General features: G+C 39.7%; 1 protein-coding gene across 1 annotated transcript; it reads right to left on the reverse strand.

The window, feature by feature from the left end:
• Positions 1–5,661: 5,661 nt before the first annotated feature.
• On the reverse strand, positions 5,662–54,686 carry LOC116884997 (putative Polycomb group protein ASXL3). The gene is made up of 3 exons (XM_032886224.1): positions 54,566–54,686; positions 23,830–23,912; positions 5,662–6,567 (listed from the first exon to the last, which is right to left on the reverse strand). Exons 1-3 carry the CDS (start codon positions 54,617–54,619, stop codon positions 6,447–6,449), a joined length of 258 nt encoding a protein of 85 aa, XP_032742115.1. The 5' UTR covers positions 54,620–54,686; the 3' UTR covers positions 5,662–6,446.
• Positions 54,687–72,089: the final 17,403 nt, after the last annotated feature.

Genomic DNA, 72,089 nt, shown 5'->3' on the forward strand with positions numbered 1-72,089 from the left:
AACCCCCAGAATAAATCCCACACATTGTACCAGGAGCAGTGAGCACTACATCTTTTTATTGAAATCCATAAATCAATCAATACTAGGGAATAGGCATCTCTTCTAGTCATTGCTTGTCTTTTTGCTGTGCCTGGAAGACTTTCCGAAAGAAATGTCTTACTTTGGAGGTTTAATAAGTAATAGAATCTTAGATGTTTCTAAAAATATCTTATTATAAGAGTAGACATACTGTGTAGCACTTTAAGTGTTTACCATAGAACACTAAAACAGTAAAATAATATAGCATACTTAGTTTGCATGTTACTTTAACCATTCACACAGTGAAAAGGAAACTTGTACACACTGATGGTTATTATGTAGCTCTCTTTCAGAAACAAATTTCAAAAGTTGAGAATTTTGGAAGCTACCTTCTAACAAAAGTACTTAGCCAATGATGGCTAGTATCAATCTTTAAGCCTATGCTGACCTAATAAAGGGTGAGAATGAGAGCTTGCTCCAAATAGGTGGAAAACATGAAGGAGAAACCAATGGGCAGGACAGAACACCCCATGAAGCACTTTGATGTAGTGCTGGGAACCAAGCCAACTACGGGGGCTCGGGAAAACACGGTATACTCTTTTGGTTTTGTTTTATTTTGTTTTTCTTTCAAGGCAGGTTTTTTTTTCTGTACATCCCTGCCTGTCCTGAAACTTACTTTATAGAACAGGGTGTCTTGAACTCATAGATGTGTCTGCCTTCCAAGGGGTGGAGGAAAAGATATGATCCACCATGCCCAGCTAACACAATATAATCGTTTAAAAAATCAGCCTCCTCTCATTGCAGAAGATGACAGTGTACATGACGGGATCTCAGCATGAAGTCAAACTTCAACTTAGATAAACCAAGAAGACAGATCAACGAGGAAGCCGTAGGATCAGAACGCTTACAGATGGGAAAGAATTTCACCACCGCAACCATGGTATAGATGCGTGAGGGCAGAGATGTGGAGGACAACTCGAAGAACTTGTGGATAGTTTCTATCCATTTAGCTCCGTGCTACAGTGCACACCTAGCAAGGGTGAGGCCCTGGGTTCTCTCTCCAGCCAAACATAAAAAGCACCGACAAGGTAAATGCTGAGGTGAAATTTGGGATTGTTTCTAGGACTTCAGGTAAACTGCAGCATAAATGCAGGTAATGGCTGGGATGAGATTTAGCATTGTTTCCAGTCCTGTAGGAAAACTGCCATATCCTTAATTAAGGTGAACAACACTGAAGAGGAAGTCTTCAGGCAATGGGGAATTTACTTCTGGACTTTAAGGATAGGCAAACAGAATTCATATACACACATCAGAGTTCATGTTGGGATTGGAGAGTAACACTTGGACATCAACATACAGAAGACACTTAAGATGGGGACACCTGAGGCACCTCAGAGAGAGGAAAAAGGAGAAAAATTATTCACTTGCATTAATTATATTCCAAACTTCAAAACACAAATTTCAAGTATTCCTGACATCAAAGAAAGGGGGAAATGATATAAAGATTTCATTAAACATTATTAAATATACCTAACAAAATACATGATCATTTTAGAAGCCGGAATAAGTCTCAAATTACCTATGCATAGGAAGTAACCAAGATCTTGCCAGTAAGATCTTAATATAATTTTGCTTCTGAAAATAATGCAAGCCCGTCGCTAAACATTTGCCCATGGATACAAAAGAGAAATCACTCCAGATCACAGTGCCTCGAATATCTTAAACTTTGCATTTTGCAGACTTTCTTCTAGCCTATTTTGCTTTCTCCCGTTTTAAAGTTACACTGCCCAAGAATATTTCACTTTTATAACTTTCTGATACTGCTCTAAAAGGACCATAAATTAAATGCTAAAACGTTGATTGGTTATCTGCTTCTTATTATCCAGTAGTCTTCAACCCTTCTATGCATGAGAATTTCAGGGGAACTTTTAAAATGCCAACCTCAGGGTTTCATATCTGCTAAACAACGGCAACAACAAAATACCAGCAAGGCCCGCTACTAGCGTTCTTGCTCATCTCTCAAAATGATCTCTGCATGCAGCTGAGTGGTCCCACTGACGACACCAGTGGACATCCAAATGTATGCACCATGGAAATACGTGATGGTTGAGATGTCTCAATCTTATTTTTATAACCAATCTAATGTTCTTAAAATATATTTGTAGATATGAAATAAATCATAAGGATATGGGTTATGTAAAGATCCTTATGTGGAAAGTACCAAGAAGTTTTAAAAAGAATTATTCTGTTTCCACCTTTACCAATAACAACTGAATGGCTAGGAGTATCATTAGGAGATAAAAGTGCACAAATAGAATAATTAATTAGATTAATTAATGGATTAACTAATTAAACACATAAACCAACAAAAAATCGCCAAGGATGGCTTTCTTTTATGTTTAGTAGTAGTAATAAGATGACATGGTGATCCACATACGTGTTTACTCCTGTGTTTTATACATTAGCCCACCTTTGTGCATGTGTCTGGGCTAGGAAGTTCCATGGTCATTACATTCTTCCTTATTATCTTAATAATTTCTTCTAACACATTTAACATATTACTAATACATCTTACTCATGAATAAATTGACATTTACTGCAATTCTTCATGCCCAAATGCATGAGAAGAAGCTTTGGGACATTTGCCTTCTGTTTGTACTTCACAGCCATTAAAGGTTATTCCCCTTTCAAGGAAGGTCTTATAATTCTCATAATTCTTCACCAATGTATGATTGCCTGGTATCTGAATTTTCTACCATAGCTGCATCTTGGCCAACGTCAAACCCACGAGTACAATAGTTCAATAAGAATATATCATTTGCCATGGCTCCTCCAAGCTCTAAGAGAAAGAGCGGCGCTCCCCTGTCCATTTCTTCCCATCTGTTTCCTCCTAGCATTCTCTCTCTGGCTGTCCTCATCTAAAATTCCTTCATCAGCAGAATGTCAAGAGAACTCAGCTCAGAATTTTGCTGGCTATGAGAAAAATTTTACCTTTAAATGTTTGATAAAGGAAACAGCTAAAAATAATTAGAACAGCCATTGCTGTTTAAGACTGGTGTGCATAACGATGATTTAAGGTAGCTTTTTTTTCTTTTTATGACCAATTATTTTCAAGCTACTTTGTTTACTGATGTAATTTTTATTAGACATATGAGCATATTTAATAAACATGCCTTAATAAAATGTTTGATGAAATTTAAGTGTCATAGCATTATGCTGGTATAAAATACATCTGTAAAATTTGAATAGAATTATATAATAAAAAGACAAACTATTTTATACAAGTCTTAAATTCAGGGTAAGGCTTCTCATAAAATCTCCCTTTTGAGAAGGAAGTATTAATACAAAGACACGTGAATTCAAGTGTTCTTTCTCTTCTCAAGCTTAGTATGTAACACATAAACACAGCAACTAAGTTCAGGTCTAAAGCAGGTATAGTTCACATGACTTTTGCTTAAGTACACCATCTTTGAAAAGGATACGGGAGAGACAGAAGTCGCCTGCAGGGACTTTGACACAAACCAACAGCAACAGTCTTATTTCAGAGAATGGGTACCCAGTAAAACAAAGAAGAGTGAGGAGAAGATCAAATCAAATACTTCAAAAGTATATATAGTCATTGTGGCATGTGTGTCTGTGTGTATGTATGTATGTATAATGGTGTATGTATAATTATGTATGCACATGTGCAGGTGTGCACACATATGTGGGTGTATAAGTGTATGTGTAATTGTGTGGGCAAAAGTGTGTGTGTGTGTGTGTGTGTGTGTGTGTGTGTAAACAAACTTCGCTTTACAATAATATCTTCCTTGGGAGAATATGTATTTTGATAACTTCTTGAAGAGAAATGAAGTTTTGCATAAAACACACCTTTGAATACTGAATTTGACAGCAATACCATTCCAACCAGGTTCACAAAGAATTTCCCAAGAGGACAACTCACTCCAGCCAGGATGAGGGAGAGGATGGGTAGAAAGCATGAGAATGACCAGCTGAGGGCAAAGTTCAAGAAAAACCACTGCAAACCCACACTTCCACGTCAATGACCAAGGGCAACTGAGAGAATAGCTGTTCTAGAATACTACCTCATGGAAATGTAGGAGAAGTGCTCCAATCAGCCTTGATCTTGTAATCTTCCTAAACACTAGGACTTGGGGTATCCCAGCTTCTGACTATTGTCAGACATTAAGTACAGAAAGGACCACTGTACTCACTGAACATGAGTTAATATTCCAGAGCCTTCACACTTCCCGTTACTTAAGCTCTCAGGAAATAGTTCCTTCATGCGCTTGCCACTCACATCCACGAAATCAATGTTTCACCATAGCTAAGTCAGGATCTCTCAAGGTGCTGTGTCCATCTCTAAATACCACTTCCTTGGTCGCCAAGACACTGTGGGTGCTGAGCAGGCCTCAGTTTACAGAGGTTTTTGGGTGAATCAAATGCACCCTCAGGCGCCAGTAGCATGGGCATATTGTAAGCGGCTAACTACGACCACTTAAATAAACGTACCTCCTATTGCCAAGTGACAGCGTTTAAGTCCCGGGCTGTATCAGATCTGGTTTTATCAGGTGGGGGGGTTGGTGAATCCATTTTGATGGTGAGAGCTACCCGGTCACATCAAAACCACGTGACAGGTTCCACACTTCACAGAGATGAAAAGAACTATCATAACATCCGCAAACAGAATACCCAAATTCTCTACACTTTGTTCCACATATCTCTGCATGGGAAAAATGTGCAGATGTATATTTTAAAAAAACTATTATAAACTGTAATCGCCTGGTGTTTGCCTTCAAGCACTGCATTTGCTTGAATAGTGACTTACACATTGATTATTAGTTTCCTAAGTTGCAACCTAAGGTATCATTACTTCATTTTCAATAACACACGGTGAACAAGTGTCAGAGCAAAGCCATCAAAATCCAAATTCTAAACCTGTTCCTCTCACTGGGAAAACATTTGCTGACCCTAAAATGCTTCCTTTTGTCAGGGCTTGTCCAAAGGGAGTTTTAAGCAAGCGCCTTAAGTTTTCAAAAATAAACAGTAAGCTAGCGCATTCCTGCGTCTCCCATTTCCTCCATGGTTTGTTCTTGCCTCCTAATAGGCATGTTTTTATTCTTTGTCCCCCTCTCTGGGGACCAAAAGATTGTAGCCTATTGTGATGTAAAAACAAGCCAAGGCTCACATAACATCTCTTCCTAGTGAAATTCTGAGAAGTTGGGCCACATACCTGACTTTGCTTATCTTCAACTTCCTCATCTGTAAAACGAAGAAACAGCACACATCTCCTCCAAGCTTCTGTGAGGATTTAATGAACGAAAAAAGGAGAAAGTGCTTGGCCCTCCTCTAAACACTGATCACTGCACAAATGTGCGTTTCCTGCTCTTTCGCCAGGATGACATCCAACCAGGGGCTCTAACGATATTTACAGACACACACATCTGTGTTTCCTTTCAGGTCTTCACCTGAACTTCCTGATGTTCAACACTCAACACACATGTCATCCTCTGCATGAAGATAACTAAAACAATATGTGCATAAATCACAACCAAGGAGAAGCACCGAGTTTCTCAGGAACATATCTGATATGCAAAACATTCTAGCACATTCTTTGTAAAAAACAAAACAAAACAAAACTTACAGTGCTTAAGCAGCACAAGGAATATTAGAGGCAGGATGCATGGTTCAATATACCTTAAAGGTACAATCCAATTTGGTTCTTGGTATAAAAGCCAGAATCATAATATGCTTTTGGTGAAGACAAAAACAATACATGCACCGTTGGCCTCAAAGGTAATCATTAATGTAACAAGGCTTCAAAGAGTATCCTTCAAAGGTCCTAAACAAACAGGGAGTGAGCAGACTACAACTTGTACAAAGAAGACCGTGGTCGTGTAGTCACTATTCACAGGGAAGAAGATTTGGAGATATTCCAGGGAGAAAAATAAACATTTCTGCCTAATACCACAGAAGGATTTTCATGATTAGATAAATTCGTGTATAGCATATGGCCACAGTTGACAGATGTAATTCAAGCAGAGATATTAAAAAGCACTCTATAGCCTTTCATATTTTCACTTCCCAACTCAGCCCACTTTCTGAGTTTCCACACTAGTTTGCAATTGTCACACTGGAGAAGCAGAAATGACAGATATGAGTGAGTTATGTTGAGGAATCTCTCTCATCACCTTTGACCCAATCATTCAGCTCACACCACCTGGCCTCTGGGCATCCTGTGACTCTCTCATGTCCACTAAATATAAACAGGGGAAGTGAGTGACTGTTGTGGGGTTCCATACAGGAAGTCCCTCAATGTCCATTTCACCCACAATGCTACCTGGTACCTACCCGGAAGGAATGAACGGAACCACTCCAATGCAATCCCAGCCACTCCTGCTAGTTCAAGCATTCGGTTCAGCATCACCTCATGACCACCACGAAAGCAGCTGAGGCTCTAATACAATCATCATGGAAAGGTGTCCCAAATCCTTCATTCCAGGAAGAGCCTTCATACACACCAACGCTGTCTCCAAGCCATGCCGGGGTCTGAAACCAGACTGGAAAATATTATATATGTGTATATATAGTACAACTCCCACAAACCACTCTTCTACTTTGTCATATTTATTTATAGCCACTAAACCCATCTCTATGTATCGCCTGTTCAGGGTGGAGATATGAACATTCAAGGAAAGGTTCTTTCCGGTAGAAGGGAAGCAATAAGCCCAGGAAGACCTGGTGCTGCCTGGTAAGTTTCTTGAGGCGATCCCAAATGGAACATACTTTGTCCTGAAGGGAAGAGAGAAAACACAATGTAGGTTTCCAAGCCTGACCTTCTAAACTCATTAAACAGGGACAAACTATGCTTGTAGATTTAAGAAGTCTTAGCTTTCCCAGGAAATAGCTATGGCGGACTAACTCTTGAGGCTCCATTTTTCACTGAGCATCTCTTGACTTGCCCTGAGTCTCACCCTTCGAGCAACTCTTTAATAATCCTAGCAACCTCTGTTTCAATGGCACACCTAGACTGTCCACTGTGAAGACTTCAGACTTACGGGCACAGGGCTCAGAATCTCAGACTGAGAAACCGCTTCAGAGGCATAAATGACTGATGGCTACACCAACAGCTATTACATCTTAAAAAGGGAAAAGAGCTAAAAACGAAAGCAAAATCATTTTTTCTCCCTACTGAATAAATTTCTCTGAGACAATATGAAGACACTGTGTGGATTCTCAAGGATTAGCCAGAGAGTTTGCTAGTCATATTTTCTTGGGTCCTTTGCTGAAAGATAGAAGACTGTCTCCTTTCCAGCATGTCCTCTGGCATAGAATCATGCAATGCTAACGACTAACTACCTATGAGTTTCAATCCCATCACAAAATTTTGCCAAGCTCTATGCTCCTAGGATATATTCAGAACAAACTTAAATGATTTGGATCACCTCAATTTCAATGTCTATGTACTTACACTACAGGGTTTTTTTTTCCTTAACATAAAGCAAACTGCAATATACGAACTGTCTGTTATAAACAATTCCATTTAAAGCTAATGGAATCCTGCCTCTCTGTCTCTACTTCACTTCCTCTACTGGATATGCTCATCTCATTCTTGTGAGTAATATTCAGTTTACATGAAAATAAAAGAGCTTTAAAATGACCATCTACTATATTGCCTCTGCTGCCCATCCATCTGTGTTTCCTCACAGCTCGGTTATCCCGTATGTCAAACATCCAGAGATCTTTTAGACATATCTGGACCTGAGATTTCTACCAAACATAATACTCATTATGTTTTTCTACATGGTCTTCAGAAACTTCATCACATCTCGTAGAACTTGGTATGTTTTTCACTAAGAGTCATGTGAAGAATTACTGACTACTCTAGACAGAAAAAAAATCAGAAAATAGTATTTTAAATTCATAGGGATATACAAATAAAGGGATAATCTATTAGTGGTGTAATTAAAATTTTCAATAAAGTGGGAATTTAGCAATATGTCACTCACATTGTACATCCTCTGTCTGACTTGTCACTGATCCCTGACTGCACAAACCAAGGTTCTGACCATCTCATAGGCAGACACTTGTTATTGGTGTCTACAAGAAATAGTTATTTCATCAGATAAGTGTCTGCTCTAATGAGCCCGTGACCTGGGAATAAAAAGAACTGCAAACATGAAAGGGCGTGTCAACGGCTTTCTAGAAATTCATAACTGGGTTTAGAAAGACATGCAAATAAAAATAATAACAGCAGCATTTTAAAGACTTCTCATTGGACAGAAAAGAGGGAAATTAATTTCTGCCAATGTCCTGTGGAAAAGACCTCCCAGGGGAGGTGACAACCTGGATGTTAAATGGCAAACAGGAATTATAATATTATGGCCACAACAGCCAGTCAAAACATTAGATCTAGGCAACTAACAAAAACTTTAAAAGGCACTACTCATAACTAAAACATATTCTATGTTACGTGCAGCTTACAGGGCAATAAATCTACTTCAGTATCAAGGAAAACTCTTAACACGTTGTGAGTAGTCAATGACTATTAACATGTGAGACACAATGACAGGACACAAGTAACGGGACAGATTTACCAAGTAAAGGCTCCTTACACATCTAGAGGTAGACTTCCTATGATGGTGTTCTTGTTCTCTTGAAATCTATCCTCCTAAATTTCATTTTCTATGCTTAAAGCTTTATGACCAAATCTCTAACAAAACTTGGATGACTCTAAAAATCTGGCTCATGAAAGATGTACTTGTCATTAAGTACATAAGTCAGGAAAATCCCTTCTCCTAGAATTCAAAGACTTGGCTTCTGTTCCATGAAGAAACAGTTGTTTCAAATGTTGTGGAATCTTAATTAAGAATATAAACTAAATAGCATTCCCCTTTTAAATTCTAACAAAATTTTATATAAAATAAGAGTATAAATTATTATGCTTCTTTTTGAAATTTGAGGCATTTGCTGCCAAAATGCTACTGCATATTATTTCAGAAAACAAGTTGGACCCCATTCCATCATGATTAACTGATTCCAAGTTAGAAACAAAGCAGCCAACAGTGAAATTTTCTGTACTAAACATCTAAAACTTGGCGGCACATTTTCCAAGGTTTTCCAAATTACTTTATCTCTATAACAGCCTTATGATGCAAATAAAGTTGAATTTAGCCTATTTTACTGAAAAGACAAGAGAAAAATACTGAGTGACTTATCTAGGATAACACATTATGTTTGAAGCAGAAATAGAGCTAGAATTCACATTTCTATTCAGTCAGTCAGAAAATTTCATCAGCCTATTATATGAAGGGAACCACAGGAGAAAGAAAAATCAATGAGACATAAATTTCTCCATGAGTGAAATGGCAGTCCTATTACAACATGGGAAATGTGAGAGCTTATTAGACACCACAGCAAAGGAACACGCACATCACATAGCATGAAACAGCAAAGATAAAATGATAAATGGAGGCTAGCGGCAGAAGACGTCACATCTGAATTGGGCCTTGAAGGTGGAGATAGAAAAGACTCTCACAAGCCAAGTAAAGTCAGATAGAGCCTAGAAGAGATGGAGGTGCACATTAAATGTAATGGTGACTTTTTAAATGTAAAAATCTTGAAATGTGTCAAATATAAATCAAACCCAAGAAGTAACTTTGAATGAAAAATAAACTGGAAGAAACCTGGAGATTTTCCCACATTAGGGTCCTTCCTTAGGACTCCCTCCTCTCCTTTTAATCATTTTTTTCTGGAAACACGCCTATCCCCTTCCTGAGTGCACCAAAATATACCCACTAGCTTCCCCTTTAGGTCAATAAAAATGTGCATCGGGCTCATGGGGCATAGGGACAATGGATACATGCCTCCAGAACATGCCTTTAAGGGGATGTCGCATTTTCAGCTGTAGGTCCTTTCAGACCATTGGCATTACAAGAGAAGTGCACAGAAGGGAGAGAGATGATGTAAGGACCTGGCTGCCTCGGAGTTGGAAAGAACAGAGCTATCCATCTCATTGCTCTGTGGATTTCCTCTGTAGATGTTAATCTGAGAAGTGAATTTAAATGTGACTAAGCCATTTGTCATAATAGCCCACAATAGCATAAGAAGCCTATGCACTGGCTTAGAGTTTAAAACAGTCAGAAGTCCATTGGTTGGTCCCAATTTTCAAAACCTATGAAAAACTATCAAAGAGTAATAACTAAATATGAATGCCTTCACGAACTCAGCAATGCACCTTTAGAGTATGCTTTGAAATTTATTTTCAAATTTTAATTTATAGTGAATATATTTAACTATTCTATAACCGATGAACTAAACAGAGTATGATAAATTAGATATAAGTGAGATTTGATAGCCTTAAATGAAGGTGAACTTAAGCTTAATCAAATTTCACACACACACACACACACACACACACACACACACACACACATCTATCCCATGCCACATTGATAACTAAACATCCACTCACTAGAAGAATCAAATGATTATGGCTACTAGGAAAGCCTGGTAAATCATTTTGCTTCAGCTGTCCCTAGGTAAAAAATTTCCATTCACCTTTCAGGCTCTTCATGCCATATTATGAACATGTAATATTTTAATATAATTACATGTAATTATGTAGTAATTGACCTAATATGTAATTGGTCTTTACTTTGTTTATATATCAATAAGGAGGAGATACAAGTTAAATAATAGCACAATATTTTAAAACATGAATACATAAAAATCACAAACAGGTTTATTGGGAAAATCTGAGAGAAAGAAAAATATGTGTGGAATAGAACCCTTTGATTCTATCGCACTGCAGGTCAATGTTCTGTCCCTTGCCCCATGTGTCCTATCCTCATATGACATTGTGTATCTTTCATATGTCCTCGAAAAAATAATGGACTAAGGATGGTCAGAAAAATGCTCTTTCCATCTGGTAGACTCACTGACCCTGGTTGAGTTCATCTGACTCTCTAATCAGCCCATGGAGGAAACATAGGACCATCCACATCTATTCTGGACTTCCCTTGGGTAAGATATTCAAGCCAAGGAAGAACCCACAAAGGCAAACCCAAGAATTTTAGTTACACATATAAATTTTCAATGCTACATCTTTTATCTTATCTCCTGCCAGCTACTTCACAAGCATGTACAGCTGGAGGTCAATCCAATGAGCTACAGGTCAGTGTGGCTTGTCAGCGGAAACCATCAGTGGAAGGAAAACATGAGAAGGACACCTCTGTCCAACCAGAGCTTAAATAAGACATCTGTCTTTTCTTCCTTGAATGGTTCTCCCCTGTCTCTACTATTGAGCTTTTGTAGAATGGCCTCATACTCTATTTGAGGTGAGGAGAAAAATCAAACATTCACCCGTTTTGTTAGTTGAGACACAGCATATACTTTTTACAAGGCCAAGTTTACTTGTCTGTAAACACAAGCGCCAAAGGCTATATGATATGTCAAGACAAGAAACAAAACACTATAATTCCAAGTGAAAATCTTCTCACAGCTTAGCTTATCCCGCAGCAGAGGGACTTTGAATGATGTGACTAAAGGGGAGGTTGTGCTCAGATTAAGTTCCCAAGCTGTTTTCACGTTGTAAAAGTGCTGACCGCAGGAAATGGTCTTCTGTAGAAATAAGTCCTAATACCCTCTCTCATATGGAGACATAACTCCCTCATTTATCCAGAACCAGTCTTCCCTACATTCTCGGGGGGTGCGGGAGCTTTTTCATTAGAAAGGCTAGACATTACTTGAGTAGGTGACCAGAGAAGAGTGGGCTTTAAATTTTAGGCAACTGTTATTTCAGGTTGCTCATAAATGCCTCTGAGAGATTATTTTTCAAAATCTCTTCTCTGTTTCGCACATTATTAAAAAGTATTGGACAACTTCCCTATTATACAAGGTACCTTATGAGATGCTGAAAATGGAAAATTATAACTGTTTTTATAATATGGTATTCAAGAAGACAGTAATTTAATATTAATCTCAGTAATCAAGCTAACATATCCAATACCACATTTGGGCTTCAATAGAGACCAAGAAGTCAGGAGTGGTGGCACACGTCTGCTAACCTGAGCATTTGGGATAGAGATGCAGAAGGAACAGGGATGCAAGGTGAGTCTTGGCTACAGCTCAAGCTTGAAGCCAGCGTGGACTCATCCAAAGAACAGAACAAAACTAAAGAAAACAACAAACAAATAAAAGACCCTCAAACATACACAGCAAAAGCCAGAAATCGAAATCAAAAGTGAGCAGTAATAATGAAGTTAGTAACTCCTAACAGGACTTCTGTGTTCCTGACTCATTATTTCCCTTCTTAGAAGGAGGGGGTTGGGAATTCCAGAAAGAGCGTCAGTGCCAGCTCCAACAGAGAACAACTTCAGATTTGAGCCACTCTCTTTGACTCCTCATTAGCAATAATCTGTTTCAGGGACTCTTAGTGGATGCTGTTATTCTATTTCTAGTAGCTAGCAAGTCACCTTCAATGAGCACACATTGGAGAGCAAACCGAACACAATTCATTACACAAATGGCTATAATTTATGGAGGAATGGTAACGAACAACACAGGCATGGATTCTAGATAACCACAGAAAGGAAATGGGTGGCAGCAGGGACATTGGCAAATGGTCCTAGTTCAGGTGATTCTTTGAATAAGGCGTTGTCCTAAAGAAGGCAGTGGTGTCACTTCTAAGATTATACCCATGTATTCACTTGGGACTTCTTTTCTTTTCCTGTCCACATCCCTGGAAAGAAAACATAAGAACGGATCCCTCCACTTACATGTGGTTCAAATAAGCATCATCCTTTTTCATTCATTTTCCCCAACAAGAATACAGACTACAATCACCCAAAATCAGTTTTTACATTATATATACATTTTGTTAGCAACCAGGCTTTGCCCATTCCCTAGAAACAATTCTAAGATATGTGACTGTTTTACAGAGTTCTAGATTTCTCACTATCCAAAGCACATTGTACACCTTTGTAGTCTTATTTTTCTAAAACAGTAAGAAGTTATACCTTAAATATATACTGATTCTGTAGCCCAGATCTCCAGTGCAAGTCACCGCCTTCACCTACATCAAGAATGGTATTTAGCAAATGCCCACGTCTTGCGCATCCTCCAAATCTATATGAACTATTTACTGTCCATCCCCCACCCATCTATCATACTAATAATGAAGCCATTACCTTATCTGAACATGCTTATTTCAAGCAAGACTTCAAAATTAGTGATAAATATCTTTATTACATATAATCTAACACATACAAGGCATTAAAAAGCTTCCAAGGATGGTATATGTACATGTACATGTAGTATGTGTATGTATGTATGATATATATGTATATGTGTAATAGAATTGTGTGTGTGTGTTTGTGTGTGTGTGTGCAAAATCAAATCAAATCATTGACAACATGTGAACATGTATGTGGTGTTGTGTGCATACATGCACGGGAATTTGCATATGTGGATACATGTCTATGTTGGTGTACTTACAAAAGTGTGTATGGTGCTCTGAAAGGTTGACAGCCCATCTCTTCCTCGATTGTTCTCTACTTTATTTCCTGAGGCAGGGTCTTGATGAACCTGGAGCTCACATATTTGTCTAGTCTACCTAGCCAGCTAGGCCATGGGTCCTGTCTCCCCCTCCTAAACTCTAGAGTTACAGGTAGGCTGCCGTCCCTGCCTGCCTTATATATTTCTGAGAATCTGACTTCTAGTATTCACTACTACATGTCCAACACTTATCCACTGGGTCATATCCCAGATCTATTTTTTCAAAAAAACCCAACTACATTTGGGCTCCAAGAGTCTAAAAGGGTTAAAGAAATGAGTCTGTGAATCAAAGCCTAGGACCTCCAAACCCACTTGATACTGACTGAGGGGTCTCAACTTTCTTCATCTGCTTCCAGTTCTTTACTGCCAAAATGGGAAGTTGCAGTCTATCTGCCCAATCACGGCTGACTTTAAGAAGTGATTAATAATGCTTGTAAAATGTTCTTAGCATTAGGCATAGCAGGAAAGCCCAATAAATGTTAATATCCATTTCATTATTGAAAGCCTAACATTAATTTTCTTGCAACAGCTACATAAAACAGAACTATCTTAGTCTTATGCCAAAACAAACAATGGATACAAACATGGGAGTCCCTTCTCTTAATGAGCAGATAAATGTAGTAGTTAGATAATGCTTATTGGTATGTTGGAATATCATATATTTATGAAGACTTTAAAATTTAAAGTTCCCAAACATAAAAACTTAAAAGATAGTATGCACTGTGTTTCAGATTTGCCTGGAAAGAAGAGGTTTCTTTACAAAGAAAACTCATACTGATCACTTTCAAAGAATAGACCATAATTTTGCTCATCTGTTTACCACAACAACCATTACAGGCTCGAGAACACAGTAATAGCCTAAAACATGTGAACAGAACCAATCTTTGTCTTAAAATATCCTCAAATTATGGGCATTTAAAGTAAAGACTACTCTCATTTGAATCATCTTGTCTGATGATCTGTATCTCAGTGAATTTCTTCCCCCCCGTGATGTTCCTCTGTTCTCTCATGATATCCTTCCAGTCTTATGTCTAAGCACTATAGCCACACATGACCACAGACTAAGAAGCAGACCATGGGGAGCAGGGAGCATTAGTTGCAACTTGAAGAGCCATGAAAGTACATATGAAACTTCGGACTCCATTACATGTAGTACACACACACACACACACACACACACACACACACACGCACACATGCACACATGCATGCACACACACGCTCACACGCACACATGCATGCACACACACGCACACACGCACACATGCATGCACACACACAAACACATGCACACATGCATGCACACACACAAACACACGCACACAATCACGCACGCACCTACACACAAATACTTACCCACACAAACATACATACACACACACACACAAATACGCACACGCAAACACACACACAAAAATATACACACAAACACACACAAATACACACACACACACTCACACACACACACACACACACACACACACACACACAGATAGGCATGTATTTGTTAATGTCCTGAACTTGTGACAGAACTCTAGACAACAAGTATCAATTTGATGTTGCTTAATTATGTAGGAGAGAGTATATGATAGTCTTTTGTTACTTAAAAGACTAAGACTTATTAGAATTCATTTACTGTAGCTTTTAGAAATCATTGCTCCACAAAATCCTCTTCCTTTTTATTGCCTGTAAAAACAAATCAATGCTAAAAAGAAGTCTGTATGTCAGCATACCAAGTGTTTTGCATTTGAATTGTACCATCAAGTTCAAAACACTGAAGCAAAACTGAAACTCCTTTTGACATGTGACAGTTAAGAATGCAAGTGATGAAATGAGAGATGAAGACAAAAACACCCTTACAAAAGAATTAAATAAGATATCCCAGGTAAATGTCATCTCCTTCCTACAGATTTTTTTCCTGAACAGGATACTTGGAAAGGCTCATGAACAGAGTAATTTTACTTCCATTTCTGGTTCTATTTCTGCACTGAAATATTTATAGGGTATTCAGTGTTTCTGGAGTAAATTATACCTAGATCTTGGTAAAGCTGAAATCACTTAAATTACCTTTTTTTGTTCAATTACTTGGAAGAATGGAGAACGAAAGCTTGACAGAATAAAACGATGTATTAAGCAATGGCCATTTCGTAGCTGTAATTGCACAGCTTAGTGGATATTGATGCCTTCGGGGTTGTAGGCAGTCACCATAGCTATTTTTTACCAAAGGCTTCAAATAAAATCCAAATCAATTCATATCATTTAAATATACATATTATACTTGAACGCAAACCTTAAGCTGAGTATTTCATTGGTTGGCGTGTTAGGAATAACACAAGAATACACACATTCAAAGTGCATTCGATGGAGAGGCAGCATTATGCTTGAACATGTGGTTATGGATTCCTTGTAAAGCAAGCTAGATAATCAAGCCCTTGGAAACAGTCATACGGTGTCTCAGAGATTCTGGAGATGTTCCAGAAAATTCTGAATCATTGTTACTGATTGAATGTTTCTGCCTCCCAGAAATTCATAGGAGGAACCCTTAGACCTCAGCATGACTTCACCTCTATGAACACATGTGTGGCACTAAGGACACATGATGGTGGAGTTCTGATCTGATAGGGTTGGGAGTTATCTTTGTCCAAAGGACCTGAAGATGATGTGGCTTTCTTTGTGGCTTTCATGAAGAAAGGCCAGGTGAAAATCAGCAAAAAGCAGGAAAATATAAGATGTAGAAGTCTCCAGAAAAGAGATCGCCAGACTCCAACTTGGGACTTGGCAGCAACAGCAACTCAGAATTCCTCTGGATGTATCTTAATCTTGGAATAGGAAAAGTTTCTCTGAAAACTTACTGCATCAATGTGCAGCATAGCCTCTGACAGGTACGTAAGGCTAACTACATGGTACCGGTATGAAAGATGACAGAAGAACATGTGAGTGTGCAGAAGTAACACACACACATCACACACATGCACACACAGTGAATACATATAAACACATGAATGTATATATGCATGCACACATATGCTCACATGTGTCTCACGTACACATTCACATATGTGACACATATATACATGCATGAACCCATGCTATACACAAAAATACACTTACCATATATACACACTCACACACATATACACAGATGAACACGTCATACACGAACATTCATGAACACATTGAACTTTATGAATATATACATATATAATGTATATGATATATATTATGTCCTCATTATGTAGGCCAAGGTTCTCCTGACCTCTAACCCTATCTTGTAAATTTAAAGAAACACTGGAGGAAATTACATAGTAAAAGATAAACGATTAACTGTAGTAGCAATATGAGATGCGTGGTCTGAAGACTTCCCAAGTCCCCAAGTTTAGCTTGGTTAGAATTATTCAGAAAGGCCCTGAGCATGTGGAGAATCATTCCACATAATTGTGTGTTAACTTGAAAACTGTTTTACCAATAATATGTAATATGTCTCTCTTGGGAATCATTTCAAGGGCTAGTGAAAGGGCTTAGTGATGGCTGTAAAAGCAATTGCTGCCAATCCTAATGACCTAAGTTTGGTCCCTGAGTCCTGCCTGGTGGGAAGAGAAAATTAATTTCAGCAAGTTGCTCTCTACTCCACATGCACACCGTGGCACGAGCATGTACGCGTGTGTAAGTGCGTGTGCACACAATAAATAAGTAAACAAGTGTAATTGAAATTTAAAGAATCTTTTTAATTATTCTCTCACTAAGCAAATTTTTTAAGTTTATTATGACAGACTATAGTCATATTAAAATAATTAGTGATATCCATCTTTAAGTTGCAGATCTAGTCCATATTATATATGGATAATCTATAAATTAATAGAAAATTAATTTCATGCATAAACATAAAATGTCAACCAAATATTAAATTGAATGTTTGAGAAATCAACATATATATATTATATACATATATATGTTATATGTAATATACATATATAATATGTATATAAACTTTCAAAATTCAATTTTTTACTTACTTGTAAAATATAAAATATGCTTTCTTCTTTCATGAATAAGCTCTATGTTTCAGAATGCCATGGATTTATTTCAATAACATATCATTAGAAATAAAGTGCTGTACCTAACTTCATGTAATTACCACAGAATATGACTTAGTCCTTTTAATTCATTAACTCACAAACTACCATACTGACCCTGGAATAATTTGTAGTATCAGCTACGAAATGCTACTACAGAGGACTATAACTGTTGGAAGGAAAAATACATTTGAAAAGGTATTTTCTGGGATCTGGTGTCTAGATAAGAAAATGGTACAATAATCTATATCAAAAATAAGTATTTGGATAGTGGGAAAAGGTAGAATACTGAAAGGAAGGCGTGACCAGGAAGCAAGGCTGACAGGCCTCAGGAGGCAGCCTGGCATAGGGTGGGAGAAGGTCTAAGATCATTCTCCTGCAAAGGTCAGGTTTGAGCAATGAGTACGAGAAATTACATACCAACCAAGAGGTAGATTATTCTAAACGCTTGCCTATACACAAGTGCACACACATTACCGTATGCAAATTGGGCTGTGTTTCTGTCTAATCATGCCATTGTCGTACACATCCCTCTCTCAGTGGCTGACTGTGCACACCCTCTCCACAATGAGAGAATTAGATGTTGACAAATGGTGGGGCTGACACTGTGCACTCACACTGTAACTCCAAGAATGCTCCGACACAAACAAACTGTACCGCCATTTCAGCACGAAGGGGAGACTGCTAACGTGGACACTGAAGATAAGAATTGATTTTGCAATAGAAATTATTTGTGTTTCTTATCTCTAGACAAAACGTTTCAGCACCCAGGAAGAATTACCTTCTAAACTGCTAATTAGCAACGTAAATCTCACCGAGAGCAATGTCAAAAGACTTCATCGTTCGTCACTAAATGTGGTAATTGAATTTCTGACAGTTTATCCTTTAAAAATGCAAAATCTTTAATAAGCCACAGTTTAAAGTGGAGATCCCAATTTCCACATATCATCACTAAGACTCCCAGACAGAAAAACATAAAATTGAAAAGAGGAGGTAAAAACAAATTTATTCAGAGAATGATCAGTGGCGATAAGAGGATCCTCATACACGTTAGAATAATTACAAAACCTTGCTTTGTCAAATGAATATTTCACATCGCAAATTCTAGAATGTGTCTGCTTCCTGAGTAACACTGAACAAATAGACATTGTTTAGGAAGTTGTGTAAGTGTCCCTACTGGGATGTGTAATTACAGGCTGCTATTCGGTAAAATTTTGATGAAATCTTTAACATGTTTTTATATAGTAAGGCATGTACATCCACAGCACTGTAAAAACATATCTGTGAGTTGATATTTTCTTTGTGTGGGAGTGTATGTGTGTGTGTTTGGGAAGATGTGTGAATGTGTTTATGGGTCTATATGGGTATGTGAGTACACATATATGTCTATATTATCATGTATAAACTTTATAATCCTACTGCCCTTATTAGAAATAATTTACCTATTCTCTAAATTTTATAAAAAATACATTACAGCCCATATCACATTAATTACTGGTATCTTAAGACAGTGATGCCCAGAACATGGTGAATGGTTGCTTTGCTTTTCTTTCTTTCCTTTCCTTTTCTTTTCCTTTCTTTTCTTTCCTCTTCTTTTCTTTTCTTTTCTTTTTAAGCTTTTGTGTGACAAGCCTAAATCCATGACCTTGCAGCTCCTGGCTATGTTGTGCTAATAGAACATTTATTTATTGATTGAGCATCACCTTTAAAAGTCCATGAAACAGGACAAGAAACATCCTGAGGTACCAAAACTATCTTAGTTTTCCTCCTACAGAAGCAATGTCTGAATCAGCCAGTCAAATACAGAAAACCAGCAGCAAGATAGTCTGCGACCTTACCAAATATGAGGGTTGGATACAAATGTGATCTGACTGTGGATGAGAGCCCATCAGCCTCCTATCCTGATGACCTGGCAAAGCCCAGCCGAGGAGCCCACAGAGTATGAAATATCCATCCACAACACAGCATGGTAAAATGTGTCCACAGTCCCCTCTATCCAATCAGCATGACTATTTGATTCTAAGACTGACCATCTGAACAGCCTTCCAAACAATTGTGACTGATTGATTGTGACAACCCATAGGCCTGAAAGACCTGACGTTTAAGCATCATCAGAATCAGGAAAACATAAGCACAGATGGACCAGATGCTTTATAAAACAAAACGATACTGATAAATTCCTTCGTAGCAGTATATAAAGGGAGAGTAGAGGTTACCAATGACATCCTCTCCAAAAAGAGAACCTGTCTTCAGAAACTGTACTGTGATCGGTCACATTACCAACTTCCAACAACAGTATGGCAACTCATTATGTGCAGATTTAAAAAAAAACTCACATGTGGAGTATTTCATTTTGGCTTCTCCGGTTAGAATCTAATTGCGGTCTACATATTTCATAAATAATATGGAGATGACATACAAAAATCTGTGTTTCTTTTATCATGACTATATAAAGTATGCAATTTCAACTGTTGCTTAAGAAGAGAAAAAGTCAGATAAAAATGTCACAAGTGTCAAGGTAACACCATTTCCTTGTTAAGCCTATTCTAATATCCACATTAGCTGTGTCAGAATAGCTGCCTTTAGGATTTTGTTTAAATTACACGTTTAAACCAGTGGTTCTCACGATAAGGCACAGATGAATGGTTCCCTTGTTCACAGGTCATCTACAGACTGTCAGTATGCACACCTACTGAATGGGGTTGCTGCAGACTAGGCAGTCGCTTTTGGATTTCCAAACAATATTGAGTGGAACTGAACCACAGCATGCTGCTTTGCAAGAAGCTCCGAGTGCTGACTGTAAGCCAAAGTCGTCACCAGGAGCCAGTAAATGAACATCTTGGGGAAGACGACTATTTACTCAACAACTGTTCACTGAGGATCTTCTGAGTGCCAGGAGAGTTGGGTACTCTCTTTGCCCTTAAGGAGCTCATGAGGCTTGATGAAAACCCCTATGCAAAACTGCAGTCCAGCTAGAACAGTTGCAGGGAGGAGCCTGGCTCAGAGAAAGGAAAGGGTTCATTGTGCTTTACATGAATGTTCTTCATTAAGTACTTGGGATGTGGGAGAGACCCTGCGGACACTTTCCTCAAAATGCCTGGGACAGTGGTGAACTGTGCAGGGAAGGTTAGCGTTACTTGTCACCCTTAGAGCACCATAGAAGCATCGGAATCCCAGGGTCACTTCCCTGAACTCTATCAAGCATATCTAACCTGTTTGTATTTCATGGGAATAGATCGTTAATAAATAACAAGAATTAATCACCCAAGGTTGACCTTCTGATGATGGAATTTGTAAACTTTACCTAAGAAAAATACATACAGCTACACTTCATTTGTTCAGCTACATTAAATATTTGGAAACATCTAAGAACTTCAAAAGTAGCAAAAACGGTTCATTAAGCAGATAAAATAAATGTCAGCACCTGCTCCCTACAGGAACACACGTAAAGTACAAGAGGGTTCCAAACTCATTCAGTGTCTACATAGGTTTGCTTTAGAGGTGATTTTAACAGCCAAACTAAAGTTAGAAATCAAGGGAGGGTTGGACAGAAACACGTGGGCAGATCACAGGTCACAGAAAAGCAGAGATGGAAAGAAGCAGAAGAAATAAACGAAAACATGAAATGCATGTCTGAGGCCGTTCAAAGCAGAGCTTGGCTTTATAGATGATCAACCATGGCAGTCTCCCTCCTCGCCTTTCCCTTCCTATGCCACCTCAGAGCTGCCTGCCGGAATCTTTTTAATAATAGCACAAGTTTATCAGGACTCGCCACACAATAATTTTCACACAAAAGGACACATTAATGATGCACTAAGGGGAGATGAACTGAGGGACACCTGAGTTGTGTGTTCCATTTCAGTGTTCCTAATTGCTCTTTAAAGATATTTCTGCTTTACAGTTCTGACTTATTTTGCTAACTGCATAAATGTAGGCTGCTTTTGAGCACAACTGCAAAAAGGAACACTTTGCAAACATGTCGTGTTAGTATTATGATCACAATGGCAATTAGAATATTGCTGAACAACACACTGTAGTAACTGCATATACCAAGCTCAAAACAGCAGTGGCAGTCATGCCTTTGGATAACAATATCTGTCTGTGTGTGGTATACACGTGTGTACACTCTCAAGAATGACGGCATGTCAGAGTGCATAGGACTATGGAATCCAAAGCTCATTTTGGGGTTTCTTCTGCTACTCTCTACTTCGTATTTCGAAACAGAGTCTTTCTCTGAACCTTTAGTTCATGGAATAAGCTAGGCTGTCCAGCCAGTGAATTTTAGGGATCCTCCTGTTTCAATTTCCCTAGCACGGGGATTATGGCCACACCACCATAACCAAGCTTTTATTTGTTTCTTGGGAATACAAACTCAGCTCTTTATGCTTGTGCCACGAGCACTTTACCCATTGAGGCTTCTCCCCAGCCCGAGAGATACATCTTTGTTTTTTTACTGGATGTGTTTCAAATATCTCCTTCTAGGAGTACAATTTATAACTGTGTTAGCAGATCTCCCTGGAACGAAGACCATGCATTTGACATACTTAGATGGTGACTTCCTCTTTTCCTTTGACTTTGGCACGAACATTTTCCATGTTTTCTTGATAGCATAAGTAGTTTTAGGATTATTGACAGATTGGCAAAGAGAAAACTGTCAATTTTCCTCCTCATATCCCCTAATTTCTCATGCTGAAATCCAGCACAAATCCAGATTTCCTACTGAGGGGCTCCTGGGCACTATGAGCAAATGGACTCCCACTGTTGCCACCACTGTGGGAACAAACTGGCAACACAGTGTGGTGTTATATCATCTCATTCTACTTCTTCATGGAGGCCAGGAAAAAAAAATCCATTGAATTGAAATGAAAATGTGAGCACTTTGATCCTACATCCCACCGACTTTGAAGTCTATAGATCTCACTTGGAAAAGACGCCATTCATTGAGCGGCAGGACTAACATTACTTCCTCTTCCGATTAATAGGCATCATAGGTGAAATCCACGTGGGAGAGAAGCTGACCTCGGGGATCTCCAGTCCTCTCTGCCTGTCTATCCTAACCTCACAGCACTAAACTGCATCTCAGTAAGTTTACTTCCCATCAACGTAGAACCACTGTGTCGCTAGGTCCGCAGCTTGCAGAGAGCTGACCCACACAGATGTCTGTCTGATGTAACACGGCTAATGACAAGCACACACATCAACGTGATACAATGCCATGGGACAAACATCCTCTGCTCTTTGTGAAGGTTGCCATTTGTGTGGTCCCCAACAGCTGGCCAAAGGCAAAGCTGTAAAATTAATGCATGATATATAAAGGCCACCATTGCAAACAAAAAATGTTGTATACGCACACAACAGAAAATTATTTGGCAACAAAAAAGGAATGAACTCTTAGTATATTTTACAATAAGCATCATTATTGAAATCGTTAACAGTGGGGGAAAATCCAGAAGGCCATATTTACCTACATGAATTTTATCTATAGAAAAATGTCAGAATAGCCAACCAATAGACATTTAGGATTAGTGGCTAAAGCAGTAGGGGTGGGGCGGGGGTTGAGGCAAGTGGACACTGGTATGCATGGGGCGTCATTTTAGGATGAAAGAAATGTTCTACAGTAGTGAGGATGACTGCAGATACAAGCCACCAAAGGGCAAATTTTATTATGTGTGACTCCTATCTTAATAAAGCCACCATTAGAAAATAAATAGAAAGGCTCACTATCTGATAAAAGTCACTCAGGGTAGAAGCCTTCAATATAAGAGGGCTAAATTTTCAGCCACATTTTATAGGCCTTTTGAATTTTATCAGAGCTGCTCATCTTTATATCCCGGGATCTATTAAGCCTGTAAAAGTGTTTCTCTTCTATTGCTTAATTTCAGAAACATTATCTGCTCTTGAGGGAAAGAGGAGTGACTATGCCGTGGGACTAAACCACAATGGCTTTCTTTGTTACCAACGACCATCCTGTATCAACCCACTAAAGGTGATGTATTATGTTCACAGGCAGCTCAAGAGAAAGCTTAGGTCACTCACGTGTTTTGCGACTGCCAGATAATTGGGGGGGGGTAGTTACTTCCTTCACCGTCAACTACAGTGGTAACTCTGGAAATGCTTCTGGTTCCACTAACGGAGGGTACTAGTCGGCAAACAGAGAACAACTTGAAAAATGGCTACTAACCTTGTCTCTTTTAAGCCTTCTTTCTGAATGACCTCCAGAATCTGCTTTGCTGTCATTGGGGAGTTGGGGTGTTTTTCTAGTGCCTAAAAAAATGAAAATGATCGTGAGACTCTCAGATTAATACATGGAAGCATGCAAAATGAAAGCTAGTCTGAAGCCCATGGTCTCCCCCTTAAGCTCTAAAGAAGAGAATGTCAGGCCAAGTCAGTCCTCACTGCACAACTCTGGAAAACAAAGGGTGAATTTCTCTTCCATCTGGACTAATAAATCAACAACTTCTGTAAGATTGGGAGGTAGAGGAGTCTTTTTTTAAATGTGACAAAAGCATACATGTTATAAAAGAGAGTCAAAACCTAAAGAAAACAAGTCAATCAAAGCATGCGATGGCTGTATTTGAACAAAACTATTAACATTTCCTAATATTAATTATTCTAGGGTGAAAGATATATTCAGTGATGAGCTGTTTGCTCCATTCCTAGAGCCATGTGTGTTTATACAGCCCAAATATAATACAAAGAACAAAATGCTAGTCGGAAAACAACCATATGAGATTCAGTTTGGCAAACCTTTCTAGGCTGTTTACCAGGAAATGATAAAACCCAATAATGCTAAGAGAAAAAGGGGTTCCAATGCCCCTCCTTTCTATGGCATACCCTGGTTGAGTTCACTTTTCTTGTCTTTGTCATTTTTTGAATTAATGTCAAGTGAGCTTCTCCCTCCTTTCATCAAGCCCCCTTTGGCCTTATGAACTCAGCCCCATTTTCCTCCCCTCTTCTTCTCCATCCCCTATCTTTGTGGAGATGCCTGTCTTAAGCAAGCAGGCAGATAACACAAGGCCCCTGATTGGTTCACAGGCACCAGTGTGCTAAGCAAGTTCTATTTATTGGGGCTTTGGGTCCATGCAGGGGAGACGGTGATACAGCAGAATGAATGCTGCTCACTCCTCAGCAGCCACAGGAACCATATTTGGAAACGCATAACCTTACAATGACCTTCTCTCCAAGGGAAGATGACAGCCATTTAAAGCTTTTACAATGGAGCTTCATGCATAAGCCATGGCCCCGTGCAGCTTAATGATACTAAAGTTTTCTCATTTCTTATTATTTAATAGAAGGATCATGGTTACTAAAAATAATAGGGTCACACTAACAGCCTTCCTAATCTTTTCAAAATAGGTCTGTGACTTTTTTCTCCAAGCAATGGCCAAATTTCCATTATCCCACTAGCAAAGACTGATTAGTGTGTGGTAAACAGGTGGTCCTTTTCACATTCGAGCCTCTCTGGTCTGCTATTTGCAATTCTCAAATTTCCCATCACCCATCTCTTGATCATCATCTTGCTAACAGTGGATAACCCATTGAAAGGATAAAGAAATATTAGCAACGCTTAGCAAAGGAAACTTGTATGTCAATAGGAAAGGGAAATCATCCCCGTAATGGATTACACTGGAGAGCCAAACAGAACACGAGAAAGGGAGCCTTAGAGAAAGCTGTACAAGATGAAGAGTAGAGTGTAGAAATGTTGGGAGAAAAGGCAGGAAGGAAACTACAAGACATAGCTTAAGTGGGGCTTGATCATACATAAAGGGGGGAGAGTATACAGATACAAGACAACAACAACAAAAATAGGAATTGTAAGCAGAGCAGTGTGCAACTATCCATTACTGAGAGGACACGCTGGGGTCACGGGAACAAGCTGAGGGTTGACTTGTCCCGCACTGCAAGTGATGCTGGGAACAGTAATGAGATCTCACAGTAGATATGGGCAGAACAACGTTAATCTCGCATGTCTGAAGGAAAACAGAGAAGACAGGATGGAGAGAAAGGAGGAAGGACAGTAAGGTAGGGGGGAGGAAAACTGAGCTGAACTGGCACCCTCTAAAGACAAGCTCATTCAGTATGATAAAATACTGAAGAGGAAGCATCCTAAACGATGTTCTAACAGGAATACACAAGTGTGGCTTCCTCAAGGTGGAGAAGCCGCTGTTTGTCTTCCTGAGTGTATTACATACCAGGGTATCCCCTCCGAGCAACAGAAAAATGAGATGGCCCTGTTCCCTTCTCTATGATAATACTTCCTACTCTACGAAGGACGTAAAAGCGACAAGAATTACATCAGGAGGTCGGAGAGCAACAGGAAGGAGATGAAAGTCCAGAGAACAGCAGAAGAGTACAAGGTTCCTGGGTGTGAACAGGTTTTATTGAATATTAGTACAAGATAGGGAGGAATTCCCTTCAAGGAACACAACCTTGGTATCATCTGCATGATATATCACATGACAGAGACACAGACTCACGGGCAAGACTGCTGTACATTAGAGTTGGGGAAGCCTCCTTCAGAGTACAAGTACAGCCCAAGATCCCAGGTCCACACAACGTACTGAATAAACAGTCCATTACCCCACGAGCCCTTAACATTGGGCTACTCCTTGGCTTCTTGTCAACTCCAAAAAGCATACTTTCTAATTTTCTTTTTAAGAATTATTTTGACTATTTTTTTAAAAATTCCATATAGAGCATTTTGCTCATATTAACCCCCATCTCCTCCATGTAAATCCTCCCAGATACACCCGACATTTCCTAACTCCAATCTTCTTTTTGTGTTGTTGTTCTTATAACTTATCTATTCCAATTTGTGCTGTGTATATAGTTCAAGGTATGTGGGTGTCCAGTAGAGAATGATTGAGAATAAACGACTGTGAGGTACTCAGCCGCAAGGAGAACATTTTTTTTTTATCACAACCACTCCCTGAAGCTCAGGGACCAACTTTGAAATGGACAGAATTGTAAAACATCTATGGCTGGGGAGGACTGGAGCAAACCAGTGTCTTCTGCAAATGACAGGACCACTGGCTTGAGACAAAAATATAAGTTGTTGTTTCCTGTGCAGGACCAGCAAAAGATCAAGCCAATTCACATTTTATTATGAAGCAGATATTGATTTTTATATCCAGGTGAAATTCCAACTTAACCTCTTCCTCCGTTTATAATTAGTCATCAATCTTTCTCCCATTTGATGTTTCATAAGTCACATATGGTTATAGTGAGATATCCCCTACCATTCTCTACCATGTAGCATGTGGGACAGTATGTTTCCAATATAGATCCATCCTATATAACACACACACACACACACACACACACACACACACACACACACACACACACACACACACCCTTGATCTGGACAGAAGCAGTCAGAGCCTCATGCTTATTACGAGATTTTTGAATCCTGGAGGCCTATGACTGGAAACCACTGTCTGCGGCTTCTGCAGGGTTGCTGCTGGTTCCGGCAACCCATGAACTGTGGCAGAAGCTGTAACACTTCAAGAGACGTCAGTGTTACAGAACACTAGACACTTCTGATTCCCTGTTAAGTGCCCAATTGCTCACCTCTTTCGGGGAAACTGAGATTGAAATTGAAACATGAATAAATCTTGAAAAAATTAAGGCCCAGTATTTCATTTAGTATTTACTTTAAAACCATAAATAACCTTTCTATCAACTTATTTTTTTCAGCTACAACTATAAGTAACTGCTCTGAACTACTTTGCAAATTACTGTTAATACTACATAAGCCACTGAACTGTATTAATCACTGTCTGTATGAACAGGCAATTGGACTCCAAATAGCTCCAACAGCATAACAGAAATGATTTGGATTTTTGCTTCTTTGTGTTTTATAAATAATATTAATTGTTCTCCTTTTGAATGCTTCTATTTTATCTCTCTTGTCAACACTGTTTACCCTGGCTAGAAAGTGAAAATTTATAATCCATTCCAAAACACCATGTCCTGAGAGCTTTATCATTTATCATTTATCTCCTCTTGGCATCACTACATTTTGCTTGGGGAACCTGTACCCGAAATTATCAGCATCAGCCCTGTAAGAAAGGACGGGAGCATAGGACCAGATGGCTCCGTGTCCTCTGCAGGAATCGCTGTCTCTCTGGTCGGTCTGTATCAGTGTCCTTCTAATTCTCTGAGAAGTAGGTGTTGGGCCCACATTGAAGCTGTATTTGCAATTCCAGTTTGCTTAGTTAACTTGACTCTCTCAAGTCTTTTTACTCCTCGGTCACTACTTTATAGACATTGCTAAGCAAAAGAGGTTCCAATCTGGCATGACTTTTCAAAAAAGTTACTCTCCATGATCTCCATGACCAGAAATATGGGATATGATCTATCGATCTTCTTTCTATCTATCTATCTACCTATCTATCTATCTATCTATCTATCTATCTATCTATCTATCTATCCATCTATCTCTATATCAATAGATAGATATAGATAGATATAGATATATAGATATATATCATATACACACACGTATATCACCTGTCTGCTTTCTAATGATACTTTCTCTTTATTTTTCACAAATTCACAGAACTGGAAGTTATGCCATTGGACTTCCCCCTAAGCTCATGCAATTCCACGGCAAGACAATCTCATCACAGTGATGACGTCTCTAGGCCACATGATCCAGCAGAAATGCACCTTCAAGAAAGAGGCACCTGTGTATGAAGGAGCAGGAGGGTGACGTCCACTTAAGGCACGAGCTACCTGAGAACTGTTGCTGCGTTTAAGTACTTTTCTGATCGGGCATCCCAAGTCCGTCACTTAAAGATTTCCTCCAGAACTATTTAGTGCCTCTCAAATAGAAAATGCATGCTCAGTGTATCTAAGATAAACACATTAGACCAGTGACGACCACTTGAAGGTTAACCTTTTGGCCCTTTGGTCCTACATAAAATGTTCTGAGAGCCATTATTTCCTTGACTGAAGAGAAAAAAAAAACTTCACAACTTAAAAATCGTTTCAGAGTTGACTTTTGTGTGAACCTAAATGGGTATTGATGGCCAAGCTTCCTGACTTTCACCATCACTCGGGCATCTTCCTCTATGCCAAACTGGAAGCTCAGGACAGGGGTTAGATGTTGGAGGCCTTGCATCCTGGATAAAGGACTATGAAGTTGGCGCTATAGATTACTTTCAGGTAGCATATACTATTTCATTCATTTTTACATGGCATATTACCTTAATAATTTTAAAAAATAACTCTGAGATACATGAAATACATTATGTATATATAAGTATATACTATGCATATCTTCTTTGAAATAGTGAATTAACAGGGCCATACAACTACCATTTGCAAGAACAAAGCATGCACAGGAACAGTAACAACAAAAACAACTGACTTAGTAAAGGCAGCTGAGCTTACCAACGAACGCCTGTGTGCTAGATTCCCAAGGGCTCCTTCCTTCTGTAACAACGGGCCCCAGAAACCTTACAGTCTTTTCCTATTTCTATTACTCCAAAGCTCAGAGGTACTGGTGATTTTGTTGTAACTAGGATTTAGATCCCTGGCACTGCTCATATGAGAGAGAAAATAAATCATACCAAACACCACAGCTCTGCCACATGCCTGCTATCCATGGTTAAACTGGGTTGCTCTCAACTCCTAGCATATTTGGTTCCTAATTAAGGGTTTAAAGAGGATGCTTACAATTGTCCATCCTCTTTGAGTGTGTTTCATGGGAAAATTACATGCTGCAGCAGCATTCGTGAGAATGTGACTTAAGAGGCACGGAAAGCAATATCCCTGAGAATTAACCCCACTGTACCCCAAGACTCAAGAAGAAGATATGTTCGAGATCCTCCTGAGGGGAAGGGGCTGGCGAAGCCGGCAGACGCGTGTCTCTACTATGCTACCCAGCTTCCCACAAGCACGTAGCAGTTTTCAAAACCAAGGCATTACAACTGCGATATTAAATAGAACATCTAACTCTCAAGCCTTCCCCAGAAATCTCACACTTAACATCCGCCATTTCCTTGAACTGTAGGATAATTGTCTAAGTAGTATGTTTCCACGGTACAATCTGCCAAGCCTGTCATTAATTAGTGTGAATGCTCAATGATATTCTTCCCAATATACTGATGGCCTCATGAGATCAAGGACATTGGTCCTATTCACATCTACATCCCTAGACTGCAGGAGCTCTAAATAGCTTTAATAATAATAATAATAATAATAATAATAATAATAATAAAGACCAAGATAATTTGGAGAGAGGGTGTGATTAATTCTGTATTTGAAATGTTTTATAGAATAATGATTTTAGGTTATGAGTTTCAGAGCCAGATAAACCAGGAGCCCCTCCCTAAGTCACCGTCTGATGTTAGATAATATGTTTAACCCCCTGAGTGTCAGTTTCTTCACTTCATCATTCATAAATGTGTCCTGAGGACTGAACGAGATAATGAATGGGAAGCACTTATCATCCCAATGAGCGCAACGGCTTCCTGCAGCAATGACAGTTGAGAGGCTAACAGCACTGAAGTGGGGAGCAGTTTGTAGTCAGCCCTGGACCACAAATCTTGTCAATACCTTCCCACCGCTCTAAAAGCGGAAGCTTAAAGATAATGATGGGCAGTAGGTATTATTATGTTATCCAAATATTCTCCGTCCTCGTCCCCTGACCACGGCCAAATATATTCCAGCAGAGATGCACAAGGGAACCTGCACTGTACAGTTCCTCCTGTCAGCTTGGCTGATGTGATGTTTTCATTATACAGAAAAAGAATGAAAAGGGAAAGACACCTCAGGGATACATACGCCTCCACAAAGAAAAAGCGATAGTCATCACTTAAGTGTTAAGATGTGTGTGTGTGTGTGTGTGTGTGTGTGTGTGTGTGTATTCTGCATGAAAAAATCTTTCATAAGGAAGGACTTCTCTGTGATACAACTCTGAAGCCAGTTTACCTCATGCAGAATTCACTGCTTGCTAAAAACATCTTTTTTTCTTTGTATCAAGGAAAATGTGTGCTTTCCTCTAACTTCAAAATATTCTTAATAGTCACATTTGAATATACAAGGATTGTGTACTATGAAATAAAGATCTATGTCTAACCAGTAATGTAACAGCAAAGTATGGGGCTAGAGAGAAAGCTCATGGTCAAGGGTGTTTGTGGTTCTTCCTGAGGATCCAAGTTTGGTTTCCATCACCCACCTTGCAATTGCTTTATATCTCTAAATCCAGGGGGATCGGATGACCTCTTCAAGCCTCTGTGGGTAGCTATACTCATGTATGTATACGCATAGATATTTAAAATCAAACGAATAAACTATGTTGAACAAATTCACAAATAACTTCCATTAACTGTATAGTCACCCAATACGCCATTGTGCATTGGTAACATGTCATAGTCCCTTATCAAATAAAAATAAAAGACTTTCAATTCCAACAATCCAGATCACCCTTCATTGTAGAGTCTTTGGTTTTCCAACATCACAAAATGCACATCTTCAAGAATGATACTCATTAAAAGATATCAGTTAAGTCCTATGAGAAATAAATTGTTTCCTTTAATAAGTACGTAATAGAGGAAGATTATCATTTGCCATCTGTCTCTTATTGGCACATGATGACAAGCTAATCCAACACTGTTCTTGTTAGCAGCCTCTTCATAAAGGCACTCAGTAAAAACTTCCAGGTCTTTTGACACTTGCATCTAAAATTCTAATGCCCCAATCAGAGATCTGAGGTGTGTTTTCCAAAACTGACACATATGTGTATGTTATATGTGTATATATAAATATATGTATTTACACACTCACCTTTCTCCACCCTACTTATGTTTAAATCCATTTGTGTAGCCTCTCCAATCTTACTAGTCGCAAATATTTCTTTCCAATATAATTGCTAAATACCCCCCAGAAATCTCCTCCACCAGATTTCCACAGAGCTCAGAAAAAAAAAATCTATAAGATCATCCAGTGATCCTGGGTAATTTTATCCATTTAGCTGGTCTATTGGTTTAAGCTTATAAAGTTCATCTGCAGTCATTCTACGGTCCAGCTGTTCAGTTCCCTTTTTGTTCTGACAGACACACACGCTTGGCAAGTGTGATCTTGATGCTGCACGTCTCCAATCTTCATAACACACTCAAATTGGGTGACAGCAAACAAAGTCTGCAGCTGCCAGTAGGGACCAGTTCCAAGCTGATCATGAATCCTCAATCAATATTCTTGGCTATAGATGTTCAATCTGCTACAGAGTCATTTAATTATACTATCAGCCAGTTCATAATTGTACATCACTTCTAAAAGAGTTTAACAATAGAATCAAGTCAAATGAGTGGCAGAAATTTAGCTCTAACAGGCATATCTTCCTGATGTGTAAGTCTAATAATCCTATCAAAAGTAAATTAATTTACTTTGACATGAATTAGCTGAAAGAGCCCATCATGCCTTCCAGGGATCTTACTTCCATTTGTAAATGCTTACAGCCATCTGTTTTGTAATTTCTAGAATTTACTTAGAGTTGAGATAAGGCTTAATAGCTCTGATTTCAAAGGTCTGGCCCTCTTACCTTCTTAAAAACAATACCAGAGGTCTGCAGAGCTGGCTTAGTGGGTAAAGTGCTTGTTACACAAACCCAAGGACCTCTGTTCAAATTCCCATGTTTCTGGACATATTAATACATGTCTGTCCTCCCAATATTCCTAAAGAAAGATGGGAAGCTAACCTAGCAGAATCTGTAGAAGCTTCAGGGCAATCTAGTTTGTATATGACGGTGAGCGATGAAAAGATCATGCCATACGCAAAGCGGAAGGCAGGACCAATACCTGGGGTAATCCTGATTTCCATAAGTATACATTGGAACATGTGATTCTGTACTCACTCCTATAAGCACATGTACGTACACATATATATACTCATATATGTCATATATATATATATGTATATATAATATATATATGTATATAACACAGAGAGAGAGACAGACAAATACATGCATATCTTTCATAATCTATAGCAAATACTGACAGCTATTCTCTATCCAGTCTCATGCTACCATGCATATAAGCATATTTTCTCCTTGTAATAATAACTCCATCACACAGGGACCTCAGCTTTTACATGGCATGTGAAAATATAAGATGCTTTCATTGGTAAGTAGCTCACGGAATAATCTCGAGGACCTGAGATTGATCTCCAGCAGCATTTCATTTGGAGTATGCGTGCATATCCTTAGAATCCCAGGGCAGAGACAGAGACACGGAGACCCCTGGGGCCTGCTGGCTATCCAGTCTTGCCAGATCAGTGAACTGCAGTTTCAGTGAGAGACCCTATCTCAGAAAGTACTCTCTGTTCTTGGATCTATTTGCAGACTTTCCCATGGCCTGTCATTAAGATCCTTCATTGTTTCTTATTCGCTCTTGGGGGTCACACCTCCCAGCATTGCTCTCCTTCCTACAGCGCTTTAAAGAATCCTCCACCAATTCAAAAAAATGAACACGCCATGCAATGTTTCAAAACGCAGAAATACTGTCAGATGATGGAGTTTCTCTGACTAGGCCAGAGCCTTGTCCTTAATACCAAGACCATTTTTAAATGTAGCATTAGGTACTCAAACTAGCAGAATGAAAGAATGAAAGTCTATAGATTAACTAAACATCCTATATTTCTAAAGTAATGCAGTTGATTCATAACAAAATATTCAATCTTGGGTAGAAATGGTATCTTCAGTGAGTATTTCATAACAAGCACAGAATATAACAAGACATGATGAAACCTCCCATAACATTCAATATAATTATTAGAAATACTCCGGGTAGATCGTCCCAAGATCTAATATGATAGAATGATGACTACATTCCCTAATGACAGTTTGCCTATATTCCTCTCTGTATTCCTAACTTATATTCCTAATTGTACTTCTAAAATCCAGATATACAGATAGTAGTCTAAGGTGTTTATCATCTGTGTTTGCCTACAAGGAGATGCAGACCTGTGCTTGTGGAGATAAAACACAGTGGAATCCATGTTCAAAGGCATCCCTTAGACAAGTCTGAGGCAGCGATTCCTGGGGGTGTTAGGAATCATTAAAATGTACTAGTGTTAACAGTAGTAGTTAACAGTTATCTGGAAGAATGGAATCTCAAACGAAGAATTGCCCCCATTCAAACTGGCCAATGGCCATATCTGGGAAAGACTGTCTAGCCTGGTGATGTGGAAATGCCCCAACCACTTAGGGTGGCACTATCTGGTGTCCAGTAGGTGTGGGTGGTAAGCGAACTCAGAATGACACAGTGAGCAAGCCATATTGTTCTGTGACTTCTCCTTCAAGTTCCTGCCCTGCATCCCTCAACACTGGACCGGGACTCGGGAGTAGAAGCAGAAGTAAATCTTTCTCTCCACTAAGTTGCTTTTGGTAAGAGTGTTTTATCAGAGCAACAGAAAGGCAAATTGAACTTTACATCAAAAAAAATAAATAAAGTAGATAGGAACTAAGGAAGCCAACTGATGTTGACCTCTGGCCTCGACACAAATAAGAACTCAAACCTCCGATTACATACAGCGTTCACATGCACATATCTATAAATAAAGTCAGCATTCGAGAAAGGTGAAAATACCCAGCATTAACTAAGACTGCCAAGGAAAGCCAACAAAAGGAGGAGGTAACAGAGACGTACGCATGGTCTCCTCTCACTTCTGAATCTTTTTAAAGGTTTTTTATTTTATTTTTAAGTGAATGGGTGCTTTGTTTGCTGTGACCTCCATGTACCACATCACGTGCAATGCTTGAGGAAGCCCAAAGCCATTTGATCTCCCAGAACTGGAATTCCAGAGTTGTGGGCCACTGTACTCGGATTCAAACCCAGATCTGCTATAAGAATAGACGATGCTCTTAACCACTAAATAATTTCTCCAGGAATACGACTCCTGGATTGAAAATTGTAAATGGCTTTTAAAATCTTTAATTTGCATGCTTATAAAACCTAATAAAGTAAGTTTATCACATCATTTATATACTATACTCATTATGCATATATTTTACTTATTTAATAATGATTAATAACTAATTGGACCTTCAATTCCAAACATAAGCAGATATGAATACTCTGACACTGAAACAGTCATAGGCCATATTTTATAATACACGGCAGCAAAAGGGAAATAGAGGTGGACTGATTTTCTCTGAAGCAAACCATCAATCATCATTCAATCCAAGTCAAGAAAACTTCTTAGCAATATTCCTGAGCACTGGTATGAAATGACACAGCATTCAGATTTATCTGCCAGAAAGAATTAGCTGTAAAATGTATCTTTAGATAATTATATACAATGACTGTTATTTGGAATTATGTGATTCTGCCCACTTACATGTTGACAGAGGACAAGGATAATAGCGCTTATGACGCCGCAGTTCAGAGTGAGCTTTTATCCCAACAATTGCATCCCATCACCCTCAAGCAATTTGCTAACAAATATTTACCAAGCATATCCATTTACCATAATGAAATAAGATAAAGCATTATTATCTCTCCAGACACTTGACTCCAGCCTAACAAGAATCAGGAAAACGGGGAGCGTCAAAGGAAGGAAACAAAGCTGTCTGTCCTTCGACTTCATTCAAATGTGTTCTCATCTATGTAGAAATGGTGTCTGCCTAGCCTGAGCCCAACCATGCATGTGTGTTGAAGAGAAGAGTAATGGTGGAATAGAGAGATGGCTGGAGTTGGGTACCAGAGGAGGGCCAATCATTGACCTTCTCCATGGTATTATGTGAGTCTAAATTTTGGTTAATGATGTCATTGACTAGGGAATGAGATCATTGTGGCCGTGTTCCTCTCTCTGTGGACAAAGGTGGCTCAGCAAAGTCTACAGTGTAGTCAGCAATGGGACTCTCCGAAGACAATTCTTACATGCTACATACTGTAGCAGCTACCTCAGTGAGAGCCAAGCTCTCCAGTCTGGCTTCTGGTCGAGCAGTTTAAGCTGTACGCTGGAAATATGAAGACTGCATCGATCAGAGCACACAGCAGGCAGAGTTAGGTTCAATCGTTCAACCCATCAATATTTATTGATATGAAACATGGCTGATCTCATTAACAGAACAACAAAATATCAAAACTTTACCAACACAAGAATCCTTATGAAATCAAATAGTCCTTGGTGCTTCCAATCGTCCCTAAACTGATTTTACAAGATGAGTTCTGCTTACCACGAGACTAAGAGCTAATTGTTCTGTAAGACCTCATTTTAGCACCAGGATAGAAATAATATTAATGTTGATGTGATCAAAATATTTATCTTCTTCAGCAGGGACTATGTAGATAACTCACGGATAAGCCAGCTCTAAATTAGCCCTTGCAGGACGTCTTAGTCACACTTCTACTACAGCTTGCCATTTGACATCACTCAATTAAATTCAAAGATAAATTGTATCAGGCAGTGATCTTTTATACTAACTCAACCAACTGGGAGCAGAGAGAGTCAGTTTCTCAGGGAACCAGTTCTCCCAGTGTAAGATATCCATAGGAAGGCTCTGCGAGTATTAGAAACCAACTTCTTCTTTTGTCAAGCTTAGAGCGTAAGTACCCAATGGCGGGCATGTAGAACATTTTAGATGCTTATCTGTGCCCATATCTGTGCAGAGAGTGTATGATGAGAAACATAAGTGGGAAGATAAAATTTGTTTTGTGTTCCCCCACAGTGAGAGGCGGCCTTACTTGTAAGAGTTATGATTAAATGCCTGCACTGATGTGTAAAGGCCAAAACTGTTATAGAAATTAAATTTGCTGGGAAAATGAATGCCTTCTGCAGATAAAGTATGCCAGGATTTAAATTTAAAGTCAGGTATTGTGTATAAGTACATCCCACTTGAGGAAATATTCTGGTGTAGAGCCCTGGGGTTGGCTACGGGCCTCTTGAACAGGTAGAGACTGTTCGCCTGAGTTAAAATGCATATGGTTAATAGGGAGTCTATTAGTATCTAATTGTTGCTGTCTACTGTATCTAGGGAAGAATCTCATCAGAAATCTGAGCACCAATGAGCTCTCCGTGGACATGGGTCTCCAAAGCAGACTGATAAGAAAGCAAAGCCCTTTAGTGGGAATGCATCTTACCAGCACTCACCTAGAACATAGAGTAGGTGTTGGGAAAGATGGAGGGATGGATATGGGCAAAGAGAAAAAAGAGGGAGGGAAGGAGGGAGAGAGGACTGACAGGGCTTACTTTCCCCTTCCTTGTGTCATGAAGATCTATCTGCCTGCACCTTTTCAATGAGACACAATCTGTCTCTTTTTAGAAACATGAGTACATTAAAAAATTTCCCAGAGCCCCTTTCTATCTCAAATATCTTGGAATTCAATTCTGGTTAACAATAATTGCTCTATTCTTGCTGGATCAAAACTGTTCCTCTTCAGAAGACAGATGGGAAGGAAAGCAATTATTTTATAAGGCAAAAATATAAACAGATTTATCTAAGAAGGAACACAGAAGCATTTTCCTAGGAATAAACAGTTCTCTATTATTTTTCTGGCTTAAAACACCCCAGTGCAAACACTGGACAGAAACACTGAAAATCGCTTTAATATGATGCAGAAAGAAAAAACGGGGGGATGAAGTTAGTCTTATGTATCTAATCTTCTTCTTAAATGCATAATTAAATATTTGCTGTATCTTAAACAGAGGTAAAAGTTGGCCTATAATAAGAACTGGTGTGCTACAAAATCTGTACCTGTCATTGTAGACCAGGATATGTGACAGTGAAGACCAACCCCCAACTGTCTGAGGATCTGAAGAAATATTAGTTTGCACTTATATCTCCTCTAACCTAGTCCAGATTGCCCCTGGCTCCTGCAGTTAACCTAGCTAGAGCAGAAGTGGACAAATCAAATGTAGCCTAAAATGATCAAGTAAGGGGTAATAAACCACCTTTACCATCATACCAAACATCAAGACAGCAAGGAAGTATAACCCTACCATCTGTTGTCAAGAAGGCAAAATAAAAGAACGGCACACTGATTTGGTGACCCTTAAAAGGGTTTCATTGCTCATGCATTAAAGATAAAGACTTCCTTAATGACTTAGTAGAAGATAATCTTTTTCATATAGATAGTTTTGGTCTACATAACTGTGTGTTCACAAACACATGTGGGTAAAGATGATGAGATGGTGAGTTTTATCGATGCTCTTTTGCTAGTTCCTGCATCATTCTTGTTTTCTGTATGATAACTCTTATAAGATCAGTCACTCACTGTGTTATAACTGTTTATCATTTATATCTAGCACTAGTACAGAAGTTCATGAAACTAACTGAGTGATTAGACTCCATTGAGGAAGGCCTTCATTATCCACCAAGGTTTATAACAAACAAGGACAATGTATGCAATTTTCAACAACTCATTTCACACTAAGAAGATAAACTCAATGAGCTGTGTATTCTGAAAACTAAGAGGTATCCTCATAAAAGATTAAAAGCAGTGCAGTAGGCCATCTTACCCACAAATATTTGTCTTTTTCCTAGGACCACAAGCATGTCGTCCCTGTTCAGTTCCTTTAGTTGGCTGGTAAAAATGTGTGTGCAAAAAGTGTCAAGGCCAGCAAGCATTTCAGGACACTGGGCTATAGAGATAAGGTTTTACAATATTTTCATCCATATTATGGTGCTGTTTAAGTGACTCTTGTTTCCATCTGAAGATCCAGGTATATCTAGAATCAAGGTGTTTTCATGATTAAACACACTAAGCACTTCTGCCCGATGTTCGGAGAATCAACCAATCCTGAGCACTTCCAACCTCTCTCTCTCTGAAAAAGTGAAGATGGGAAATTTCCACAAATGGAGGGAAGTTTCTAAGAAGGTGAAGAAAAGCCAGAAATGTTCTCAATCACTGGGTCTGACTCACTAGGCTGTCAGACGTGTTGTTGAATGAACAGCAGTACATGCTAACTACACACTGTGTAGGTGCAGAGTCTGTGGAGGATCCACAGACTCCCACGTGAAGTAAAAAGCCCTTAGTTGATTCATCAGACCTTATCACACCACTCAAAGGGAGGAGCACGATTCATTCCAGGGAGAAAAAGGGGTCTATTCTCTGTGGTTCTTTTAGCATCCTCTATGCCCATGGCCAATTCAGGCATAAAGGGCAGCATGTTCAACAATGAATAAAAACATTTACTGTATTCAGAAAGTACCTGGAAGCTTCTGTAATGCATACCTCAGTGAGTTAAGACCTAAATAGACCAGATCAAAGCTATTTTAGATTATGTTATAAATCTATACAGAGAGCACTTGTCGGCAACTCTAAAGCAATTCATCTGTGGGAGAAAAATAGAACAGAAACCATTCATGGTAAATTCTGGCTTTTCATTAGGAAAGTGGGTTTTAGTAGGAACTCACCAGAGGGAGGTTTACTGTCTTTGCAAGAGATGCTGCCTCAACTCCACCACCGTTTAGTTCCAGATCAAGAACACAAAAACAATACCAGAAACCCTAGGTGATGTTGTGTAGACTTTACGTGGAATTTGTTCCTGTCCCATTTACAGTGGAGTGAGATCACCCATCATCCATGTAACAAAGGAAAGGACACCCATATGACATTTCCCAAGCATGTTTGTCATTTGCTTTTCTTCAATATTAGAAACGTATTTCTCTCTGGTGCACATGATCTCTCCTCTCAGTCAAGCAATCATGCTACCTTAATCTTGGCCAATACCCTCTCATCCAAGTAAAGAGAACATGAAGCCTTCCCTGGGATTGACATTTTAAATTGACAGGAGAAAAGAAAAAGGAGAAGAAAGGGAAAGAATGTAATGTCGGCTTGAAGGAAGTAGATTCAGAGAGCCTAGAACATTCATGTCCTCGCCAAGACAGTAGGAAATGGGCAAATACATTGATGACGTCCTCTAATTTCTATCCACTTACAACTGAGGTGATTTCTCGACTATATTGAACCAGCTTGAGTTAAACTTACTTCAGTTGCAACTCGGAAAAATGTGACAGACCAATTAATTCTTCAGTTTCTTTTTTTCACCCTTTGGCTTTTTTTTCTCTCTCTCTCTCTCTTTTGGATTGCAAGTGATATGCCAAATGTCTCCTGTTCACAGAATTCGGCATTATAATACATGTAAGCTGTATACTTCAGTTCATGATTTCAAACACCCAACATTAACTGCTTTCATGAAACATCACTGTTGGTTGGTGGTTCATGAGTCAGTTCAGTTTTCATCACTGTAAAAAGTTCTGGAAGTTATTAACTTATTAAAAAGTTATTTTGGCTTATACTTTTTAAAGGATTCAATCCACCACTGGTTGGTCCCTGTGACATTTGGACCCATGACCATGGAACCTGTCAAGTAGGCATGGCAGAGGATTCTATTAAACTGACAGCAAGAAAGGGAATGGGTACAGAGACCAGAGCCCCATCGTCCTGTTTGAGTGCATGTCTCTTCATGGACTAAAGACTCCCAGTAGACCCCACTTCTTAGAAACATTATCATTCCCTGGTAGTACCACAGATTAGGGGACACGTTTCCAGTACATGGTCCATTAGAGAGTGCTCTACATCAAACAGCACTGTAGTACACTGACAGTAATACTTTGCAATAATTGAGAAAGTAAGAAATTGCTTCCAATCTGAATGATAGATTCTCAAAGAAGAGTGCAAAACTGCAGTTGCTGGTATTTTATTTGCACATACAAAACTTTTTTACTTTGAAAATAGTCCTAATATGTGTTGTATCTGATATGCTACCCAATTATTTTCTTCTAAAAGTCACGGGCTATCTGGAAAATTTAACTGTATCTTACTAAAATAACATGCACAGAATTTTAGTTTTGGTTTCAGAATTTCAATTGAATTGCTCAAATTTGCATTCACACAAAAGAATCTCATTTGAGACCTAAAATTTCTTATCTTTCCTTTTCTTTTAAAGCCAATTAATCAACAGTCATGATCTGCATCTTAGTTCATTCACATCATACCAATCATGTTAATGGTTGAATGAAAACTGTTGAACCATCAAGTTACACTAATTCTGAAATAAGAACCACTCTTAGTGGGCTGAGTGTAGACACGGTTTAAATCCACACATTATCTAACTGGTTCTTGGGAGATCCAATCTGCTTGTTCTCCACACTAGTAACTCAGCCACGGCACATAGAAACACAAGGAGAAGACATATTTTATGGGGCCAGCAGTTCTGTCGGAAACTTAAAGAGCTCACGCTATCAGCTCCTTAGAAGTACTTTCTTTGGATTAGTCACTGAATTCAAATGTGATCAAAACCAGCTTGGCCAATAGCACATCACTTGGGAAAATAGATAAACGAGAAAGTAGAAAGAAAAGAACGATGCTCTATCATAAAATTACAAAATGCATTGGGAATATTAAAGAATTTCTCCTAGGAAGAAGGAGAAATTTTTGACAAAAAAGAAGGAAGAGGAGGAGGAAGAGCAGGAGGAGGAGGAGGAGGAAGAGCAGGAGTAGGGGGAAGAGCAGGAGGAGGAGGAGGAAGAGCATGAGGAAGAGGAGGAAAAGCAGGAGGAGGAGGAAGAAGTGCATGAGGAAGAGGAGGAAGAGCAGGAGGAGGAGGAAGAGCAGGAGGAGGAGGAGGAGCAGGAGGAGGAGGAGCAGGAGGAGGAGGAGGAAGAGCAGGAGGAGGAGGAAGAGCAGGAGGAAGGAGGAAGAGGAGGAGGAGGAGGGGAGGAGGAGGAAGAGGAAGAGGAGGAGGAGGAAGAGCAGGAGGAGGAAGAGGAAGAGGAAGAGGAGGAAGAGGAGGAGGAGGAGGAGGAGGAAGAAGAGGAGGAGGAGGAGGAAGAAGAGGAGGAGGAGGAGGAGGAGGAGGAGGAGGAGGAGGAAGAGGAGGAGGAGGAGGAGGAGCAGGAGGAGGAAGAGGAGGAGGAGGAAGAGCAGGAGGAGTAGGAAGAGGAGGAGGAGGAAGAGGAGGAGGAAGAGGAGGAGGAAGAGGAGGAAAACTGTGGGGAGAGAGGATTTCAAAACAAGTGACCAAAGTCAGGATGAACTGTGGCAAACATGCCTGATTCTGAGATCTGATGGCTCTTACACACTCGTGAATTGGAATGCTAGTGTCCAGAGAGTGGAACAATGACACCAGAAGTGTACAAGGAGATAGACCTAAAGGCCTTGAAGTGTGAGCAGTCACCATTAGCAACTTCTAGAGTCGCTGTCTACCTTTCTCCATCTAGTGCTACTCAGGAGTAGGCTGACATCTTTGCTATGGAGTCCCCTTGCCCTCTAACTTCTAAACAGTTTTGCAGATCAATAAGTCAGAATGTCTCCCTGTGCAACTCCTCCTTGCATGCTCTAGGCTATGCTCTACAACCCAAGGTCTCAGTTTTCATCACACAGCCTTGTCCTAGCAATATCACTTCACCTCAATGTCAATCACCACCACTCTACTCTTCTTGGCCATGTAAATCTGAGGATTTCAACAAGTTCCTGATGCTGTCTATCCCTGGTGTTCACAATTCATTGTTATCTTCTTATAATGTTTACTAACTTTCTTAATCACCTCCATTAAATAATATAATCTATTTCAATCAGAGATTAAGATGAACCCAAGGGAGATACCATAAATGGATTTTCCTTTTAAATCAGTGGTTAAGATAAAAATAGATTAAAAGTAGAGAAATTCCATGGGTTATGACTACCTGTAATTACACTTCCAGAAGGTCCAACATCATTCTTTGGCCTCTATGAGCACCTCTATGCATGTGATACACAAAAATATACCCAGGCAGAAGAAAGCAACCAAGTGTGGAGGGTCAGAAGGAGGGAGGGAGGGAGGGAGGGAGGTTGTGAGGGAGGGAGGAAGGGAGGTAGGTTGGGAGGGAGGGACAGGGGAGGGAAAGAGATGGGGTTGGGGGAGAGGGGAACATGATCTGGAATTGGGTGGGGGGAAAGGACCGAAGCCCTGAGGGCCATCAGAAAGAATGGAAACAGGCAACCTCAGGACCCTCCAGAATGTACCAAAGACCTGGGAAGTGGGAGACTCTCAGGACTCAAAGGGGGACCCCAGATGAAATGCACTACAGTGGGAAGAGGGAACTGTTGAGCCTACCTTTAACAGAAAGACAAGGAATCAAGTGAGGGATGGGGTTGCTATCCCATAGTCAAAACTCTGACCCATAATTCTTCCTGTCTGTGAGAAAGGAAAGAATGGAAATGGAGAAGAGCCTGAGGAAAAGAAGGACCAGTGACAGGCTCAAAAATGGGACCCAGCTCAGGGGAGGCCCCAAGACCTGACACTATTGCTGAGATTATGGGGTGCTCACAAAAAGAGACCTACCATGACTGCTCTCCAAAAGACCGAACAAGCAGCTGAAAGAGTCAGATGCAGATATCTGCATCCAAACAATGAACAGAACCTGCTGACCCCTCTGGTTGAATTAGGAAAAAGCTGGAGGAAGCTGAGGAGGAGGGCAACCCTGTAGGAGGACCAGCAGCCTCAAATAACCTGGACCCCTGGGATCTCTTAGACACTGGATCACCAACCAAGCAGCTACACCAGCTGAGATGAGGCCTCCAACACATACACAGCAGAGGACTCCCAGGTCTGGGTTCAGCCAGAGAAGATGCATCTAACCCTCAAGAGACTGGAGGCCCCAGAAATTTAGAGGTCTGGTGGGGCAGGTGGTGTGAGGACATCCTTATGGAGACGGGGTGGTATGGCGTGGGGAGGAGGTATGGGATGTGGAACAGTTGGAGGGTGGATGGGGAGGGGAATAAAATCTGGAGTGTGAAAATAAACAAAGAAATGAATAAAAGAAAACATATACCCAGGCATTTGTGTGCAAAGTATAGGACACACACAATAAGGATAGAAACCTTTAAAAATAATTTGGAGGGTTAAAATGAGTGATATAAAGGAGGAAATGAGAATAAAGGGTAGAGCTTTTAACTGTGGAGGCAGGAGAGTACAAACGGAAGGGACAGAGGGGAAATACATGACACCAAGGATATTTGCAAGTGCCACTGTGAACTTTTATAATGGAAGCCACCTCTTACTTCAAACACAGGACTTGAATCAATCTTGAACTGACCTCGGCACTTCTTTCTTCAGAACTAGCCTCATGGTATGTAAAGCTAGGTAAGCTGCCAAGTGAGGAAAAGCAAACCATATCCCTACCCAGCTGTAAAGGCTATGAACCAAAATGACTAATCTAGCAAGATATTCCCAATGGCGCAATAGTAGCACATATATCTTGGAGGTAACCAAAGCTGTCTAATTGGAGTTAAGGCCCTCTAAGTCGACAGGAATTCATGCCTGGCGCTGTAAACCTACTAAACTGTCGGTGGCTGATGACGTCACGGATCTTAGAGGAGAACCTACTACTGCCGTGTTTCATAAACCAGTGTAACTTGTAACTGCATTCCAGATACTTACCCTTATTCCCAAGGGTAAGTGGCACTGTTTCCTACTTTGCATCTAAGAAGTTACGTTTTGCAAGAGATGGGTACTATTATCGAAATCCACACTTGGTCAAAATGCAGGAATTTGGCTTCACAACAGCAACTAGTTAATTTACAGTACAACTCCTACACCTAAGGCTTAGGGCAACACCTTGCAAGAAAGGGCAGAAAGATTGTAAGAAGTGAAGGTCTAGGATATCTGTTATGAAATTTTGCCTTCTATACAGGACGAGGGAACTATACTCATAAAATCTCCATGATATGATAGCCCAAACGAGACCAGAACAAGCTAATGCTAGCCGACATGATAGCATGGATGGGGGAAATCTCACAATACCTTACCTTAAAATAAAGATAATGGACGACTGCTGACACAGGAAGAAACCAGTCTTCTCAAGTGATGATCCCTGTTACAAGTGATCTAATCCCAAGTAGTCAGCCCTAAGCACACATACTTACTGTACTAACTGGACTATAAATAGATCTGTAGCTGTAGCTGTTGATGCAGATGTAGACAGAGAGAGAGAGAGAGAGAGAGAGAGAGAGAGAGAGAGAGCTATATCCCCCATGCCCATTTCTCTACCTAGACTGTCAAAGTTGATTTGCAATCTATAATCATGATTGATAAAGTCAACACATTCATCAGTGCATCCTGTACAGGATTAAGGGAATCATTTTTCTATTGTTCCTGTTCAATCTTTCACTCATAGTCTACAAGTGCTAAACTTACTAAATGTTAAGAGCAAATGTACCAGACTTAAAAGAACTTACACTCTGCTAAGAGTACAATCCAGTAAGTTCTATATGAAATCATGATTCATAGGAAGTTGATGACCGTTAAATACATTCTAAGTGCCAAACAGAATAAAAATAAATCTACAGAATAACACTGAAAAATGAACATTAAAACCACAAAACTTTTGAAAATTGTTGTATTTGAAATTTAGAACTTTTCACAGTGATCATTAAAAACATTAAAAAACTGGAGTGTTTGGGAGAAGAGGAGGGGGCATGGGGAAGGGACTTTGTCAGGGGTGTACTGGGAGAGGGGGCACTGTTTGGGGAGTAAATAATAAATAAATAAATTTAAACTAAAAAAAAACAAACCACAAAACTTTAAGGATGAAAAAAACATGTGGAACAGCTATCAGATACAAAATGAATATTACCTAATAAATCATAACAGGTTCATGATATATCTAGTATCACATTCACTTTTTCAGGAACACAAGGAATATCTCTATCTCAAAGGTTAATAACCACTGTTAGCTTTTATAACTAGCTAAGCTATCACTCACAGGAGCATAAAACATGAGATCTGCTAAGTTCTCCTGTTTTTCATTGAGAGACAAGGTGAGCTTTATGGAGCAATGTCTTTCTTTTTTAATTGCAGTTCATATATTTGGAATATAATGTTTCAAGGCACCTATCTTACCATCTTTATATCAAATCGTGGCTATATTCAAATTCACTTTATAATGAAAGGGAGGATTTTAGAAACAGGTACAAGTGGCCCAAAGAGAAGGCATCCTTTCAACCATTTTTTCTAATTGCTATAAAGTCATGTGAGTCTGTGTCTCAAAATGGCACAACTCAGTTAAGTGTCTGCCTCACAAGCATGAAGGCATGAGCTAAATTCCCACTACTTAAGTGTATCTAGCGAAACTGGAAAGGAGCAGGTTCAGTGATAGATTGTTTCTTAAATATTGTAGCAGGTTGTATTTACATACAAAGTGTGTGTGTGTGTGTGTGTGTGTTAACAATTAATGAAAAAAAGCCATGCATTTTGAAAGAAAGCAAGAGGCTATATGGTAGGGTTTTGTGGAAGAAAGGGGAAATGAGAAATGACATAATTAAATTATAATCTCAATTTTTTTTAAATTAATTAAAATATAAAATAGAAAGCAATAGACAGAGATACCATCCATTGATCTTCAGTCTACATACACATGTACACACATGTTTTGGGACACATACAAACTCACACTTACATATAAACACAAAATCAATGAATAATTTTAAACCAGCAAAATCACAATGTTTAAAAAAACATTTTAAGTGAAGACCAAGTGAAAGGCTGTGTGCTTAGACCCAGAAAGCGTTAGACTAATTTTTTAAGAGAAAAATAAAAATACATGTTAAAGGGCTCAGAAAAAAGAAAATGTAGCACAGAGATCATGTTGATCACAGAAATTAAAATTAAGCTACTAAACATAACCAATGTCAAAAGCTAATTTCTATGGTTAAAAAGAATATAAGCCCCAGAATGCAAAAAAAAAAAAAAAATCGTTAAACTACCAGAGGGTTTATATGTTAAATAACAGGCATAGTATGCTGACTTCTACATGTTGTCAAGAAAAACAAGAATTCGTCACTTTTAAACTGGCCCAGCTATACTGAAAGGGGCTCTTTAGGGCTGGAGAGGCTTCCACTTGAAACTAATCACTAAAGTCTTTAGGCAGAGAACTGGATAACAGCAGATCTGTTCCAGAAAGACTCCTATGCAGCTTCAGTGAAATTTGGAAAAGAGATTAGAGACGAAAACTATTTGGAATGTCAGAACTAGGCAAACCTAAACGGTAGTGAATGAAAGGAGGTCTCAGGCTTAGATACACAAATAGAAGTCCCTTTAAGACAGGCATGTTGTCACATTCTCCTTGTGTGCTTGACACTCTTGCAGGAAGTATTCAACAAATGTTTCATTGTATCTGACAAATTTCATTTGAAGTGTTCACAGTACCTAGGGACAAACAGTAGGAATTGTTCCTATAAATCTAAAATTCAGGGGAAAGATGAGGGTTGACATTTCGACCAGAAAGTATCTGCCAATGAGGCCACTGAGAGAGAAAGCTTGGAGATGCTGAACAATTGGGATAAAGTAGGGGCAAAGAGAACTAGCCATGTTTAGCCAATCATGTCATGATTAAAGGAGTAATGCATAGAATGGACGGGTCCAGCAGGAGAAACTAAGAAGAATGTTGGGAAAAGACCCAGGACAGCAGCAACAATATTTGATTAAGCAAATTAATTGAAAATCTGGAATTAGTTAAAGAGAGAGAAAGAAATGAAATGGAAAGTACATAGGAAACACATTATCACAGTCTCTGCTTACACAAGCTTGACGATATTACCACATGGTTTTTGTTTGGTTTTTTTTTTTTTCCTTAAAGAGTCGAGCTTTTAGTATAGTTTTTAAAGATAAGTTTCTCTTCAGGATGAGGAGGAAGGGAATACGGAAGCTTGTAGACTCCTGACACCCCAGAGAATAATTTGCTTCTATGATTCTGGCCAAAGAGTTTTGATCTAGGAACAAAGAACATGTGCATTGCATTTATTTAGAACTGGAAATTTAAGAAATCTCTTTAATTCATTAAGAGCCCATAATGACAAATCTGATAAATAAGATGAATCTATAATTCCCTGAAGCTAACAAAGGTTCTGCATTTTATGGCTGGAATCTTAGATACACTACCTCTCTTGAGACCCAGTGACCAAAGTCTACCCCAACTCCCCTCTAAGTCACAGAAAACTGGAATTCATTACCTTTCTGATTTATTTGGAAATAAACTGTTACATAACAGTTGATGAGGAAGGATACAACAGTCCCCCCAAGAATACCAACTGCAGAATTATTTTTAAAGTAGATTTAACTTTATTTTTTCCTACACTAATACCTGTTTGATATGGAAAATAAATCTATGATAAATAATTGTACCATAAATTAAACGCATATCTACATATGCTTAGACAAATTCTTACAATTGTTAATCTTGTCCACAAAGTATAAATTGCTGCTATTCCTTGGAGAATTATTCAAGTTCTCAAAATCCTGCTGAAGCTGAGGTCTCAGATGCCATTTAAGTTATATATGTCAGCTATTAAAGACAATGTTCTGACAGGCCCTTTGGCTCAGATCCCAGGGCATGAATCTGCCTTAGAATGACATAAGAATGTGTCAGAGGGGTATATGTCAATCAAGCCAAAGAAGAGCCCAGTCCCAATTTGGTGTTGTCAGCTGCAGACATTAAATCCAGCAACAGTTAATTGTTACCACTTCAAGTGGAAATACTGATGGAAGAGAGGAGGAAGGTGTCTAGGTTCAGGAGATAAAGCTGTTAACGGCCACCCTTCTGTGTAGATTTGTTTAATAATGAAAACAATGTGTCTAATCATATAATGTTTCTATTTGTTCCCTAAGGACTCTTCAGAGAAAGTTTCTGTCCCGCCTAGACTTCAGCTGCTACCAACTGTGCAGGGACAAAAGAAGAGCAATCCAGGCATTTGGTGCAGGCAAATAGCTCAGAGTGGTTCTGCAGACACAAGCCCAGGGAGGAGTCAAAAGCTGGACTCGCTGCTTAGAGGGAAAGCAGAAAAATGGCAGTGCCTCAGTAGCAGCAACTTCATGCTGATTCTGATGGAGTATGAGAAAGACTCAGAAGGGAGGTAAGCGAGTGAGAGGGGAAGAAGGACAGGAGATGGAGGAAGGACTGAAGGAGGAGTCCTTAAAAACAAGGAAGGTGCACCCTGGCCTGCTCAAACCCTTACCATGCCTGTCAGCAGCAAATAAGCTATTTCCCGTTCCGTTAAAATGGCCATGTGGTCGAACAACAAAACCAGAGAGATGTAGGCTAGAAGGAAACATCTCTGAAATGTGGCTGCCCATCCATGTCCCTTAAGGATCCACAGGTGACACTAAACTGTCCTTGGACAGTGGCTGACATAACCCTAGCTACCTTACTGGTCTTGAAAGCACGTTTTAGGAGCAAGCCAGAAGTCTAATTGTTCATGCGATTCTACTTTCTATCACTTGGTAAAGGAAACATGATAGACTAAAGTTGTGTCATTTAATCTTGTTCTTCAAACCCATCAGGACCAATTAGACCATGCAGAGACACCTGGTTGCTAGTGCTCCCTCTTTAATTGCAATAATCATAAATAATAATAGTCATACATTATAAGGAATAGCTTGTCTTATACATGGCCAAGCCCAGTTTCAACTAATCTATCAAGTTCCCCAAGACTGCCACTTCTTTCATCTGTGGACCTGTCAAGCTGGATCTGCCTGATCCTTCATGTGCAACCCACATATTTGTCCAATCAGCTTCTACTGTCTCTGACTTGGCCACTGAACTTTCTCCTCCTTGAATACATATTTAAAATCCCTCTCACCATTTGAAGCTCTGAACAGAAACCTGTAGCATACACCTGGCCGGGTATATTTTGCATTTTAATGCATTTTGGAAAGGCTTTACAACGTTTCTTCTTATTGCATGTTGTATGTAACTTGGTGATTGTGAGAAGCAATGACTCTCAGGTCCAGCTCTCCAGAAGTGCACAGAGAAGAAGACGAATCATTTCTGACAGCCAGTAAACCATCTGCTGCCAAAGTATTTGTCAAAAGAGAGACAAATCTAAAACGCAATCAGTTCTTAAAGCCCACTTTCGTGTTCAAGAGGGGGAGAAACATAAGTACCTAAACACTAGGCCTCAGTTTCCCAGGACTCCTAATCTTAAGTGCAGTTGGCTCTTAGCAAGCTGAAGCTGGTTTCTTTCTAAATAAGCACGTAGTCTCTTCTAGCCTTCAAATCCCGATGTGAAGTTTAAGTTACATATTTGAAAGAAGAGATGATGTGAGACAGACAAACATGGGTGGTACCAAGCAGAGTCTCAGAGAAACAGCTGAATCAAACCAAGATACACTGCAGTGGCTGAAAACAAAATTCCATTTGCAGAAATAGATGATCCGGGATCCGGAGCTGGTGAGCGCATGATGATCTTGTTCATATGAATACAGTGTGTAGTATGCACTGCGGGGATGACCCCCAAATCATAAGTCAGAGCCATCTTCCCTGTGAAGGAGGCCTGGGGACACCAAGAACCTAACCACCAAGGGCACACTGAGAAATCCCAAGGGCAGTTACAACTCGGTATCATATCTCAGAGAAATTGTGTTTATTCCCATATCACCAAGACAAAAGACCGACAATTTAACAGTTACGTGCCATTTTCTGTTTTAACTGTTTTATTTTAGGAGAACATTAACAAGTTATATAGAATACCATGTGTTGTCCAAAAGAATCTTCACATGTAAAGTTTCCTTACATACTAACACCCTCCCTGCAATTTTAAATGCTATATCCCTTATCAAACTTCAATATAGTCAAAACCTCATTCCTACTATGAGGAGGTGTGCTCCTTATCTTCCAACAATGAGGTAAACTGGTAGTTTAAAGAAATTATATCACCAAAGGTCACCTTGAACTACAAAAAGTGGGGGGAGGGGGAGGGGGGCAAATTGACCAATATCTGAATGAAAGCATCTAAACTATAAGTAAATTGTTCAGCCATGCTGCTAACCACCGAGCTGCTGTAAAGTTCAGACCTATTTTCAGGTGCCACCAAGGCTACACAAAGATTGTAAGGAATCAAACAGATAGGAGGAAGCTTGAGACAAATGAGAAAATTGAATCATTATCTTAAAAGCAGCATTCTCCTCAGAACAAAGTAGGAGAAACTATCAAAAAGCAATCCTCAAAGTACCTCCATTTTTGCATGTCAAAAAGAAAGAATTATGCTAGAACAAATATATAAATAACAGTATGTTCTGTGTTAAGCCAGTAACAAAGAAACCCCTCAGAGCAGTAAAACAAAGTCCTGTCAAATCCCCATTTTTTTTTTTTACAAAATAGCAGGAAGATCTTTTCACAATGGTAGAAACTGTATTTATAGTAACAGAGTGAAGAGTTGAGATAAAAGCCGAAAGAATTAAAGTCGAAGCCCCAGCTCGACATGGGTTATGGTTTTGATTTTTATTCTTAGTGTGGTCTGCAAATATTAAGACGGAAAGCACTTCCATTTGATTGTGGGATCCTCTGAGACTCTCCAACCTCAGAAGAGCACATGAAACAGATGAAAAGGCATCTGGCTTGGAAGCGGACTCCATATTAAATGGCAATGCGCAAAGTAACAACTACAACTGCAGAAGGCCTTGGGGGAGGGGAGGGGAGGAGGCTGAAGGCTGAAATTCTGCAACTGATGGGGGCAGGCAGAGAAAGGGAAACAAGGGGGAGAAGGGGGGGATGGCTTTACTGTCTTAAGACGGCAGTCTGTTTATAACTACTGCATTCCTGAAATTAGAAGGCGGCAAATTATGACCCCATTCCTCCCCGCCAAAGGTAAGCAAGCCCACCACACACAGGCAAGGCACACCCGGAGGAAAGCCTACAGCTGGTCAGTGTATCTCGAAGACAGAGTCCCTGGAGCTCTCACAAGAGTTACAGATTCCGGAGCACCACTGCACACTTTCTCACAAAGAAAGCAGCCCAAAAATCCTGGTGTCAACTAGAAATTCTTTCTCTCTGCAGAAAGAATTCTTCATCTTGCACATGTTTTTGTTTCTAATGGAAGCAAAGCCACATTTAAAACACAAGGCTTTGGGGCACATTTAAAATACCTTATACTGCATATTCTCTCCCCTCGTGTCTTCTCTTATAAAGGACACATACTCTCCAGTAGATTATATGCACACGAGGCACAGACTGGAAGATTTCCCTTAAAGTTAATTGGAGTGTTTCATCTTCAGTTCACTCACTGTGAAGAACTACAAACCCAGTGGCTTGTTCTTCGTCTCATTCTTAATCAAAGCATTCGAATCAGAGAGCTGGTCTAACATTTGATGGAGAAAGGGATCATAGTTCCAAACAACAGCAAAATCAGTGGGAGAGTAGTAAAATATTGAATTACTGTGTCTATCTCTCAAATAATTAAAACCTGTTTTTCCCTTGAGTGTAAAGTAATACTATTAAGTATTAAAGATACTTTATCATGCAAGTGTGGAAGACAGATTAAGTCCACATGCACTCATGCAATCACAGACAGAAGAGATGACCAAATGGATCCTCGTCGTCTCCTTTACTCACTTAAGTAAGTTACAAATTAACATAATTCACTTTTACAAATCACAAATTTCTAAAAATGGTATTTCCAGTACAATTACTTGCTGTTTTATCCAGTATTTTATTTCAACTGTCACATTTTGAGCACAGAAACATTTGTACAACTACCAGGGGAAAAATAACTTGAACCAAATTGAAAAATTACCATAACTACTAGTTCAATATGTCTGGTTAAAATAGAGACATCTGGTCTATCATTAAATCTTTTGTGCTGATGACTTCTAATGTGCCTTTGCCCGTTAATAAACTTTGCAACAAGAAGAAGAAGAAGAAGAAGAAGAAGAAGAAGAAGAAGAAGAAGAAGAAGAAGAAGAAGAAGAAGAAGAAGAAGAAGAAGAAGAAGAAGAAGAAGCAGCAGCAGCAGCAGCAGCAGCAGCAGCAGCAGCAGAAGCAGCCGCCGCCGCCGCCACCAACTTTCAAAAATAAAGAAAGAAATCCTAAGACTATGAAATCTATTGCAAGATGAAGCAATATTTCTGTACCGTTCAGTCAAGTGAATCACAGTTCTTCTGAGAATTCTTGCAGAGACTGCTGGAATACAAATGTCTGGTTCTGAATTCCATCAGAATAATGATATCTATTAAATAATTCTCTGCAGGCATGGCTAATTCATGAATCGTTATTTTTAAATATTTATAAATCAACTCATTGTGCGGTTGTTTAAAACGTATACACTGAAACTCTATAATAGCCCTTGATTGCTACTCCAAGGAACCCGAATAATGCGTTTTCAGAAGCCTTGCACACCCACACACAATTCTGAATTAATGGCCAAGCAAACAATAAGTAATGTACTTGTAAGCTAGGCAAAAAATCCCAGTTATAAGTCAAACTGGCATCTACTTAACACTCACTGCTTACTTCTCCTCACATATCCCCCCACGACTAAGTTTTCTCGGGCAGGCAGTTCATTAAAGCGTGGCTATCACCTGCCCATTCATCTACAGAGAATGACTTCGTGATTAACACAATCACAGATAAGGACAGAAATGATAACATACACCAAAGCCAAATTAAGAGATGAAGATATAAAAGAGTCTGGCCACTCCCGCTCCCAATGACCAGATTGCAATTAAAAAGGACTTTTGTCACTTCTTGGCAGGGCAATAGGGCCAATTATCTAAAACCCTTTGCTAGAATCCATAGACATACCAGCAAGGCCCTTCAAGGAAACTCAGATAATTACTTTTGACAAATGTTCTCCTTGAGCTTAAGAGTTACTCAAAAGCTTTTAAAAATGACTACAGTTATGCTAAACAATCTTTAACAAAGTCAATCCAATAACCAGCTTTGGGTCTCCACACCCCCAGCCCCCAGCCCAAGGCATGCAAACTGCTTTCTTTTGGCCAATTTATAACAGATAGCAAGTTGGTGAATAAATATTTAATTTATGCAGTCAAAGCTCTATAAGGCTGAGCTTCTAATGCAATGCCTTTCGTTCCCGTGAGACTCGCTGTACAAAATACCCCTTTAAACAAACACACACACACACACACACACCATACACACACGTTTATAGCTGTCCTTTAACCGATGGGGAAATAGGGAAAATACGAAAAGAATCCCCACGCACGCACACACATAAACACACACACACACACTATATATATGTAATATATATATTACACTTATATATTATACACACACACACACACACACACACACACATATCACCCTAAACCAGGACGCCGACGCCCCTCTGCCAACCAGCATTTCTATAAAGACATTCTTACCATAATTAAAACCTAAGCTCTGAAACGTTAAAGAAAAAGAATACCAGGCCAGTAAAGCTGCCCAGCAAGCCAGCGGTGAACATAGCTGCAGACTTCTAATCTCCCAGGACAAATGTCACTGAACCAACTTCACCAAACACACACACACACACACACACACACACACACACACACACACACACAAACACACACTCAGGAATTGCACACGTGCAGAAAACGTAAGGCACAGACACCATGGTAGAGCACAGTACCTACAAACAGCGCGAACCGGGTCCACACAAAACATGCTCTCACAGTGTCCTCACGGAATGCACACGACACGGCACACAGACACAGCGCCCTAGCCCACATGCACACGCCTTCTAAGTCCGAGTCGGACACACACGGTGCATGCACGTGTGAAAGATCTGAACTCACAAACGCGGGACACACACACAGACACCCGGACTGTTCCCGGAGTTATTGATGAAATTCCAGGGGGTGGAGGGCCAGGGAGGGAGTGGTAATTGCCACACAAAGGTCTCGGGAGCGGCAGAGAGGGAAGTGCCCCGCGCCAAACGCTGAGAGATTCACCGGTTCGCGGGAGGCGCCGTGGGACTCCCAGCGCCAAGTCCCGAGAAGAAGTGTCCCAGGCGGTCCCGGGTGCGCAGGGCGCGGGGTCCCCGAGCTAATCCTGCGCCCCTCGGCGCGCGCACGCACACCGGGACCCCGGCGAGCCCACTCCCGCGGAATAACAAAGAGCCGGAGCCGGGGAGCGGGGAAGCGGGCGGCGGCTCCGGGCGAGGGCCGAGGCGGCGCGGGGCGCGGGGCGGGGCGGGACGTACCAGGCGGGCAGCCTCGGCCCAGGTGCGGTCCTTCTTCTTCCTCTTGTCTTTCATGTTTGCATCTCATTGATGGTGCTGAGGATGACGTGGGGGGGATTCCGCGGGTGCTCGGGGTGCGGGCGCCGAGACAATGACCCAGTGACCCGGTGACCCGCACTCGCGCGCGGGGGGAGGCGCGGGTGGCGGTGGAGGACGGAGCGCGGCGGGTGGGGGGGCGCGCGCGGCGGCGCGCGGGGCCGGGCGGGGTGCCGGACGAGGCAGGGGGCGGGGCCGGGGGCGGGGCGGCGCGGGCCGGGCTGGCTCGTGCGGGGCCTCGCGCTGCGCGGCGGCCGCGGTGACAGCTTGGGGATGCTCCGCTCGGCCCCGCGAACAACAATACACTCTGACGTCACGGGGAATGGCGTCGCGCTCACACTCGCGCTCACACCGGCCTCGCGCGCGCACCCCGCGCACACTCGCCGCGCGCCCCCTCCTCCGGCCACGCCCTGAAGCCCCGGCTAGACCCTTTTCCTCCCCTGTCTGCCCTGGAGCAGTTGGTGCGGCAGGCTTGGGGGAAGCCTACCCACTCCAGTCTACCCTGTCCCATCTGGGCCAACAAACGCCGGCAGCCGCAGCCGCGGTAGCTTTGGGAAGTTGGGGGGCTCTGCGCTCCGCAACTGGGCGCTCGGACCTGAGCACGCGCGCGTGCGCGCCCAACACACACACACACACACACACACACACACACAAAACACACACACACACACACACACACACACACACACACACACACACACACACACACTCCGTCTCCCTCTGGTTACCACCCCCAGCTCTGCACTCCCCTAACCCTGCCTCTTCTTGAAGGGGTGGATTCGGAACGGAATCAGCCTCCTCTGGCACAGAACTAATATTGAATGAGCAACTTGATACTAAGTGGAGCCACCTAAGCGGTTTGAAACAATGTGAGAGCAAAAGAGCTTTCGAAGATACATTTCTCCCTACGCCCGTAGTATACACTAATTATGTTCTAAATACCCTGTGGCCATCATTGCTAGCTTCTAAAGCGGTGCCTGTGTCAACAGTCGGACCGTTAGCGTTTGGGTATTTTCAAAATAACATTTGATTTCCAGGTTCCGGATGTATGGAGAGTTGGAGGGATATTCCTATTAGCGAACTACAAAAAAAAAAGTGCCAGGACTTCAAAGTTTATGGTAACCTTTTACACATTCTTATGCCACCGATGAGCATTTACGTTGATAAAGTTGTTAATCAGAGAAAGAGAAGATGCCTGAAACCCTCATTAATAATGTGTGTATTTGTCTTGAGTATGTAAAGACGAAAAGGTCACTCCTACCGGATTATTTATCTAAAGTTATTTCCTAAATGTAATGATATGTAAATAGAACGGTGTGGGTTTCTTCCTGGTCATCATCTCATCTGGTCCTCAGCAAAGCACTTAAACACACTTTTCTCTCTACCTTATAACACAAGGAAATCAAGAACACCAGGATAGCTGCAAGCTCTTTGTAAACTGGGCTTAAGGAACACACGGTTTTGGTTCTAATTTTACTTTGTGCTATTCTGCACTATTGTGATTACAAGTAATTCTTGTCTGAAGAGCGAACACTCAAGTTGGAAAGAACACATTTCCTTGAGAATGAGACTGGCCAGCGAGATCTCCTGAGAGCCCTGTCAAGTGTCTGAGGTCATAAAAGTGGTTGATAACCAACAATTAAGCAGAGACTGTTAGTTCTTTTAAAATATTTGTTTTATTAATTTATTTGAATAACAAAATGCTACACATCAGCTTAAGGAAATATCCAAAGACTTATTTATTCTCTCTTCTTTTGTTTAAAAATCAGATTTAAAGAACACACTGATATTATCCCCTAGGAAAAACTTTACACTTGGAATTTGCATGATTCTAACCAGGTGTACCACAGTTTTATCTTACATCTCAAATATATTAAATTCAAGGCTTGTTCACGTCTGTTTTTAGTCCCAAGAATTACCTTTATGAGTACAGTAATTGATACACCAAGGTGTTTTTTATTGTAATGATTTTTCTTCTATACAGAAATAACTTTAAAACAAGCAGATCATAGCATGAAATTTGTTATTTTTTCTGTAACATACTACTTCATAAGAAGTTTGAGAGCCCATTATAAGACGACCCACATTGTGTATCATGTTGGTTTAATATTAAGAGAGTGTCACCCCACTTAAGCAGATTTAAATTGATGTTCCAAAATCCATCACTCTTGTATGCCTTTGATGACAGCTAAGTGTGAACAACCACAGTTCAGACCTGACCCTTGCACACCACTTTGCTTTGGGGTATTGTGTATTAATCACACAGACCAGATAAATCTGCTTGAAGACTAGTGAATATCTATGCCAACCTAATATACTTCAGAGGTAGGTCGTAAGAAAGACCACCACTTCAGAGAGGTCATTCATTTAGTCCTTTATTCTATATTTCAATCTATCCAGTCATTGGTTTTCTTTAGATGCATTTATTTTCCCAATGTACCATACTGAGTGCAGTAGGGAAGAGGAAAGTCTATGTGAATCAATTATAAATATAAATAATCTGTTTTATAGATTAGAAAATAATATAATATAATTTTCAAAATATCTGTATGTATATGTCTGTGTGAGGGTAGGCATATGTGAGTGCAGTGGCCATGGAGGCCGAAAAGGTCATATCTTCTGTAGCTAGAGTGACAGGAAGTGGTGAGTCAAGCTGCCTGATGTAGACTCTGGGAACCAAACTCAGGTCCTCTGAAGAAGCAACAGTTGCTCATAATTAACTACCGGGCCATCTCTCCAGCTCCTCTCTGGATATCTTTTAAAACTGAATATGATAAATTTCCCAAGAAATGTGCAAGCAAAATTAATTGAAAAGTAGAAAAATAATTCTACACTGGAGAAATCGAGTGAACTTTTACTAAAAGGGGCTCATTAGATAGGAGCAGGATTTGCAACAAGAAAGGATATTTACTTTTGCAAGAAGGAAATTAACAGACTACAACGACAGCAAAAACCTTTTCCAAACACGTGTAGGAAACGTCAGTCAGGACAGTTAACAGCTAGGAAAATGTTTAAGTGGACAGCTGACAACCGCCAAGTGTCCTAACATGCCAAACTCATATCAGCTCATGTGTGTTCTTAAGGGCCTTCTTATGAAGAATAACAATGCAAATCCAGGACCTAGAAGGGGCTGCCTATAAAGTGTTCCCCATCTAATTTCCCATCCCAGTAGAACAACAACGGTCCTTGCTCCAGGGCTGGTGAGTATGCAGTAGTAACTACATACCCCTACACTCTCCACTCCCTGTATTGATATTGATTCTGAAGTCATTTTCCTCCGCACATGTTCCCCTTACCTATTTGTATGGATGCTTCACATGTCATTTAAAAACATCACAACATGGAGACAGGAGGGATAGCTCAGCCATTAACTCTTCTTGCTGCCCTTGTAGAGGACCACAGTGGATTTGAGTCCCAATACCCAAGTCAAGCAGCATATAACTAATTACCTGTAACGCCAGCTCTCGGAAATCTCATGTCCTGTCTGACCTCTGTGGACACCCAAAGACATGGCATACATACGCTTGCATAGACACACACATACATATAAATAAGAATATTACAGCACATTTAACAAGTGATCATTCAGTGAATATCAAACAAGTTGTAATAACTGTCCATTTACCTACAGGAATGGAGAGGTGGTAGCATACTGGGGAAAATGGCAAAAGGTCACAGGAGAGGTCAACATCAAACAAGATAAACTGAAAAGATTTGGGGACAGAAGGGAAGCTTCTGGTCCCTTGGGAAATTCAAGGTGTCATCATGGCCCTATGCAAAGACTTTGCCAAAAGTTTCTGGGTTTCTGGATGGAATTAGTGGAAGAACTGTGTGGTATTTAAATCCTATATATGAACAGTTACAGACTCCTTAGTTGGACATCACAGAAGACAGTCTAGACGAATGGAAACACACTTATTCCACACACATAAGTGCATACATACATACTCGAGTACACACACACACACATACACACACAAACACATACACACCCACACCAACACACACACATCCACACACACACACACACACACAAACACATACACACACACACATACACCAACACACACACACACACACACACACACACACACACACACGAGCAGTAGGTACATCAGAGAAAGCGGAAAAGAGTTCGAGTCAATACAAGATGACAGCATTGAACCAGAGTAGCAAGGCACATAGCCGGGGCTGAATCATCTTTACAAACAAGGAGCTTGTATTTTCTCTTACAAATATATTGTGCACAAGGTGGGGACTTCTGAATTCTAGAATACGAATACTTAATGACTCTGTTTTCCTAAATACTGTTTGCTAATCATCGAGTTCAGATGCATCTGGAAAGGCCACACACGAGATTTCCCTCTTTCCTGTGTCTACTTCTCTGCCCTCTGAAGCTCTATCCTGAAGTGCACTGCTTGTCCTCCGGCATAGCAAGTATTTCCTGAACTAAACTTTGGAAATTTGCTAAAATGATTTCTTTTATTCTGAATGCAGTAAAAGCTCCAGTGATTCTAGATTTATTTCAGTGCTTCCCCCTCCCCAACACCAATTTTATCTGTTCCAGGCCTCATTCCTGTGTAACATAAAAGTTGTAATTGTAGAACCAAATTCAATATCTATGAATTATCTGTACTCAGATATTGACGACTGAACATCCCTGAAGACTAATGAACTTTGACTTGTATATAATATTTGAATACTAGGTCTCCTATGTATTGTTCTTACAAATTTCTATGTCTCTTTCTGTATCCATTTTAAACCAGGGTAAAATTAAACTGTAAATTGAAGCATCAGAGGCACTTGGGGAGCGACCTGGTAATACTGCATATCAGAGGCTGATTTTGTCTAGACTTGAGGTGATGCCTTTAGAAGGAAATGAGTGGATTAATTGAATTTATTTATTACTTTATTTCATTTATTAATTTAACAATTTGTTGAAATTATTTTTTAAATCTATAGCAGTGTAGCAATTTAGGATGTCAGATACTCTGAATCTTTCACTAGAGGTGGCAATGAAGGAAAGAACAATAGGGTTTTTGGTTTTTTTTTTTCTGCAAAACTCTTCTTCAGTTGACTCCATCTTCATTATTAACTTCTGTCATTTTTCAGATTTTAGCTAATTAGGGGTGTTTGAGACTTATTTTTAATGCTCTAGTCAGGTTTTAGTGTCAGCCCTCACTCCACTAATTACAAGAACATTTTCATGATAGCACTAGAGCCTTAGCGCCAAAGCATTCTTTAAATGGAAGAGAATTGGGGAAACAGAAGCTAAAATATGTTCCTAGCTTTCTTCATTTGCACTCTCTTAAATTGCTCTTTCTTTCTCTCTCTGTCTCCCTTTTTCCTGTTTTTATCTTTCTAGTTCCTTAGGGCAATAACAAACCCAGCTTCTGAGTAGGGCCCTTCATTCAAGAATTTACCTTCCCCCTTTAAACCCTTAATTAGGCACAGAGAACACAGTGTGATTTATGGCCTGGTGTTTAACAGGCTCACGCTTAATCCATTACACAAAAGGGTTACACATACTCCCTAACAGCGGCACTCATTAGTTTATACAAAATGAAAAAGGGAAAAAAAAAGAAAAAGAAAAAAAAGAACCACTTAGAAAACGTAAATAAAGCTCTGGCTGATAGTATCTTTTTGTGCATATGCCATGTGATTCGAGTTTCAACACTGCTGCCTAACAGAGCTTTTTGCTTATTTTCAAAGCTACAAATTAAATTTCTCTAGGTAAACTCTAATGCGATCCCACTTTTCCTGGCTGAGAAGAAAAAAATCGCATGCTCCTACATCCGTCTTTGTGTGAAAAGAGCATTCTAGGTTCAGAAAGAAGACTAGAATTCCGATTCATACTTAAAACCTCAGAAGCTGCACTCAGGTCAGCGGCATGGTTGGCCATGGCCTGCTTCCCTCTGTGGTGAACAAATGCACAACTTTTGTGATTGAAACTTCACAAAAGAGAACTTCAGAGGGATCGCTAGCCAGTAACTCATTCCAATAATTTCCCCACTGTCTGCTGTTTTAAGTTGTACAATAACGTCCTCCTTATTGTATCCACAGCCCGGAGAGCTCAAAGGGCAATATAAAGCGATTTGGCTACATTTACAAGGATGGATTGAAATGAGGGGAGATACAAGTCCTTTTGTAACAGAAGAATTCTTACTGCTTTCCCATTGAGTTTTATGGCAGGGGACAGGGCACTGATCATCTTAGCCAACACACTTCCAGTAACCGTGGGGTGTCCTGATTGATTACCTAAATAGCATGGATAACTGGAAGATCTCTTAGGAGCCCATTGTGACGGGGAAATGGCATCCAGTCCTGCAGTTGTGCATGTGATGGGCGAAAAGAAGTTAGAGGGTGAAGGAACGGCCACTCCAGTGAGAACCACCTAGCAATCAGGAAAGGCAACAGAAATGTACTTGAGAGAGAGAGAGAGAGAGAGAGAGAGAGAGAGAGAGAGAGAGAGAGAGAGAGAGAGAGAGAGAGTGCCTTGCTGTGTTCAATCTTTCAGGATTTTTATTTATCAGCCCCCCCCACGGGTTTGAGGTAGTGGTGAAGTGCAGCTTATTTATTTTTTCTGTAAGACTAGAGAAATACAGAAAAAGATATGGCTCTCCTACTTCTCCCGGCTTTCCACAACTCTGTCACACTCAGGCAAGGTGTCCCCAAGGAAATGGATCAAAGCTAGTTATGACATTCAAATGTCAAAATAGTGAGGCATGCCTTTTAACAATATCTGGTAAGAAGATTCTGGTAAGAATTTTTATCAATGCACACTTTTGCCTCAGAAAATTATTTTCTCAAGAGACTCTCCCATTTTTTAAACCGAAAGGTGATCAGCACTGTAGAAGAATGTCAATCACAACCACTCTGTCTAGCCAGTGTTCATTTGTTTCCATTTCCTAAGGTTGGCTCTCCCTACTTCGTTCTTTGTGGCTGGTTTTCTATATGTCCCCATGTAGCAAAGAATTAGTTCACGTCGGGGAAAAATGTTTAATCTTTTATTTTAATTTCTGCTCTTTTTTGGGATGTATAATTGCTAGAATATGGGATGGTCTCAAGTTCAAGTAATGAGTTTGACAATTTTATATACAGCTATACAGCGATAACTAGCATTCAAAAGAATGTACAAAGCATTTCTATCACCCAGAACTTTCTCCCTGCTCTTTGGAGTCACTATGTGGACTCTGCAGGAGGAAGCCCTTTCAGACTGATTTTAAGTTGCTCTTAGACTCTTGTTATTTTGCTGCCGGTCACTTGTCTATGTGTTTGGAATGGCATCTACTGCACTTAACCAAGTTATATAAGTGTATGTGTTCAACTTTCTGTTATGATTAAGGCTTGGGGCATTTGCCAAGAAATCCTTGTATAGCCCAAGGTCAATAACATGGCTAACTGGAAGATCTCTTAGGAGCCAAAGTCAGTTATACTTTTGGTCCAGGAGCCATACTTTTGTCTGTGGTAGAAACATAGTTTTTGTGACTAGGATGAGATATAACCTTTTATGTAATTTATTATTTCATTTATCCATTGAATTTCTTTCACACCAAAGAAAGGACCTGTATGGATCTATTTCTGGCCTTTTTAAAATGTTGTTCTATTTGCCTGTTTGATTTATGTTATAGGTACTAGTAAAAAAAAACCATCATAGTTGTTGAAGCACTTCAGGGGGGTGGTTGAAGCAAAATATATAAATTCTGAGGCATTTTTGCTTTTGTGTGAGTTTTATAGCTGACTGCACTTCTATACACATTAAAGATTAGCTATTTTTAGTATGGATAAACTTGAATTTAGAGGTCAATTTAGAAAGAACAGCCCAATAGCCAATATACTAACAAATCAATATACTAACAAAGTTAAAATCATTTGTGAAACTCAAATGGAAAATACTAAAACTGGCATATTTGTAACGTTGAAGTACTATTTTCCAGTTATGTTTAAGGATTTTAATGTAGACCTCTTAGACAAGGCTGTTATATTTATTCTCAAGTCTCCAGCATCACTGTAATCTAAAATGTTACTTCTATCTGTGTTTTGGTTTATTTGTTAATATTGTATAGGATTGATTTTTAAAAGAGTAATCTTTTATATTGTAACTTTGCCAAATTAATTTATTGGTGTTATTTAATATTGGCAATATCTTACTTGAAACCATTGTGTTGTATTTCTTTTATTGCTTATTACACTAGCCAACATTTTTGAAAATATATGAATTCATGTGAAGGAAAACAACATCCGAATATCTATCCTCTGGAATGAAAAAATAAGTGTTTTATGGAAGCGTTGTGTTAGCTATGTGGTGGTGAAGATGCCCTTTGTCAGAGTGAAGAAACTTCTTTCTAGGAAAGCTCACAGTTCTTACTGCTCTTCTCAGCATGAAGGTGTTAAATTTTATTAAAATCATTTCTTCAAATGATAATTTTTCCTATCTTCTGTAAACATAATATGCAGGCATATTAACCACAATAACCATGTTTTCAGTAAATACAATTTGTCATATTTAATATAAAGATACTTTGAGAAGATGCTGGATTCGTGGTTTTGTTATTCAGTTAATGGTTTAATCCTTGTGCTCAGAAGCAAGACTGATCTTTAATTTTCCTTTATTACAAGCAAAATATGTGAATATAATAGCAATAAACTAATTATGTAACTTGTGATATTTATTCCTACTTTTGGTGAAATGATATGTTTTACTAGAATGTTTAATTTTTTTCTCTTAAATAATGAGTAGAATTTGCTATAAACTTCATAGAGGTGTAAAGTTGCAGTTGTACGTGGAAAGGCTTTTGGCAACAAATTAATTTGCTTTATAAAAGGCTGTCAATGTTCTCTCTCTTTTCTCTGATCTGTATTTCACTAAAACTTTGTACATTTTATTGGTAGTTTGAGATTTAAACAATTTGAATATGGTGAATTAAGATACTGTGATTTTTATGGATGTAAATATATGACATCATTCAACTGTAAATTTTATCTAGAATTATTATCCTTTGAAAAACCTCCAAAATAGTTCCCTCAGCCCGTTCTAAGTCAAAACTAGCTCCCATCACCAGGGAACAGGGAACATATATAGTCTGCCACGTATGAATTCATTCACTTAAAGCAACATATTGATATATCTTTCATTTATTCATGTTACTGTAGGCATTGGTAGTTTGCTTCTTTTTATTTATAATAGTATTCTATCTATAATTATACATTTTGTCTATACAACACCAGACAATGTATCTACTTTCAGATGATTATAAATAGTACTGAGAACATTTGTGCACAAATATTTATGTGGACATATGTTTTCATTTTCCTCGGTAAATACCCACAAGTGAAATTCCTGTTTTATGTTGCGTATGTTTAAGTTTTCAAATTGGTGAATCTCATTTAAATATGTTTCCAAACTGGTACCTTATGCTTCAGTAAAATTTATATTTAAAACATTTACCTAACTTTTTATTATAATTTGTTGTTTATTATTGAGTTTTAAGAATTCTTCATATACTTTGAACATAGGCTCTTCATCAAATAACCGATTTAAAGATATTTTCTCTTTGTGATTTATCTTTAATTTCCTGGCAGTAGCTTTGAAAGGGAAAGATCATTTTTATGTTGATAAAATCTGACTGCCTTCTTGCTCTTTTGTAAATTGCTTGCAATATCATATCTAAGAAGACTTCGTCTCATTTAAGGCACATGTTTCCCCTGTCTCTTTCTCCAAGTCTTAATGTATGAATGTATGTGTATTGAGCTATTGTTTTGAGTTTGTGTATGGCATGAGGTTAAGATTCCCAGCATGCCTTAGTCAGTGGAGATGTGTTAAGACGTATGGGATTATTTCAAACTTCTTGTATCTGCTGAGTCCTATTTTGTGACAGATTATATGGTCAATTTTGGAGAAGGTACCATGAGGTGCTGAGGAAAAGGTATATTCTTTTGTTTTAGGATGAAGTGTTCTACAGATATCTGTTAAATCCATTTGGTTCATAACTCCTGTGAGTTTCACTGTCTGTGTTCAGTTTCTGTTTCCATGATCTGTCCACTGCTGAGAGTGGGGTGTTGAAAGCCCCCACTCTTGTTGTGTGTGGTGCAGTGTGTGCTTTTGAGCTTTAGTAAAGTTTCTTTTATGAATGTGGGTGCCCTTGCATTTGGAGCATAGATGTTCAGAATTGATAGTTCATTTTGGTCGATTTTTCCTTTAATGAGTATAAAGTTCCTTCCTTATCTTTTTTTTAAATAACTTTTGGTTAAAAGTAAATTTATTTGATATTAGAATGGCTACTCCAGCTTATTTATTGGGACCATTTGCTTAGAAATTTTTTTCCCAGCCTTTTACTCTGAGATAGTGTCTGTCTTTATCACTGAGGTGAATTTTCTGTATGCAGCAAAATGCTGGGTCCTATTCCCATATCCATCTGTTAGTCTGTATCTCTTTAATGGGGAATTGAGTCCATTGATGTTGAGAGATATTAAGTAATGGTGATTGTGCTTCCTGTTATTTTTGTTGTTAGAGGTGGAATTATATTTGTGTGGCTATTTTCTTTTGGGTTTGTTGAAAGATTACTTTCTTGCTTTTCTAGGCTGTAGTTTCCCTCCTGGTGTTGGAGTTCTCCATCTATTACTCTTCACAGGGCTGTATTTGTGTAAAGATATTGTGTAAATTTGGTTTTGTCATGGAATTTCTTGGTTTCTCCATCTATGTTAATTGAGAGTTTTGCAGGATACAGTAACCTGGGCTGGTATTTGTGTTCTCTTGGGGTCTGTATGACATCTGCCCAGGATCTGGCTTTTATAGTCTCTGATAAAGGAGTCTGGTGTAATTCTGATATGTCTGCCTTTATATGTTACTTGCCCTTTTCCCCTTACTGCTTTTAATATTTTTCTTTATTTGTGCTGAGAAGCACCTAAAGAAATGGTCAACATCCTTAGTTATCCAAGAAATGCAAATCAAAACAACCCTGAGATTCCACTTCACACCAATCAGAATGGCTAATCAAAAACTCAAGTGACAGCAGATGCTGGCAAGGATATGGAGAAAGAGCAACACTCCTCCATTATTGGTGGGATTGTAAGCTGGTACAACCACTATGGAGATCAGTCTGGCAGTTCCTCAGAAAATTGGATATAGTACTACCTGAGGACCCAGCTACACCACTCCTAGGCATATACACCAAAGACGTTCCAACATATAACAAGTACACATGCTCCACTATGTTCATAATGGCCTTATTTATAATAGCCAGAAGCTGAAAAAAAAAAACCCAGATTTCCTACAACAGAGGAATTGATACAGAAAATGTGGTAGATTCACACAATGGAGTACTACTCAGCTATCAAAAACAATGACTTCATGAAATTTTTAGGCAGATGGATGGAACTAGAAAATACCATCCTGAGTGATGTAACCCAATCACAAAAGAACACACGTGGTATGCACTCACTGAGAAGGGGATATTAGCCTCAAATATCAGAATACCCAATATATAATTTACAGACCACATGAAGCTCAAGAAGAAGGAAGACCAAAGTGTAGATTCTTCACTTCTTCATGGAAGGCTGAACAAAATACTCAAGGGAGAGAATTCAGGGAGAAGGAGTGGCGACGAAGGCCATCCAGAGACTGCTCCAGCTGGGGATCCATCCCACATGCAGTCACCAAACCCAGACACTATTGTGGATGCCAAGAAATTCATGCTGACAGGAGCCTGATATAGCTGTCACCTGAGAGACTCTGCCAGAGCATGACAAATATAGAAGCAGATGCCCACAGTCAACCATTGGACTGCGAATTGTGTCCCCAATGTAGGAATTATAGAAAGGACTGAAGGAGATGAAGGGATTTGTAAGCCATAGGAAGAACAACAATATTCTGGGCAACACTCAGTATCAGTTTTATCCCCCAGTACCCTACCCCTACCCGACAGCCATGGTTTATGGCTCATACCGAATAAGAGTTCCCTTCTATGGAGCCTTAGTACCAAGTGGAAAACCATTGGTTGCACCTTTAACAGTCATGCCACTGTTGTAGAAGCAGGAACATTTTGTCTCATACATTGGTAATATAGTACACAGTAACCATAAACAAACAGTACTCTTGTTGCCAATTCTCTCCAACCAGCCTGACTTCTGGCACATAAAAGGTAACCAGTGGTTCAGTTCTCACACTGTTCCAGCTCACTCCCAGCTTTGTTTTTCATAGCATGTTCTATCTATCAAGAAATACCAGTAACCCTTCTCTGTATGACAAGAGTCCTACTGGGAGGTGACCTTCCTGTATTAGTGATTTTCATCTAAAAACCTAAAGGCTCCTGTAGATAACTTTCTCTACCCACGCAAGGTAACTCGCTTCATTCAAACTCTTCCAACTTTTGCCCTTAGTGTACTTGTGGTTGCTATTCATAATCTACAAGACCTGAAGTTTAACATTAATGGAGCCTTTGTAGTAAGAGTGGTCTAGATATGTGAAAATCTCTTGTCATCTATACCATGAAAGTAATAATTATTCTTAGAAATCAGTGTCCACAGTATTTGGCTTGTCAACATTTTTTTAAAGTTAGCAAGAGCTAAATAGCATAAAAAGTTCCTTATTTACATCAGTTATTTTTCAAAAATCAGTAATATGGAGCATGGACATTATTCTTATAGCCATCAATAAACCAACCACTTTCCACTAACCATCTGCTCTCATCATGTTAAAATGCTTGCACGGGGCTTCCTTGTATTAGTTTTTGCCTCTGTTACGTTTGTGCACCTAGCATGCAGTACTCAGCCCACGTTGAGGCCCACAAGGAGCAGTGCCATGCCAAGGAAGCTGACTCCCACCGTGACAGGCACTGGGCCCATTCTGTGGTTATTATCTACATATTGGCATTGCAAATAGCCTATGAAAAGACTGTAGACTGAGAGAACACTCTCATATCCAGTACACATTGTCAAAGAAAGTAAAGTAAATGCAGCATGTTCTCACTCAGTGGTCTACAACCTTCCTAACCCTGCAGCCCTGTAACACAATACCTCATGTTCTAGTGACCCCAAACAAAATGATTTTGTTGCTACTTTAGAACTATAAATTTTGCTACTGTTATAAATAATATTCAACTTGAATAGTTTTCAACCCCATAGGAAGAACAACAATATCAACCAACCAGATTTCTCAGAGCTCCCAGAGACTAAACCACCAACCAAAGAGTACACATGGAGGGACTCATGGCTCCCAACATATATGTAGTAGCAAAGGATGGCCTTATTGAGCAACAATGAGAAGAGAGGCCCTTGGTGCTGTGAAGGCTCAATGCCCCCATGTAGGGGAAAGCCAGGGCGAGGAGATGGGAGGGAGGGGGTACATGGGTGGGAGAACACTCTCACAGAGGCAGGGGGATAGGGGAAGATATAGGGAGACTCCAGAGGGGAAATTGGGAAAGGAGATAAGATTTGAAATGTAAGCATAGAAGATATCCAATAAAAAATAAATGGAAAAAAAGAATATACAAACTAATAGAAGAAAAAGTGGGGAAGAGTATCTGAGGCACTGAAGAAAATTTCCTGAACAGAACACCAATGGCTTATGCTCTAAGCTCAAGAATCAGCAAATGGAACTATATAAAATTGCAAATCTTCTGTAAGGGAAAGGACACTGTCAATAGGACAAAACAGCAACCAACAGATGGGGAAAAGATTTTTACCAGTCCTACATCTGATAGAGGGCTAGCATCCAATATATACAAAGAACTCAAGAAGTTAGATTCCAGAGCTAAATAACCCTATTAAAAATGGGGTACAGAGCTAAAAACGAATTCTGAGCTGAGAAATATTAAATGGCTGAGAAGTACCTAAAGAAATGTTCAACATCCTTAGTCATCAGGGAAATGCAAATCAGAACAACCCTGAGGTTCCACCTCACACCAGTCAGAATGGCTAAGATCAAAAACTCAGGTGACAGCAGATGCTGGCGAGGATGTGGAGAAAGAGGAACACTCCTCCATTGTTGGTGGGACTGCAGACTGGTACAACCATCCTGGAAATCAGTCTGGAGGTTCCTCAGAAAATTGGACATTGAACTACCTGAGGACCCAGCCATACCTCTCTTGGGCATATACCCAAAAGATGTTCCAACATATAAAAAGACACGTGCTCCACTATGTTCATAGCAGCCTTATTTATAATAGCCAGAAGCTGGAAAGAACCCAGATGCCCTTCAACAGAGGAATGGATACAAAAAATGTGGTACATCTACACAATGGAGTACTACTCAGCTATCAAAAACAGTAACTTTATGAAATTCATAGGCAAATGGATGGAACTGGAAAATATCATCCTGAGTGATGTAACCCAATCACAGAAAAACACACATGGTATGCACTCATTGATAAGTGGCTGTTAGCCCAAATGCTCAAATTACCCTAGATGCACAGAACACATGAAACTCAAAAAGGATGACCAAAATGCGAATGTTTCACTCCTTCTTTAAAAGGGGAACAAGAATACCCTTGGGAGGGAATAGGGAGGCAAAGTTTAGAACAGAGACAGAAGGAACACCCATTCAGAGCCTGCCCCACATGTGGCCCATACATATACAGCCACCAAACTAGGTAAGATGGATGAAGCAAAGAAGTGCAGGCTGACAGGAACCGGATGTAGATCTCTCCTGAGAGACACAGCCAGAATACAGCAAACACATAGGTGAATGCCAGCAGCAAACCACCCCCATTGAAGGAATCAGAGAAAGGACTGAAAGAGCTTGAAGGGGTTTGAGACCCCATATGAACAACAATGCCAACAACCAGAGCTTCCAGGGACTAAGCCACCACCCAAAGACTATATATAGACTGACCCTGGGCTCCAACTGCATAGGTAGAAATGACTAGCCTAGTAAGAGCACCAGTGGAAGGGGAAGCCCGAATGTGATTGTTGGGGGGAGGGTGGTAATGGGGGGAGGAAGGGGAGGGGAACACCCATATAGAAGGGGAGGGTGATAAGTGGATATTAGCCCAAAAGCTCGGATTGCCCAAGAAAGAATCCACAGACCACAAGAAGCTCAAGAAGAAGGACAACCAAAGTGTGGATACTTCAGTCCTTCTTAGAAGGAGGAACAAAAATATTAATAGGAGGAAATACAGAGGCAAAGTTTGGAACAGAGACTGACCCATCTGGGAATCCAGCCTTGCCACCAAACCCAGACAATATTGGTGAAGGCAAAATGTGCATGATGACAGGAGCCTGATATAGCTGTTTTCTAAGAGGATCATCTACAGCATGACAAGTATAGATGTGAATGCTAGCAGCAAACTATTGAACTGAGAACAGCGTCCTCATTGGAGGAGTTAAAGAATTTAAGGAGCTGAAGGGGTTTGCAACCCCATAAGAACAACAATACCAACCAACCAGAGCTCCCAGGGACTAAACCACTACCCAAAGACTACACACGGACAGACCCATGGCTCCAGATGCATATGTAGCAGAGGATGGCCTTGTTAGTCACCGATGGGAGTAGAAGCCCCTGGTCCTGCAAAGGCTGGACCCTCCAGTGTTCAGGAATGTCAGGGCAGGGAGGCAGGAAGGGGAGAGTTGATGGGTGGGGAAACACCCTCATAGAAGGGGGAGGGAGAAATGGGATCCAAGGGTTTATGGACGGGAAACCAAGAAAAGGGATAACATTTGGAATGTAAATAAAAAGTGTCCAATTTAAAAATAAATATAAAAAAGAAGAATATAAAAAAGACCTTATAATAGAATTTCTCTGGTGCCTGTTGAAATGTTCCACTGTTAATGTTCTCTCTCCCTTCTGGTTAGTTGAAGGTTGGACAACTGTGCTTATCTTCTCAAAGAACTTTCTCAGGTTTGTTGGTTCTTTGTATTGTTTTCTTTGTTTCTTTTGTTTCTTTGTGATTACTGCTATGGTTTTTATTATTTCTTGCCATAGACTGGGTTTGGATTGGTTTGTTCATAAATTGCCAACTCCTTGAGTTGGATTATTAAGCCATTTATTAGGGCTCTTTAATGATTCTTTAATCTAGGCACTTGCTTAGAACTATAATTTTTCCTTGGAAGTTAACTTTAAGGTGTTCTAGAGGTCTTGCTGTATTATATTTTCACTTTCCATTAGTTCCATGGTATTTCTCCATCTATCTATCTATCTATCTATCTATCTATCTATCTATCTATCTATCTATCTATCTATCTATCTGTTCTTTTACCCAGTCATCATTCAGTAATGAGTTGTTAATTTCCATGAGAAGTTTTTGCTTTCAATGCTAAGGTTTCTTGCATTGTGCTCAGATAAGATATTAGGTATGATTATAATACTTTTTACTCTGTAAAGACTTGGTTTTTGTCCTAGGATGTGCTCTCTTATAGAAAAGCTTCCATGTGCTTTTGAGTAGAATATGTATTCTTTGGTGTTTGCATAGAACAGTTGAATATATGTGCTAAGCCTACATGAGGTACTATGTCAATAATTTCCGATGTTTCTCTGTTTATGTTTTTCCAGATGACCTCTCTGTTTTATAATGTGGAGTATTTTAATCATCTATTGTTACTGGATTAATGTTCTGTGTCTTTAAATCCAGTCAATTTTTGCTGAAACTAGACATCCCTGAGTTTGATGCAAATATATTTGTAATAGAAATGTCTTCTTGTTAGCTCTTTCTGTTATTAGAATAAAGTGTTCTTTATTTCTTCAGATAAGTTTTAGTTTGAGGTCTACTTTGCCAGATATTAGGATATTGAGGTCTGCTTGATTCTTGATCCCATTTGATTGGAGTACTTTTATCCATCATTTTATTTTAAGTTAGAGCCAGTCTTTAAAGTTCATATGTATTTCTTGTAGGCAACAAGGTAGATTTCATTGGATAATCGAGGCCATTGATATTGAAAGTTCCTGTTGAAATGTCTGTGCTCATTGTGCTCATGGTGGTGCTGATTTTCGGTGATTGTGTTCTCGGTGGTGCATTACTTAGTTGTTGGCTCTTTTTAAATTGTAGCTTTGTATTTTCCCTCCCAATCTCTCTACTATGCTCATTTCTCTCTTCAGCACAAAACAATGCTTCTTGAAATTTCGCTAGGTTTGGTTTGGGTATGATTCTTTGTAGGCTGTTTATGTCCTCAAGTTTTTTCTATCTTGTTCAATCACTTCAGATAGCTTTACTGGGTATATTACTTCAGGTTCATTGTCACAGACTTTTAGGTCTTGAGACATATTGCTTCCCATTATTCTGCCTTTCAAAGTTTCTACTCAGGTTTTTATTTTTTGGTTTTTATTCTTGTTTTTAATTTTCTTTCATCTTTTTTTATAGTCCAGTCATTCTACCCTTTGCAGTTTGCCCTCCTACAGTTTTTCATTCCATTCCTCCTCTCCTCTGTCTCCAAGAGGATGTCACTACCCTCCACACCATGCCACCAGGCTTCCCCAATCCCTAGGACCTCAAGTTGTTGAGGATTAGGTACATCTTCA

This window comes from Rattus rattus, chromosome 15 (assembly GCF_011064425.1).
Source record: "Rattus rattus isolate New Zealand chromosome 15, Rrattus_CSIRO_v1, whole genome shotgun sequence".
NCBI lineage: Eukaryota > Metazoa > Chordata > Mammalia > Rodentia > Muridae > Rattus > Rattus rattus.

Excerpts from the sequence above, each read along its gene's own strand:
- LOC116884997 (XM_032886224.1), bottom strand. The coding sequence starts at position 54,619 with ATGAAAGACAAGAGGAAGAAGAAGGACCGCACCTGGGCCGAGGCTGCC. Across the intron at positions 23,913-54,565 it reads GGGCCGAGGCTGCCCGCCTG|GCACTAGAAAAACACCCCAA; the intron begins GTACGTCCCGCC and ends TCATTTTTTTAG. Across the intron at positions 6,568-23,829 it reads GAAGGCTTAAAAGAGACAAG|ACCCCGGCATGGCTTGGAGA; the intron begins GTTAGTAGCCAT and ends GTCTGGTTTCAG.